Below are 72,089 nucleotides of genomic sequence, written 5' to 3' on the forward strand. Positions count from 1 at the left end.
AAATCTTTTTCAAAAAATGCTTCACACGGAGTATTCGGACGGGCAAAAATCGCTCGCTTTATCTTTGCGCGAAAACCCTTCGTGTCTTCGTGCAAAGAGGGGCAGCTGTAAGCACGTGATTTTTACTTTACGGACAATCGCTCCAAAAAGAAAATAAAAAATAGTGACAAATGGTTTCGCTGTACAATTTTTCGATCTTTCCGTGACATGTGTTGTTAGTCGTTTGTGGGTCTGTCCATTTTGCATCTAGTCATTATCAAACAAAAATACAAAAACAAAAAATATATATAAAATATATGTGTCGTTAAAAGAAAATTCAAAAATATAAATATATGTGAGTCGTTCGTTCTAGGTTGTGATTTAACTTACTTAAATATTTTTGTGATAATTATGTGGAAATGTTACAGTGTTGTTGATTATAATTTTGCTATTTTATTTTTTATTATTAAAAGAAAAAAAAAAGTAAAAGAGTGAGGGAAAACCGGTTTGGGCCCAAAAGAAATGAAATAAAACAGGCCCAAACCAGCACTCAGACCCAGTCCAAGTCCAGGCCTGCCCAGGTACCTCCTGAAACGACGCCGTTTCAGGCAAATAAATCTAAGCCGTCCGTCCAGGCCAATCCAACGGTTCAGAACCCCTTTCAACAACCCGAGTTCAAACCCGACCCAATAACCAATCCGACCCAATCCCTCATTTAAACCAAACGACCCCGTTTAACTACTGAACGACCCTGTCTTGTTTCTCACCCTCAGATCCAAGCCGTTGAGATCATATGATCCAACGGCTCAGATCCAATCAACCCCCCATATATAAACTCAGCCCTTTACCCCGCACCCCCTATCCGAACCCCCCTTCAGTCATCTCCTTCCCCAACCCCTTCTCATCCTCGAACCCTAGCAGCCGCCCCAGTATCCCTCGCCATTAAAGCCGGCGGCATGAACGCCGATGACCGCCTCCTGAACACCCTAGGACCACCTCACTGACCTGAACACGAATCCACTAACCACGAGCCTCGAATCACTTTCGTTCGTCTCGAATCTTCATTTGAAGATTTGAGTCGAACCCGGATCTATGCCAAACCACCCCATCTTCATACCAGACACTCCCCTGACCTTCCTCGTGACCAAACCAAGCTTGGTTTGGTCCGAATCTACCCACAACTCCTAAAAATCCAGATCTGAAAATCCAGAACTTGAAACACATGCACCTGGGGAACCCGGCCAGTTTTGACAAGGGTTTGAGGTCTAATAGACCTTAATCAAGGTGTTCTCATGTGAGAACACCCTGATTAAAGTTTGTTCGGCCTCAAAAGTTCGAAGATGAATCAGATTTGGGTCTGTTTGATTTCAAACCTTTTTGGTAAGTTTTTCTTTCTTTTGTTTTAGTTCTAATTAAGTTGTCAGCATGTTCTGTTGTGTTTGTTTGTTATGTTGTTATTTTTATTTCGGATTTCTTCCATCTCTGTTAAAGGCCTTTTATTTGGTCGATTGTCTTCTGTTTGTTCTGAATACACTCTGTGATAAACATGATCGTCAGTTAGATTAGTCGTCAAATGAACTAATTCATATAGGCCCAGTAATTTAACAAAAGTTGTCTGATACCCCTTAGGTCCCTGAACGTATTGTTTATGTGAACGACTGATTTTTACCTGCTATAATTAATATAGTCGACTCGATAAATGTCGTTGATTAGTTTCTATAACTAATGAATCAAACGAGCTAATAATGTCGCATGACTAATTGAACTTTGCCACTGATTGAAGGCCCCAGCATTGTTTGAAATAGTTTGTTTGCATTGAAAAATGACTGAAAGGTTCAGTCTAGGCAGTCTTGAATTTGAACTTTCATCAGTTCAAAAATGCCCTGATGCTGCAATAGGCAGGGGCAGTAATAATCAAGGTTGACAGGGGTATTCTGGGGTGTTAAAAAGAACAGAAGTAATTAGTTTAAGTGAGCTGACAAATGGGGTACTAAATTAGGATTAAACTAATGCCAATGGGGGAACAAGACACAAGGGTATGGGGCTTAAATTGAATAATAAAATGATGCCCATAACTCCTGATTAAACAAAACCAGGCGTGGGGAATAAAGGGGGCTGACACCAAAGATGCTTAGGCATGGGCTTAAAGGGGTATGGGCAGGCTGCAAGTTGCAGCAAAAAAGGCAGCTTAACTGCACTGGTTCATTTGGCTTATAAATAAGCCATTTGAGAACTTAAACAGGGCTGGACTTTTAGTCTTCAGAAAAAGAGAAAACAAAAGGTTGGAATTTTTAGTCTTGAGGCTGGAACTTTTAGTCTAAAGAGAGGTCTAGTGAGCTTAAAGAAAACTGAAAAGTATAAGGTAGTTTCCAATAAACATTGTAACCAAACACTGCCTGAAAGTTGTATAAGAGTGCATATTGGTCAAGCTGTCTTGGCCAAGTTCTATTGTTTGCATTGACTGAGCTGTTTGTGGTTGTTGAACTGATGGTTTTGCTGCATTGAACACTCAGTTATTGCTGTTGTTTCATTATTCTTTCCTGGGATTGCTCATTTGGTGTTCGACTATTTGCTGGGACTCTTTTCCTGGGAAATATTGTTGGTTGTCTGAGGGTTGTGGAAAATATTTGGTTTGGTTTGTTGCTGTGCTGTTGCTGCTGTGTTAGTGGCATACTGTCCGACTGACTATTCCTTTCTTCTGTTGTTCTCCATACCAGGTACACACCTAATACACTGTCAGATGTAATCGGAAATATGAGGATGAATACAAATGAGAAACTTGAAGAATGTCTTCTTTATACATAGATTGTTGCATTAAATGTCATGTAATGTAGAATAATTTTATTCTTGTTTGGATGCTGGAAGTAGTTTGCAAGCCTAGTTGATATCAATATAGGTTAATGAATGATAGTCATGTATGTATGCTGTTAGGTGAAAAAAAAAACCTTCCCAGTGTAATAAGTTGTATTTGGAAGTAGTTTGCAAGCCTAGTTGATATCAATATAGGTTAATGAATGATAGTCATGTATGTATGCTGTTAGGTGAAAAAAAACCTTCCCAGTGTAATAAGTTGTATTTCAGACTTAGTCTGATGGTGTAGTATATTCTCTAATGTAGGCCAAATAGGAAAACTATCCGTTTTAGTTAAAGTTCTTTCTCCTTTTGCCATATTGTCACATAAAATGATAAACTCATTTCGCAAAACAAAGAATCAGTTCAGGGCCTCAACCTCATGAAGGTCGAGCCCAAATCGAAGCAAACCAAGTAGGCCCGCGTCGAACAGGCAGAGGCCCAGGTCTGGCCTATCACGCATGGGCTGGATTTGGGCCTATAATTGTTTGTTCGGCTGACTGTACATACAGCCTCATTTCTGACCTTCTTAAACTCGGGTGCACATTTATGTGACCCAAATCCAAATCTCGACGGATTCGAAATGCCTCTCTAATCACGGGTACATTGACTGTGACGTGGTTCGAGATGCATGTCCATGACGTTGCAAATTCATTAGAAATAAAGAACGAGGTGAGCCTCGCCAAATAAAAATACAAATTGCGGGGCCCTCAATAAATATTGCTTTAAAAATTGTTTAGGCTTCGGGATGGACCGTTTAGTAAAATTCCACGGTCCTACCCAAAATAAATACGCTAGTCGCTTTAGGCGCGCCTTTAATAATTTAATTTCCTTAAACTCGGGTGCACATTGATGTGACCCAAATCCAAATCTCAACGGAGTCAAAGTGTGTCGACGACCACGGGTACATTGATTGTAACGCGGTTCGAGATACATTTTCACAACGTTGCAATTCTTGATAAAAACAGTAAATGATAAAAGCGGTTAAAAGTTAAATTTTGCACATAAGTTCACACTTGTATAAAATCAGATAATCAAGCCGAATATAACAGTTGAGCGACCGTGCTAGAACCACGGAACTCGGGAATGCCTAACACCTTCTCCCGGGTTAACAGAATTCCTTATCCGGATTTCTGGTACGCAGACCATAATATAGAGTCATTCTTTTCCTCGATTCGGGATTAAAATTGGTGACTTGGAACACCCTAAACCTCTCAAGTGGCGACTCTGAAATAATTAAACCAATCTCGTTTCGATTGTCCTTTAATTGGAAAAAACTCCACTTGCGCCCCTCGGGCGCGGAAAAAGGAGGTGTGACAACGGGCACCTTGAGACGAAAGTGAGTTGAAAAGTCAATAAGTGAGAAAGGTCTGTTGGTGGAAAACTGTTTTAAGGCACCACAGGATGAACAAGGTTAAGGTTTGGGTAAAGTAATCAGGTCAAGGAAATGTTGAGGCGACGAAGATTGGGCCGATTAACCCAAAATGCATGTCATGATCATTGGTACCAGCTGTTCCACTCAGATAAGTTTCTTTCTCTTTTCCCTTTATAGTAGTCATCTGGTTTTGGATTCTTCTTATCCTTAACCCGCAAAGTCATTGTATTTCATTTTCTTTTGGGTTTATTTGTCTAATAGGTTTTAATGTTAGTCTTGTCCCAAGTAAGTTGAAAAAGTTTCAAAACTCACTACCAACTCCCAAAAATTGCAAATCACGATGTAGTCAGAGCATACTAAAGACAGCATGATGTAAGGTGAGGTACAAGGAATCGCCGGAAGTTTCATCGGTGGAATGGTCTGGTAATGTCATGGGAGAGGCAAAGGTTCGGATAGAGGGGTCAGAAGTTGAAATAGCAACATGGGTATAGAACACTCGGTTCGTCAAAGGTCATGGGATTTGAAAGTCAGTCAGAAAGTCAAGGTGGTTTAGGGCCAGTTCGGGAATGCCATTCAGAACAAAACAATGTAGTGGAAAGATCTTCAGCAAGAATGCCATCAGCTAACCCCCACTTTAAACTGACAAAATTTTCTTTGATTAAGGCAGGGGCAGAAAATTCGTTTGTTTCGGAGAGACTCTCCGCAGGGGAAAGAGCAAGCATCAAAACAGGTTTGACCGTAAACTTTCAGGACCCTCCTAGAAAATGGGACCTAGTTTAAAGTTCAGAAATAACATAATCTAGCATAAATGTATCCCAAGGGAATATAAGTTGGCTTAGAAGTTTGCATGTTCGAGATAGGATTCAATTAGGAGTTTCCAGGACCCTCCTGAATAATGGGACTTAGTTTAAGATTTCAATTAGATAACAACATTTAGCGTAAGCTCTGCTGTAGGGTAGTATAATTCAGCCATAAAAGTTGTCACTCTTAAGATAAAACTTGACTTTTGATTTTCAGGACCCTCCTGGATAATGGGGAGTAGTTGAAGACTCTCTTAGATAACAAGATTTAGCAGAAGCCACACTTTAAAAGATATGACTCAGATTTTTAATTGTCGTTTAACTAGGAGTTTTCAGGACATTCCTGGATAATGGGACCTAGCTTTCAAATTCTTAGTAATATTTGGTAATATGATTGAGTTTAACACTTACATCTGTGCCCAGCCACCAAACTGGGGCAGAAAATTTTCTTTGTTTTTGTCTACTTTGTTGAAGTCAGGAGCCCACCTGGAGAGCAGGGAATATATTTCAAGTTGAAATCAGGAGCCCGCTTGGAGAACAAGGGAGTACAATTTAAATTTTAGCTTTCAAATTTTTTATTTTGTCTATGTTGAAGTCAGGAGCCCACTTGGAGAGCAGGGAATACTTTCAAATGCAGTAATCAGGAGCCCACCTGGAGAGCAGGGAATACATTTCAAGTCAGAAGTCAGGAGCCCACCTGGAGAGCAGGGAATACTTTCAAATGCAGCAATCAGGAGCCCGCCTGGAGAGTAGGGAATACATTTCAAGTTGAAGTCAGAAGCCCGCCTGGAGAGCAGGGAGTACTTTCAAGTTAAAGTCAGGAGCCCGCTTGGAAAGTAGGGAATATATTCATGTTCGAAGTCAGGAGCCCACCTGGATAGCATGGGAATACATATCAAGTTCAGCAGTCAGGCATCTGCCTAGAGAAAAGGAAGCATTTCAGTTTACAATTCAAGACGGCAACAAAGGAATTTTACCAAGAGAATACAAGACAACAAGGCAACAAGAATTACAAGATCAAGTTTGAAGATCAAGATAGGATTTTGTAAAGCATAGATTATAGTCTAGTCTAGCTTCTTTTATTTTTGACATGGTGTAATAAGGGGTTCAGTGAGCAGCAGCAGCAACAGTGAAATCGCAGCTCCATGGTAGTCCCAGCTACAAGACATTCCTGAACTACACTGACCTGATTCCTTTTTATCCAAGGATATGTAGGCAACCTCGGAAGTAGGGTGCGGTCAAATCTTTCAAAAATGCTTATCACGGAGTATTCAAACGGGCAAAAATCGCACGTATCCGCTCACTTTATCTTTGCACGAAAACTCTTTGTGTTTCCTGGCAAAGAGAGGCAGCTGTGAGAACGTGATTTTTTTCCTATATGAATTACTCCAACAAATTCAAAACAAAATAATTTCTTTCAGTGTTTGCAATTTTGTTCGATTTTATGGCATTTTCTATTAATTATTTGCATTTGTCTGTGCACGTTTATTTTATTTAATTAATGAAAAATACGAAAATATGTTGCATCTGCATTTAGGATTTAATTTTATATTTTTAGATTAATTAGTAAATTAGTTTGTTTTATAGAAAATAAAAATCACAAAAATAATTCATTTTGCATTTTTACTTTTTAATTTTGAATTGTATAGTTTTTCTTTAAATTTAGGGTTTAATTATTGTAAATACCATGATGAGTGATTAATCTAATTGGTAGGTTAATTTAATTTTAAAATTATTATTGATTAATTCAGGTTTTATTTTAATTTTGAAAAGAAAAGAATTTTGAAATTGAAAAAAGAAAGGAAAGAAATGAAAGAAAATCCAAATCTGGGCTAAAACCCATTTAATTGTCCCCAGCCCAAACGAAAATTACCCAATACCTGGCCCAAACCACCCTAACCCGGTCCGGCTTCCCCTCCAAACCAAACGACGTCGTTTCATGGGCAATAGATCAGGACCGTCGAGGTTTCTTGATCGGACGGTCCTGAAGCCCGGGTCACTAAGTATTTAAATGTCCAAACCTGCCCCCCTACCCCTCACTCATCTCCCTTACAACCCGCCCCTGCAAACCCTAACGACACCGCCCCTAAATCCCCCCACCACCGGAGGCGGCGCCACCACGAACCGACCTCATATTAACACCAAATACCATCCTCAACTCCCTCAGTCCAAATCTACAAGCACATTCCATCGAACAAGCCTAGAACGTCTCGAATCTTGGATTGAAAGAAAAACCCTAGCGCCGCCCTTGTGTTCTCCGGTGGCGGCGCCACCTCGGTTCGACCCCAAAATCACACCCCTGAACCCCCGTCTCTCCCTTACTCTAAATCCCTACTTAGATTCCCTCAAATCACCCCAGAACTCTCTAAATTTCAAATCTGAGTTCGAACCTTAAATATTCCGTCGAAGATGTGGGCATGCATGACCTTAAGCCTCTGATTTGTTCAAGTTTGAGGTCTGATTCAATGCGAATTGATGCTGCTCATTTGTTCTTGACAAAGAACAAGTGATTAGCATCAGTTCCGTTTAAATCAAGATGTCTGATGCCATTTCGGGTTTACTAGGGTAAGTTCCTTTCCCTTTTTCTTTTCTATCCAGATTTTACCTTCTGTTCCTCTTCTTTTATTCTCCCTTTCTTTAAGTTTTTTTACTTTGATTAAAATTCGAACAAGGTTCTGAACCTAGTTTCCTTCTAAGATTGATTTTGCATTCGTATCCGTTTCATTGGCTTTTCAGCTTCCTTTTTTTTTTTTTAAGTTTATGGTCTAGCTAACTTTCATTAGTGTCATGCTTAAATTTCTCATTTTTGTCTTTGTTAGTTCCCCGCCTGTTTGTGATTGTTAATTAGATGATTTGTTTGGTTTTTAAGTTGTCTGAGTTTGTTTGGGTTTCGTCTTTGGGCTCTGAGGTCAGTCTAAGATCTCATGATTAAAGGCATTCTGTTTGACCTGAGTCTGAGCCCATGTCTAGTTAAGCACTGAGCCCGTTCGGGGATTCAAAGCCCATGTTCAAGTCTGGCCGGGCTTCAAGGTAAAATACAGGGGTAATAGGGGTAAATTGGGTAAGTCACCTAAGGAAATCTTGTTATAACATACTAGGAAGCTGGGGAAGGAGTTGGTTCTGATTTTCTTTTTTTTATATAAGGGTATCTGAGCTATAATAAAAATTAAACAGGAGGCAAAGTGCAAAAACTAAGTCTGCCCTAATAGTTTGCCTATAAAGGCAGCTTTTCTTGCCTTTCAAGGCAGACCCAAGGGCTAAAAAAGAAGAAAAGCTCAGAAAAATACAAAAATGGCAGGAATTTTACTGTTTCATTGAATTTCAGTGATTGTGGATTCCTTTTCAACTTCTGAAACTATTTTTACTCATCAGAGTGGGAAAGGTACTGAACTTGGTCGCCAAAAGTTTGGTCTAAAGTTTTGTTGGGCTGCCGTGTGTTTGTGTTTTGAGCTGTTATACATCATTTCTGGGTTGGGGCTGGGTTTGCTGGTTGTTTCAGTGCTGATTCTTGTTGCTGCTCCTGTTGATTTTTCATTTTTTCTCTTTGTTCATTCCCAGGTACACATCTATGCACTCTATTCGAATGTAAAACTTGATGTGGTAATCAAAAATGGAATCTGGAGCTTTGAGTTGTATTCAGTTTGAGTTTAAATTAAGAATATAGCATGCTTGTCTACTCTGTTTTGCTATAAATTTCACGTACTTCCTTTCAATTGTGAACAATGGGATCAACCTTTAACCTCTGAATGTCATATGAACATCGTAGCCTAGTCAAAATGTCTACCTCAGTATAAGTTCTTTATATGTAGTCATTTTACTATTCGTTTGTCTCGAGGTCAGTAGTTGGACTGATTTAGATACTGTTGACTCAAGATTGTTTATTTCACGGGCTATTAGATTTGATTGAAATTGGTATTTACGTTTAACTTGCCTGAGTTTTGTATCACATTTTCTGGTACAGTTTTAGAATTCGAGCAAGTTGTTTACACTCGAAGAACTGTGATTCAGACTATGAATTTGCAGTTCGACAAGTCCCAAATCTGGTAAAATACCATCAGGACTCGAGCTCCATGTAATATGTTGATGATGTAGTTTGGGACTTGAATTTTCATTATGCCATTTGGTCCAATATGGTTGCTGCACTTTGTGGCAGAAATGGGTTTAGCAATGCATGAAAAGCATTACTAGAAGTTGAGTTCTGCATTAAAAATTGTGGATGCAGATTTAGCATGTAACAAAGAGTAACCTTGGATTTGTATTTGCTTGTAAATAGATGCGAATTTGAGCTAGCAATCTAGACGTATGTTAGTTCATGTACAACTATCTTTATGGAATTACTTAAAGGAATTGGGCCCGGTTGGACCGCATGGGACAGCTTGCTAGGAAAGGGCCTTCATATTTGTATTGCTTTCCCCCTTACTCCAAATGCTTCAAGTGATATTGGGCCTATAGTCAGCCCAAAACCATCTCAGGCGATGTGAATGCTTGTTCTATCCCATTCAGACTTTTGGCTAATAAAGTGATCCGAACTTCAATTTTAGGATATGTTTAATGTCGTGGCCCGAGTTAATTAATTACCGTCCCTCAATGGGTTTGTGCCGTAATATCAACCAATATATGACCCTCACATGTTTTAATTAGACAATAAGACAAGTATTCGTAGAGAAACCTTTAGGGCCGTCTAAAATACTATCGTGGTCATGGACACGTTCGCGTGACACGGTTATAATTTCTTAAAAAAATAAATCGGGGTATACGTTCTCGTAACTTCGGATAAACTTTCTTAATTATAATAAGCGTTATTAATTGTGGACACGTACGCGTGACATAATTTTTACGCGCCAAAAATGGGTACACGTACGCGTGACCCGTTTCAAGATAATTTTTAATTTAAAAGCGGTTAAGAGGTAAAAGCACATAGGTTCTAAAATGAGAAAGTAAACAATTTCGCAAGACAAGTATAATCAAAAGCGACCGTGCTAGAACCACGGAACTCGGGAGTGCCTAACACCTACTCCCAGGTTAACAGAATTCCTTATCCGGATTTCTGTGTTCGCGGACCATAAATAAGAGTCAACTTCCTCGACTCGAGATTTTAACCGGTGACTTGGGACACCATAAACCTCCAAAGTGGCGACTCTGATTTTAAATAAATAAACAATCCCGTTTCAATTGTCCTTTAATTAGAAAAACTCCCTTGAATTTATACCCTTTACGGGGTGTAGTAAAAAAGAGGTGTGACAAACATACATTTAACTCGAGATTTATTGTTAAGTATGGATATTACCAGCGCATCATTGTGAGGTTGCATGAGGCCCTCGGCATCCACATCGGTGAACGAAATAGCTCCCTCCGGGACATAATCCCGGGTGCATTTTTACCTTGTGATAGATACTTTATTGCGCTTTATCATTGGTCCTTGGGGGACATCGACTCCTCCGATGATCATGTGCTAAGGCTCCTTTTGTTCCACCTATTATTTGGCGTCTCTATTCCTGAAGTGGTTTTTGGCTCGATCACTCAGGAATTCTCGGAGGGTGCCTGTTGTTGAATAACTGATTAGGGAGAATCTTGACTACTTATTAGCACCTTTTAGCTTTCGTTTTCGTCCAAAAGTTGTTTAACTGTATTCCCAAAAACTGATAAAATATGCTTAATTGTAGGAGTATTAGAAAATGATCCACAAAGATGAAATCCAACTCAAAAAGGAGTGATCTGAACTCAAGAACAAAAATCAGGCACAAAGGCTTAAAGTGCGAACCGCAGATTTTCATCTGCGGCTGTAGAATGTGAAGGGAAATCTGTTAGAGGACTAGTGCAATGTGCGTACCGCACAGTTATTGTGCGGACGCAGAAGCTAACCAAGAGCAGAAGTTCAGAGAGTGTGAATATGGAGTTCAAAGGAAATATGGACCGCACAATTATTGTGTGGCCGCAGAAGTCATCTATGCAGTCGCACTCAGAAATGTGCGGTTTACAGAAGAGCCCTACGCTGCCACACCAAGAATTGTGTGGACCGCAGATTATGAAAGATGCAGCCGCATTCCAGAATTTTACTGCCGCAGATCCAACTCCTGTCAAGATTGACGAAAAGTGCGGACTGCACATGGAATTGTGCGGCCGTAGAACCTTCGAAAGGGTAATTTTGTTTGAATTTTCCAGCTTTGTCTAAATAGACTAGTTTCACAAAATTTGGTCAAATTTTGAATATTGAAACTCTTGTAGCCATTTTCCTTGCTTCTTTAGACAACTTTAGCTTACTTTGGTGAATTAAAATTGGATTTTTGTCTTTTAATCTTTTAATATAAGTTTAATTATCTTTTCTTCTCTGTTTTCTTCTGTTCCCATTATGTGTAGCTACATTTTTAACTAGGGTTGTGACCCAACCCTAGCATGTAAACCTAATGGGTATTTGATTTATGGTTTGTTTATGATTGGATGTTTATTATTTAGCCTTGTTCTTGCTTTTAATTGTAGAACTAATGGCTGCAAATATTAGTTCATGCCTATTTGACTTGGTCTCTACTTGAGAAAGAGAGACTTAGTCTAGGAAAACTTGGCTAACAAGAATTTGGAATAAAATCAGGAGATTGATAGTCTCAATTAAAGGGTTGAACCTATAGAGTGTAAAACCCGACTTGAGCATTTTATCAACTGTTTGGTTCAATACCCATTTGGACTTGAGAAAGCCAAATTGGGAAAAATAACTCTCATAGCGAGAGGTATTGAGTGGGTTCTTCAGTGTTGATAGCTATAACACATCCCGACCAACAAAACAAACTTTAAAGTTTACAACTCATTAGGCAAACACCTAGGTAGAGGTCATAGCCTAGGCCTCTTATATATTCGAGAAAACATCCAAAAACAAAATGCTCTAGTTTTATATCTTTAGAATTGTGATCCTTAGCGTAATTTTATAAGTACAAACAAAACCATATTTGTGGAAGTGCAATCTAGATACTTCACGTGCTTAGTCAAAATATATACTACTTTATCCCATTTATATAGCTCCCTGTGGAATTCGACCCCGACTCTTAGTTGGGAGAGCAATTGCGGAGCTTGGGAAGCAGGTGAAGAAGATGAGGAAATCCCAAGTTTCAAAGAAATCATTTGACAGATTGAGACAAGAGGTGACCAAGATAGCAGCCGTTGGGGATCTTCCATTTACCTTGTTGATGCAGACAGCTACAGCTGTACCAGCAGACCCAGCAGCACCATCAGCACCAGTGGCACCAACTGGCAAGTCTAAGGAGCCAGACCTTGCTGCCCACACTGCTGAGGCAGTGCTACAGATGTTCATCAACCCAGCCACTCCCCGAGCAAAGGATGATGAGATACAGTTGGAGGAGCCAGAGGGTGGTGATGCTGCTATGGACATAGAGACCACATAGGGAATCCTCGCTACTCTTTATCTTCCTTTTTTTTATTTTGTTAAGTATTGGGGACAATGCTTATTCTTATTCGGGAGGGGGGGGAGGAGGGATGGAGTTTATTTGATTTGATGACATTTGACATTGGCTTGTAATAACTGATAACATTCTCTTTTTATTTTTGTTATGTACATATTCTTCTCTCTCTCTCTATTGATGTATATATTCTCTCTCTTTCTCTCTCATCTTGCATATTCATTTATACTTTCAATAGTTTACTTTATAGCTTCTCTATTTTGTTGTCTTAGTAGTCAATGTTTAGTCTAAATAGCTACTTATTTACTTTAATAGATTCTTTTGAATTTAGTAGTTTCTTTTCACGTTTAAGTAATCAATAAGTCTTTGGTTTTCTTAATGCCACGATTTTTTCCAAATGTGATTTTTGTATGAACCGGTGACTCTTTCCAATGATGGATGGTGTGACAACCTTCTTAAGGGATTGATTTCGTTTTTGATATTTAGGTAAGAATAGTAGTAATAATGAATAAGAGGACCTAATTGAGTCGAACTACAAGAGTCAAGCTAGCTTATGTTGGTGATTTAAAATTGAATTTTTATCTTTTAATCTTTTAATATGAGTTTAATTATCTTTTCTTCTATATTTTGTTTTGTACCATTATGAGTAGCTAGATTTTTAACTAGGGTTGTGACCCAACCCTAGTATGTGAACCTAATGGGTGTTTGATTTATGGCTTGTTTATGGTTGGGTATTCATTATTTAGCCTTGTTCTTGTTTTTAACTGTAGAATTAATGTTTGCAAACATTAGTTCATGTCTATTTGACTTGGTCTCTACTTGAGAAAGCGAGACTTAGTATAGGAAAACATAGCTAACAAGAATTTGGGATAAAACCAAGAGATTGATAGTTCCAATTAAAGGGTTGAACGTAGAGATAACCCGACTTGAGCATTTTATAACCTATTTGGTTCAATACCCATTTGGACTAGAGAAAGACAAATTAGGCAAAATTACTCTTTTACCAAGAGGTATTGAGTGGGTACTTGAGTGTTGATAGCTATAATATACCCCGACCAACAAAACAAGCTTTAAAGTTTACAATCCGTTAGGCAAACACCTAGGTAAAATTCATAGCCCTAGGCCTTTCATATATTCGAAAAAACATCCAGAAGCAAAATTCTCTAGTTTTATATCCTTAGAATTGTAATCCTTAGTGTAATTTAGAAGTACAAACAAAATCATATTTGTGGAAGTGCAATCTAGATACTTCACGTGCTTTGTCCAAATATATACTACTTTATCCCATTCATATAGCTCCCTGTGATATTCGACCCCGACTCTCAGTTAGGTATTACTATTGCACCGACCGTTTCATAACCTCGAATATAGGTGTGACATGGATGAGACCAATAACCGGCCAACTTCTTCTCTCAACTGTCGGCAATCCTAGGTCCTGTGACCATGAGTGCTGTGATACTTACACCTCAAGTTAGGATCCCTTTGGGTAGGATCAGACTGCAATGGTCGGGGACACTTGGTCTCTTTGATGCGCCTGATGGCTGACACGATGATGGAAGCATCCACATTGAAGTTATACTCCAATAATATCGATGCTTCCCTACTCTCAAGCACCCTGTCGAAACCATTTTTCCTCATTAGACCTCGACCGCTAGGCCCTCGATCGCCTCCCTTATCATTCCTTGTGGGGTGACGCCCGAACCCATTTCCCCTTCGGTTCGTACTATATGGTTGGTACCGATCCCGAACCAGTCTTGGATCATGATCAATGGCTTTCTTAGACCTATCATCGGCCTTGATGGGGTAAACAGACCCAGAAGGAGCTCTGAGTTGGTTATCCTTGACCCTGATCTTTGATAGTACCTTCTATGGATATCGGCCTAGGTCATTGTTGGGTACTCTATCAACTTTTGTTTTAGATGTTGAGAGGCCAAGGAACTTTGGGGGTTAAGCCCCTGAGTGAATGCCTGGACGGCCCAATCATCTGCAACTGGAGGCAGGTCCATCCATTCCATCTAGAACCTTGACACGAACCCCCTAAGAATCTCGTTCTCTCTCTGTTTGACCTTGAAAAGGTCTGACTTTCTGGTCTCGACTTTGATGGCCCGGGCATGGGCTTTTACAAAACCATCTGCAAGCATAGGGAATGAGTCAATGGAATTTGGGGGCAAGTTGTGATACCATATCATTGCTCCCTTGGACAAAGTCTCCCTAAACTTCTTCAGTAGCTTCGACTCGAATTCATCGTCTTCCAAGTCATTCCCCTTAATTGCACACGTATAGGAGGTCACATGCTCGTTTGATTTGTGGTCCCGTTATATTTAGGGATATCGGGCATACGAAACCACTTTGGGATCGGCTTAAGTGTCGCGCTCGGAGGAAAATGCTTCTGGATAAATTTCTTGGAATCCAGCCCCTTCAATATCGGGGGTGCTCCCGGGATCTGATGGACTCTGGAATTGTATGTTTCCACCTTCTTGTCATTAGTCTCAATTTTTTTTCTCTCCTGAATCCACTCGCTTTGTTAATGCTTCAAACATTTTCATTACCTCGGGATTGACCCCGGGCTCGACTTCACCTGGTCTCTCGGTGAATAGTTCATTTTTTCGGGTGCATTCCCGGGATTGTTCGAGCTCGACCCTGTTGGGGGTGTGACTTTGATTCTGCAGCCGCGCTATTGTTGCCTGTTGAGCGTGCAACATTTCGAAGATTAGCCGTAGGATTACCCTATCACCTTTGCCTTCGGGTGCTTCACGAGCTATTGGTCGGGTACCCCGCGAACACTATTATTAGGATTAGTTAGCAAATTGACGTTGATGGCCACCTGTGAGTTAGCATCGACCAGATCAACAATTAGGATACTGTTGGGATTAGCAGGAGGCACCTTGTTACAAGGCACCAAATTATTATTTTTGCTATGACGACCAGACTCGACCTCAACATTAGAGTGAGCAGCTGAGAGTTCGACATTTTTGGGCTGACCTGAATTTAAGACTTAAAAGAACAAGCATAAAATAGGGTGTGTTATGAAGATTCGTATCAAATCACCACTATTATGCTTATCCCCACGATGGGCCACAAACTATTTACTCCTAAGTCGGATAATAATTAAATGTGTATGCGGTTGTAAGGATACATAGTTTGATTCAACACAAATAATCAAGAATATTAGATAAATGAGTTAAAGACGAAATATATGATCAAACCAGTTGTAATGTACCTAGCCCGAACTTAGGTTGAATAGTGACCTCATCCTCGATTGGACTCTTGGTTCGAGCCCAATTGTGAATGGAGAACAGAACAATTAAATAAGAACCTTAGCAGTAGCTAAAAGGCAGAATAAACTTGTATTGCTTTGATTTGCGTGTTACAATGTGTGTTACAAAAGAAAAACTTTCCCTTTATATAGTAGGAGAGTTTCATCCCTAGTATAAGTCTAAAAATGTAAAAAGCTTCCTTTGTCATTAATTACTGATCAATAACCGACACCGAGCGAGATCCGCACCGTGATATCCGGTCGGGTGCAAATGTCACGGTTCACTATCCATCGTGTGTAACCGTTCACCGTATTTTCTGTGATCTTAGAACTCATTCTTGGCTCGGGGCGCGTCGCTTTATCATACCTAATAACGAGCACGTCGTTCACTCTTCCTTGATCTTGATACGAGGGGTGTCTAACCTCGATTATGATCTCGTGCATCCGTACCCTTCTTCCGTTTTCTTACCGGGTAATCGGGATAGACATTACCCCCGATTTTACCCGTACACACCAAAGTTGAGCAATCATGGACCGAAAGGTAGACAAAGAATAAATATAAGATAAATCAAATACTTCGAGAAAATTCGATTCTTTTTTTAAGATATATATATATATATATATATATATATATATATATATATATATATATATATTGGATCGCATGTGTATATGATTGTATGAAATATAATTTAAAATAGATATTTATGATAAAGTCAAATTCATTTTTACTACTAATAGTTAACATAATAGTGCCTTACGTCCATGGACTTTAATTTATAGATCCACCTCGAGCAGCTGGTCCTTTCCCTTAGCAACCGGACATTTGGTTAATGTTGCAACCATGTACATGTGCTTTTTAGTCAAACCAAACGGCATGTGGTTATGAAGAAACTTTCGCAATTGCCTACTTTACCTTATTTTTATATACCCCATTGTTTATTTCCCAATTAGATAGAGTAAAAACAATTAGAAATGTTTTTCTAAATTCCTATTTTGGCATTACCTCACATGCCTAGTGTAATTGTATCTTTCCCAAAGATTCGAATTTACTGATTGGCATTTATATTATGCAATTTGCATTTTGAAATCATTTTTTTTTTCTAGTTGTTGGAATGTGAGTGGGGCATTATGTGTGGATTTTTCTGGAAAGGAAGGAAACAGTCCTCTGCAGTCTGCGCTGTCTCAGTGTTTAACCAATTTTATTTCGCCTGCTTTCCAAATATGAGTAGAATAATTGTGATAGCATATATTAATGAGGTATATTGTGACGATCTAAAATCCAATCAGTCGTGATGACGCCTAATACACTTAGTAGGCAAGCCGTACATAACAATAAAGAACAAAAATAGCATATATTAATGAGATATATTGTGACGATCCAAAATCCAATCAGTCGTGATGACGCCTAATACACTTGCTAGGCAAGCCGTACATAACAATAAAGAACCAAAATAGCGGAAAACATTAGCCTGAAACCTTAATATAGCAATAATAAAGCCAATACATGATAAATCCTCCAGAACTGGTAAATACAAAGTCATAAGCTCTATTACGGAAGTACAAGACAAATATAATGTTGTCTGAAATAAAGACAACAGTACATAAGAAAAGAGACGACAAGACTGCGGATAAGAACGCAACTGTACGTCGTCTCTCAATACCTAGCTTAACAAGCAACTCCACTACTGATGACTCGTCCTGGCACCTGGATCTACACAATAAGTGTAGAGTGTAACATGAGTACAACCGACCCAATGTACTTAGCAAGTGTCATAACTAACCTCGGCGAGGTAAAAGAAGCAAGAATTATAATGATACATTCTATAACCTGTACAGGTTCATAAATTCAACAAGTACAAAATATTAATGTTATCAAGTATGAAGCACAAAAAGAACTATTTGTGTATGCATAATTACTCAAGTACTATGCTTAGTAACTGATACGGCATATAAGGATGATATGCAAATAAATCAGGTAAATAACCACGAAAATTACAAGTAAAGATGGAATGCAAAATTCAAACAAACACTGGCCAGATTTTCCTCAATATTTCCATATCCGTATCAAACCACTGATCAGTATTCTCAAATCCACATGTACACTATCAAGAGCGAAACATGAAAGGGTGACCCTAGGGGATGAGTCCATATCTACACGCTGCACAGACAACTCATGTGCTAATAATATCAACTGCAATGATAACTCACATGTTGCACGGACAACTCATGTGCCAATAATATTAATATCTGGGTTCGCACGAACAACACACGTGCCATGTGATGACCCAAAAGGTCATCTTATTTATATTGTAGAGCTCGATTTCATGTTTCGAGGCTTTTAAAACCTTATTTTATCTCTTCTCGATTTGCGTGTACAGTCCGAGCGCGTTTCCGAAAATCCTTTATGTGGAAAATTGAGAAAAAATAATAATATTTGCCTTTAATGGTGGATTTGGTTGACTTAGGTCAATGTTTTGAGTAAACGGACCCAGACTTGTAAGGGTGATCTATTGAGGAGGAATAAGGGTGAAAGACTCTTGTCTGGTGGGATCGGATTGCACACCGCAATAGGAGTAATAAGGGTGGTATGTTGAGGAGAAATAAGGGTGAATTACTATTGTACGGTAAGATCGGATTGCACGCCGCAACAAGAGTAATAAGTGTGGTATATTGACGAGAAATAAGGATGAATTACTATTGTACGGTGGACCGGGTTGCACGCCGCAATAGAAGGAATAAGGGTGGTGTGTTGAGGAGTAATAAGGGTCAATATTCATATTGATATTGATTATATGGTGGGATCGGGATGCGCGCATATCAGTTTATGTGTTTATGTACTTTTCTTCTACTGTGCAAGTTATTCTATAATTTGGCTTTACAGTTAAGGATTGGTTATAGCTAGCTACTAATGAGATACCAGAGTGTTGTATTCTTTCCTTGCAAGTTACTATTCATTTGTCCACTCTTCTTTCTGTATCATTATGCATCATATGCAGGTTATATTGTAACTGCCCCGCCGTAGTATCGTCACTACCTCGTCGAGTTTAGGTTCGACACTTACCAGTTAATAGGGTCGGTTGTACTGATACTACACTCTGCACTCTATGTGCAGATTTTGGAGCTGGTAGTGATTGATCAAGAGGTCGGTTGCAGACATTTCATCTAGGAGACCTAAGGTAGTCCTATTAGTATTACGCCCCGCAATATTACGTCGATATCATGCTTCGCAGTATTAAGTTACGACAATGTTGCACCCTGAAGTATTGTACGTGAAAATTGTCGTAAGGTAATTGACATCAGTCCAAGTAAAAGATTATTTGAAAATTATAAGGATTGTGCTATTTCACAAGTGATTAGTAAATTCGTGAAGGTGAGATGGGAAGCAAGTCGAAGAAAATGAATTTCGTTAAAGTTTGGCATATTAGGATAATACCAACTGAACATTAATATCTGATATTTACGGACTAGTACCATACAAGGTACCACGTGACCATATTAGTTTTGTGTATTAAAAAGGAGTAGTATTCTAAGTAATTTGAGATAATTCTTAATTATGTGGGTAATTGGTTAATTATTGATTTAATGAAAGATTAACCATGTAAATAAAGATTTGTGGGTAATTAATAAGTGGGGACAAAGTTCCCCACGTGGCAGCCCATAAAATAGCTAATAAAGCCACCAAGTGACTCATGATGTAAAGAAAGGTGTCACATTATTAGACCACATACAAGGATTACATTCCCTTTATTATATTATCTAGTTTTATAAGGTATGAAGTCAAATACCTTATCCACTTCCCCATCAAGAATTCAGCATATACAGATGTATGAAACGTCAACCAAATACAGGAGATAATCAAAAATTCCAAAAACTTAAGAGGAAATTTACCCCTAGCAAGTAGTAGAGTTGAAAAATTCCATTGAATAGGTGTGGTAGTTCAGATGCAGTCAAATCCTAAAGATGCATGCTATGATAGATGCAAGGTGAAAAAGATGATCATTTAAATCAACCAAAAGTCAGTAACCAATCTGAGGAATTTACGTTCTCTCTGTCATATAACAAGGTTTACGTTTAAGAGCGATTGCATACGTGATTTACAATGGTCGGAGTTGTAATGTGAGATTTTGCGGTTCTAAAGGAGTACGGTGCAATCTTCTCCAAGAATGTTATACGGATTTTTCCCTACTCCGGGTAAGTTAAGGCTATCCCTTCTTTCTTTTAGCATGATCCATACGATACGAACGAAACGTGCAAATGCACAAATTCCATGAATGACTCTATTCATAGAAGTATTAGAGATATCTATGTTCTTGAATTTTTATATGTCATAATATTTTACCATCTATTCATGGGTTTCAGAAAAATACGAGAGTTGAAAAGAGTTTACTTTATGATATTACTCAAAGGAAAATGGTAATATGTATGCATATATATGTATATGGGATATGGGAAAGGTTATGGCGTTATACACGCACCGCCACCTGATCAGCTGGTATACGATGATGATTTTGCCCACGGTGGCCGAGATGATATGATAGGATACCCTCAGAGGCTGATGATGTTATGAAATATGTACTTATGCACGACATGACATTCATGCACATATGCATGATACTATAATTATTTCATGATTTACAAAGTTATCCAGACTTACAGGTGGAGTCATTTACTCTATATGTCCTCCATGTCTGTAATGTAGTTATTTATGTGCCTTACATACTCGGTACATTATTCGTATTGACGTCCCTTTTGCCTGGGGATGCTGCATTTCATGCCCGCAGGTCCAGATAGATAGGTCGAGAGCCCTCCAAGTAGGCTATCAACTCAGTGGAAGGTGTTGGTGCGCTCCATTTGCTTCGGAGTTGCGTGTTTGGTTAGTATGATTTAGACGTATATTGTTTGGTATGGCGGGACTCTGTCCCGACCTTTATGATATTTATGTACTCTTAGAGGTTTGTGGACATATGTCGTGTACGTGAAAGATTATACGGCCTTGTCGGCCTATGTTTTGAGTTTATAAATGATCATGTTGGCCTATTAGGCCCGTATGTCACGTGTATACGATGATGTAATAAGAAAGATACGTTGCATTGGTACTCAGTTGAGTAAGGTATCGGGTGCCCGTCGCGGCCCATCGGTTGTGTAACGACCCGACCGGTCATTTTGAGCTTTTGCACTTTGATCGCCAATTCTCGGGCATAACTTGCCCTGTGTAAGGTATTATGACTGATGTAGATCGTTGGTTTTGGTTTTTAGGGAAATCGGAATGAATTTAAAAGAATAGTCTCAGATGAAAGCTTTGAATTTGAAAGGTTGACTAAGAGTTGACTTATTTGTATATGAGCTTGGAATGGAATTCTTAAGATTTGGTTAGCTTCGTTGGGTGATTTATGACTAAGGAGTGTGATCGGAATTGGTTTTCGAGGTCCGGAGTAGAATTAGGCTTGAATTGGCGAAGTTGAGATTTTGGCGATTTCCGGTTGGTAGGTGAGATTTTGATCCGGGAGTCGGAATGAAATTCTGAGAGTTTCAATAGCTTCGTTATGTCATTTTGGTGTGTGTGCAAATTTTCAGGTCATTCGGACGTGGTTTGGTTGCATTTTTTATCGAAAGCGTATTTCGGAAGTTTTTAGAAAACTTAGGCTTGAATTCAATGTGAATTGATGGATTTGGTGTTGTTTGAGATTTTTTGATGATTGGAGAAAGTTTGAATGAGGTTTAGGATGTGTTGGTGCTTTTAGTTGAGGTCCCGTGGGCCTCGGGTAAGTTTCGGGTGGTCATTCGGATCATTTTGAAGTTCGGAAATTGCAAAAAAATCTGCTCAGCAGTTGCAGAGATTTATCTCTTCGCGTTCGCCAGTGGAGTCTCGCGTTCGTGAAGAAGGATTGAGAAAGGCCATGAGATTAGCCTTTGCGTTCGCAAGAGAGACTTTGTGTTCGCGGAGGGCTGGACCGGTAGGCATCGCGTTCGCGTGAGATTGGGTCGCATTCTCGTAGATTGGCGAAGTGATGCGCCGCGTTCGCGAGGTTGAGGACGCGTTCGCGATGAGTGGGCTGTGTAAGGCATCGCGATCGCGTGTTCCATGTCGCGTTCGCGAAGAGTAAAAGTTGGTCAATGCAATTTTGTGCTACGCATTCGCGAGAGGTTGACCACGTTCGCGAAGAAGGAAGGGTCAGACCTGGGCAGAATGTTTTAAGACATTTCATCCGAGATTTTGAGCCATTATTCCTCTATAGCTGAGTATTTTGAGAGCTCTTTGAGGAAAATTGAAAAGGGATTCATGGAGAATTGATTTGAGGTAAGATTTTTGAACCTAAAACGTGATTCTATTGTGAAATTTACCTAGAAATTCATGGAATTAGGCTAAAATATGGAAGAACTAGGGCATGGGATTTTCAAACTTTTAAATTGGGATTTGAAGGACCATTTGAGGTCGAATTTTAGAACTTTTGATATGTATGAACTCGTGGAAGAATAAGGAACCCGTTGATGTAAAAAAAATTGAGTTTCGAGAAATGGGCCCTGGGCTCGGGTTTTGGTAATTTTGGGATTTGTGCCCGTTATTGATTTTTTTCGATTGGGCTTTGTTCCCTTAGCATATTGTGATGTATTCGTTCTGATTTTGGATAGATTCGACGTGCGTGGAGGCCGATTTGAGGGTCAAAGGTGTCGTGAGCTAGAGATTTTGCCCGTTCGAGGTGAGTAATGATTGTAAATGATATCCTGAGGGTTTAAAACCCCAAATTCGCAATTCTTAGTGCTATATTGAGGTGAGACACGTGCTTGATGATGAGCGTGGGGTCGTTTACTATTGGGGATTGTGACTTGGTCCGTCCCGATTGACGCTTTTACCGCGTATTTGATTGAAACTTATTTGTTATCATGATTATTTGGACTGATTGCCATATTTGGTCTTCGACCCAACTATTTGAACCCTTCGGGGATTTCTATCACTATTTCCTCATTGTTTTAACCTACTACTTGAGCTCAGTAGTAGGGGTGGGCATAAAATCCGAAAAACCGAATTCCGAACCGAACCAAATTAATTTGGTATTTCGGTTTCGGTATTTCGGTCTAATTCAGTACTTGAATTTCGATATTTCGGTTCGGTTTTCGGTTTTATAATTGAACTATTTCGGTAAACCGAAATAGCGAAATTTGGTAATATATCATATAGCCCAAAGCCCCAAATCCACAGCCCACACGCCCACACCTAGGCCCAGCTGCGTCCCACTCCCACCCAAGCCCATCTCCCCCAACTCCCAACCCAAGCCCAATCCTAATCAAATAATCGATTAGACTTAGACGATTACCCAACAGTCCAACACTCAGAGTCTCAGACTCAGTTAATACACTAGGGCTGGGAGATATCATCGAGAATTCGAGTTCGAGATAGGGTATTAGGGCTTGCTTACTGCTTCAGCCTTCGGTGCTTAGGAGATATCATCGAGAACGAGAAGAAGAAGACGAGAATCGACTGCGACTCTAGGATATCAGTCTGCGAGTCGAGTTACGACCAGTCGACATTCGAGCTCGAGTCTCATCTCATCTTCACCGGTTAACTTCACTACTTTTGTAAGTTTTGTAAGTCTCATCTCATTCTCATGATCTCATCCCAGTACTCGACTACTCTCTGAGGTTTTTTTGAGATTTAGTTTCTGATTTTCTGCATCAAACTATTTTAGGGTTATAGGCGGCGATTTCCAGCTCGATTCGATTCCTCACTCCTCACAAATTCCGGGCAAACGAAATGTCGAAGACGCTGCTGTCCTGTTCCAGTGTTCCGAGCTCGATTCAATTTCAATTTCAAAGGTTTGTTTCGCTTTCTTTTGATTGTATTGCTGATTGAATGAACTGATGTTCCGAGCTTTTCCCTTTAGTAGGAAAATATCATCTGTATCACGTTCATACTCTTTCTTTTGGTTGTATTACCTTGTTTAGGTCTGATTTTTTGAACTTTACCATATCATATGAGCAACTAACAATAGCAGACTGCTCTCTTTGAAAATCATGAAATACAGTATCTTCTAGTATGTTGGCTTCTAGAATTTCAAGAAAAGATTTAGTCACTCTCTTATTCTTTAACCCAGGATCATTTGTTGAACAATAGAGTCATTGAAACCTTCAAACTTTTTTTGACTTTGGGCTATGAACTACTTGAACTACTGGGAATTTATGTTTGTATTTGTTTAATTTTGTAAGGTAGCAAGGTACTTAATTTGTTGATTGTTATTGATAGCAAGGTAGTTATTAGTTAATTTGTTGATTGTTAATTTATGTTTATATTTGTTTAATTTTGTATAGATGGAAGATACAAGTAAAGTAAGTGATGTTGGTTCTAGTGAAAGTTTACCTATTACGGTAGATAGTAACACCAACACCATTGATAGTGAAGATTCCAAGAAAAGGAAAGCAATGCAACCTAGGTCTGACGTTTGGAACCATTTTGATAAATTTGAGGTTAATGGGGTTGGGAAAGCACGGTGTCGATATTGTAAACAAGCTTATGCTGCTAATTCATCTAAGAATGGAACAACAGGATTGAAGAATCATTTGCTTAGATGCAAAGAATACCCACTTAAAATTGCAGAAGATAATAGTCAAACAAAGATAAATTTTCAATCTTGCCAAAATGATGAAGGATCAATTTGGAAATTTGATCAAAAACTGGTTAGGAGGGCCTTAATTGAGATGATAGTTACTGATGAACTACCATCTAGCTTTGTAGAAAATGAAGGCTTTAAAAAGTTTATGAGAAAAACTCAACCACTATTTTGTATTCCTTCTTGTAGAACAATAACAAGGAATTGTTATGAAGTTTACGGTGAATTGAGGCAAAATCTAAAAAGTTTTTTTAGAGAAGCACAACCAAAAATTTGCCTAACAACAGACACTTGGACTTTATTACAAAGAATAAATTATATGTATTTGACAGCCCACTTCATTGATAGGGATTGGAAGTTGCATAAAAGAATACTTAATTTTTGCCCTATCACTAGTCATAAGGGTGAAGAGATGGCTAAAGCTATTAGGGATTGTTTGCTTGAATGGAAATTAGACAAGGTTTTCACTATTACTGTGGACAATGCTTCTTCAAATGATGTCACTGTCAAAGAATTGTCTAAACAGTTAGATATGTGGAAAACTAATATGATGAGTGGTAAACATCTTCATGTGAGATGCATGGCTCATATACTAAATCTAATTGTGCAAGATGGTTTGAAAGAACTTGATGCTTCTGTGACACGTGTTAGAAATATTGTGAGGTATGTGAGATCTTCGCCTGCAAGGACCTTAAAGTTTAAACAGTGTTGTGCACATGTAAAGGTAGAATGTACCAAAACGTTGTGTTTGGATGTTCCTACCAGGTGTAATTCCACCTATTTGATGTTGGATAAAGCACAACACTTTGAAAAAGCCTTTGACAAGTTGTGTCTTTTTTATGATGGATTTTCTGCATATCAATGTTCTCATCTTTGTGAAGATGGTGGTAATGCAGGTCCTCTTGAATCTGATGATTGGGTGAATGTGAGGAATGTGATAGAGTTTCTTGCAAGATTTCACAAGCTAACTAAAAAGTTTCAGGTTCACGTTATGTCACTTGTAATTCTCATTTTGAGGATATATCTGAACTTTATTGTCATTTGAAAATGTGTTTAGCTAGTGAGGATGGCCATTTGAGAAAAATGGCTGAGCAAATGCAAGAAAAGTTCAAGAAGTATTGGGGTGAGCCTGAAAAGATGAATAAAATGATTTTTATTGCTTCCGTCTTGGATCCACGTAACAAATTTGAATATGTTGAGGGAGCACTTGAAGAACTTTTTGGGGAGGAAAAAGGGAAGAAAATAAATGCTGAGGTGTATGCTTATATGAATTCTTTGTTTGAAGAGTATCTAAAAAAGTATTCAACCGAATTTTGTCCTCAATCTCCATCTAGTTCTACTTCATCTAACAACACATCTAATACACCTAGTGGGAGTGTTATAAGTGCATCAAAAATTAGGACTAAGCTTAGCTTAAAGAAACAAAAGGAAGACAATGGAAGTGGGGGTGCTAAATCGGAGTTGGATAAATACATTAGTGAAGAACAAGAGCCTTTTAGTGAAGAATTTGATATCTTGAGTTGGTGGAAAACACATGCTCCTAGATTTCCTATTCTTTCGGAGTTGGCTCGTGATGTGTTGGCAATTCCAATTTCTAGTGTGGCGTCGGAATGCGCGTTTAGCACTGGTGGCCGTATTCTTGATTCATTTAGGAGTTCATTGACTACTAAATGTGCAAGCTCTTATTTGTGTTCAAGATTGGATTAGAGAAGAGAAGAATCCTATTAGTGTTGAAGAAGACTTGAAGTATCTTGAGGAACTTGATCTTGGTAAGCTTTAATATTTTGTGTGTATTTTAATTCAAAATAATATATCATGATTTTTCATTTGTATGACATATTTGGTCGTATTATCTTTAGATATGGAAAATAATGGAAGCACTACTAGCATTGTTTGATGTATAGTTGCAACTTGCATCTTGAGTGGTAAGTTTAATACTCTATTTGTTTGGTGATAATGATATACTTAATAGTTTGTAGTTTTGTTTTATTATCATCAAACTATAATATTCTAACTTATGATTTATATTTTTTTTAGGTTCAAGTGCAATCATGCCCCGTGCTACTGCTCAACGCTCCGATATTTGGGAATACTTTGTGGTGAAAGAAGATAACGGAGAAGTTCGCAAAGTAGAGTGAAAACATTGATCTCTCTGTTTTTGTTGCAGTATGTTTAACTGTTTAAGACTTTAAGTGTTAAGACTGTTACGACTTAAGACTTAAGACTGTTGCAGTTGTAGACTTGCAGTTGCAGTTGGCCAGTTCAGTTGCCATGTGTTTAAGTGTTAAGACTGTTTTTGTTGGACTGTGTTTTTATTGCACTGTGTTTAGCATCTGCAGACTGCAGTTGTGCAAGTTAGCATCTGCAGTTTAACTGTTTAACAGTTTAAGTGTTCAGCTGCCATCTGTAGGTGAGATTTTGATCTGGGAGTCGGAATGGAATTCCGAGAGTTGCAGTAGCTTCGCTATGTCATTTTTGAGGTGTGTGCAAAATTTCAGGTCATTCGGACGTGGTTGGTTGTGTTTTTGATCGAAAGCGTACTTCGGAAGTTTTTAGAAAACTTAGGCTTGAATTCAATGTGAATTGACAGATTTGGTGTTGCTTGAGATGTTTTGATGATTGGAACAAGTTTTAATGAGGTTTTAGGATGTGTTGGTGATTTTAGTTGAGGTCCCGTGGGCCTCGAGTAAGTTTCGGGTGGTCATTCGAATCATTTTGAAGTTCGGAAATTGCAGAAAAATCTGCTCAACTGTTGCAGAGATTTATCTCTTCGCGTTCGCGAGTGGAGTCTCGTGCTCGCGAAGAAGGATTGAGGAAGGCCAGGAGATTAGACTTCGCGTTCTCAAGAGAGACTTCACGTTCGCGGAGGGCTGGACCGGTAGGCATAGCGTTCGCGTGAGACTGGGTCGCGTTCTCGTAGATTGGCGAAGTGATGCACCGCGTTCGCAAGGTTGAGGACGTGATCGCGATGAGTGGGCTGTGTAAGGCATCGCGTTCGCGTCTGCCATGTCACGTTCGTGAAGATTAAAAGTTGGTCAATGCAATTTTGTGCTACGCGTTCGCGAGAGGTTGACCGCGTTCGCGAAGAAGGAAGGGTCAGACCTGGGCATAATGTTTTAAGACATTTTATCCGTGATTTTGAGCCATTATTCCTCCATAGCTGAGTATTTTGAGAGCTCATTGAGGGAAATTGAAGAGGATTCATGGAGAATTGATTGGAGGTAAGATTTTTGAACCTAAAACGTGACTCTATTGTGAAATTTACCTAGAAATTCATGGAATTAGGCTAAAAAATGGAAGAACTAGGGCTTGAGATTTTGAAACTTTTAAATTGGGATTTGAAGGACCATTTGAGGTCGGATTTGAGAATTTTTGATATGTATGAACTCGTAGAAGGATAAGGAACCTGTTGATGTAAAAAAAATTGAGTTTCGAGAAATGGGTCCGGGGCTCGGGTTTTGGTAATTTTGGGATTTGTGCCTGTTATTGATTGTTTTCGCTTGGGCTTTATTCCCTTAGCATATTGTGATGTATTCGTTCTGATTTTGGATAGATTTGATGCGCGTGGAGGCCGATTTGAGGGGAAAAGGCGTCGCGAGCTAGAGATTTCGCCGGTTCGAGGTGAGTAATGATTGTAAATGATATCCTAAGGGTTTGAAACCCAAGATTCGCACATCGTAGTGCTATATTAAGGTGAGACACGCGCTTGATGATGAGTGTGGGGTCGTTTACTATTAGGGATTGTGACTTGGTCCGTCCCGATTGACGTTTTTACCGCGTATTTGATTGAAACTTATTTGTTATCATGATTATTTGGACTGATTGCCATATTTGGGCTTCGAGCCAACTATTTGAACCCTTCGGGGATTTCTATTACTATTTCCTCACTGTTTTGACCTACTACTTGAACTCAGTCGTACTGTTTTCCACTGTTTTACAACTCAGCCACTTTTACTCGGTTTTGAAACTAAAATGATAAAGTAAATGATATTTTGGGCTGAGGACTACTAATTTTACTAATGCCTGAGGGGCTTATATGATTTCTGGACTGAGTATGGCCGAGGGCCAGATGTGAGGATACTAAGGGTTCGGGTTGCGCGCCGCAATAGTGTTATACTAATACTGATATGAGGCCTAGGGCCTAGATTTTGATGCCACAATATGGCTTGATATTGCGCTTGGGCCATAAGGGGCCCCTCCCAGAGTCTGCACACACCTAGTGAGCGCCGTCGACGAGATATATGGATCGAGGTGCACGTCGCAGCGATACATGGATCGGGCTTCACGCCGCAGCAGTGCTGGTACTGTTCTATGTGTTTACTTTATTTTATTTGTCTGCCATTATCTGTTGTTTGTGCTACTTCATGTGATATCTATCTGATTGCCTGGTATTATCTGTTAATTGAGTGTTGTGCCCGAGGGGCGAATTTCCGTGCTTATCTGCACTATTTGTTTTGCACTCATTTGCGTAACCGTTGAAAAAGTCATTTTTAAAAGAGGTTTAAACTGAGTTAAGATGTTTTTCCAAGGATTTAACAGTTTCACTGCTTCTACTCAAAGGGTTTTAGACTGCCCTATACAGCATGATGGTTTGTTTTACGTGATTTCTTACTGCTCAATTATTATTTACCTTTTATTACTCACTGAGTTGGAGTACTCACTTTACTCCCTGCACCTCGTGTGCAGATGTAGGTATTTGTTCACCCGGTAGCGGGTTTTGAGCTGGTCAAAGGCTAACTTATCGGAGGTTAGTGAGGTGACTGCCAGCGTTCGCAGTACCGCATTTCTTCCTTTTGTTTATCAGTCCTCTTTTATATGTTTCAGGCCTTGCAGTTGTATTTATACTCTAATAGATGCTCGTGACTTGTGACACCCCGGTTTGGGCTGTGTTTGGATTGTATTCCGCACTTAATAAAGAAAACTTTTGTTTAGACTGTGGTTATTTAATTATGCTAAAACTGTTTATTAATATTAACTATTCTGAAAAGGTGAAATGGGTTGGTTGGCTAGCCTTGTCTTCACGAGAGGCGCCATCACGACCGGATCGAGGTCTGGGTGGTGACAGGTTGGGGTAGTGATAGCTAGCATCCGCAGGCCCTGCCATCCCCTCCTATGTTTCTACATTCCTGTTTTCTTTCCTTTGAAAATAGATGTATTTTCTTTCAGACCGATGTTTGCAGATATTCATAGTATGTTCGTGAAGTCACGACACTGGATTTTGGATAGTAATAGTGATAATATTAGTTATAGTATTTATATATAAAGAAGCTGTTTACTTACTTCTGTAACTATGATCACTGGTTTTAAATTGATTACTTTTATTCACTAAGTTATAAAGGAAATTGGTTAATAACACTCTAACGTTGGCTTTCCTAGCAAGTGTGATGTTAGGCGCCATCACGGTCCCGAGGGTGAGAAACCCGGGCCGTGACATGCCAATAATACCAAGAGCACAGATAACACACGTGCCAATAATCAAAATCCGCCCGGCATGATTACATGCTACTAGTCTAGATCATAACACACAGAAAGCAAATATATGAGAATACATGTAAATTATCAATGATTATCAAGCTTCATACTCATTGACTGGTAAAAATAGCATGCTATGGTGTAGGCATGTGTAATGTGTGCTATCACGGCTAGAACAAACAATTTCATCACGAAATAATAGTTTATCATGTTCAATTGCAAGAATAACCTCAACGAAATCTAAAATGTAGTAGAAGCAACTCATAGAGGGGTATAAATAAAAGAAACATCACAGCTTGATCTTAGCAGTCAAATCAAGGCATATCATAACCTAAGTGCTACCCCGAGCATGAAAATAGTACCCTCGGTGCACGAATATAGGCTTAACCCCAACATATATGCGCCACTCATAGCACGTAGCTAACAAATAATTTAGGCAACTAGTGCTTCAAAAAAGTTTAGGTAAGATACTTACCTCAAGCAAGTCAAATCAGTACTCTAAGAAGGCCTTTCCCCGCGAATCAACCTTCGGACGATCCGACTCTAGTTAAAATAACTTAATATCATTAATAAAAGCTATAGGAAATGATTCCAAAAGACAAAGCTAACCTAAAAGGTCAACCCCAGGCTCACACCTCGAAACACGACCAAACTCACAAATTCTAAGAACTCATTCAATTACGATTCCAACCATACTAATTTCATCCAATTCTATTCACAAATCGACCCTTAAATCACCAAATCTCACTCTCCAATACCATAGTCTAAAATTCCCAAATTTCACTTCAAATTCACATAAACTAGGTGTAATAATCAATGGGTAATCAATATTTATCAATAAAAGTGATCAAGCTTCACTTACCTATTCAATTAGGATGAAAGGCAGTCCTAAAATTGCCTTAGACCAAGCTCCACAAATTCAAATATGAGAAAAATACTCAAACCCTCAACATATGTAATCTATCTAGCAAACCACATCTACGGTAAAAATAGTCACACCTGCGACGCCACATCTATGAAAATTCCATTGCAGATGTAGAACCCTATTAATCCCCGGCCATCCGCTTCTGCAGTTAGGCCCTCGCACCTAAACGTGCATCTGCGCACCTTAGTCCGCTTCTGCGGACTCCCCTACCTAGCTCATTATCCGCATCTATGCACACTTGGCCGCACCTGCGGTCCAAGGTCCGCATCTACGAACTTCCCTTAAATCTTCCTCCTTCGCTTCTGCGATCACAAGGCTACTTCTATGGCCTCACACCTGTGAGAATGTGCACCAGAACTGCAAATCTTCAGCAATTCTTCTAAGTCCAAACATGATCGGGCAATCATCCGAAATACCTCCGAGGTCCCCGGGACCCCATCCAATTGTACCAACAACTCCTAAAATATAATACGAACTTAATCGAGATTTCAAATCACATCAAACACCATCAAAATCATGAATCGCACCTCAATTCAAGCTTAATAAAACTAATGAACTTTCAACTCCTAAAACTCGTGCCGAACCATACCAAATCAGCTCCGAATGACCTCAAATTTTCCATACAAGTCCCAAATGACACAAAGGATCTATTCCAGCTTTCGGAACCAAAATTTGAACCTGATATCAATAAAGTAAACTCCCGGTCAAACCTCTTAACTTTCCAAACCTCCAACTTTCCAACATTCATTAAAAAGTACCAAAATAACCTACGGGCCTCTAAATCTAAATTTGGACATACGCTTAAGTCCAAAATCACCATACGAAGATATCGGATCCATCAAAATTCTATTCTGGAGTTACACAAAAGTCAAACTCCAGTCAATTCTTCCACTTAAGCTTCCAACATTATCCCAATTCACTCTGAAACCTTTCCGAAACCAATCCCAACCATCACTGTAAGTCACATAACCACAAATGAACATAGAAGAGACAATAAATAGGAAAATAAGACTACAATACACAAAACAACCACCCGAACATAAGATATACTAAGCATGAATTTGGAGTTAATAGAGCTAAAACGTTATGTGTGAATGTTAGCTCACTCGATCTTCTACAGTTGAAGTGAAGGGTTCAAATATCACTACCAATGTAGTATCCTTTTTATCTTTCCTCGTCCCCTCACTGATGTAAATTAAAAAAAAAGGAGCTAAAATGTCAATATTGAACTATTAATCTAGCATTTTTTATGTGCAATTTAGCGCGAGTAGACGACTGAAAAACAAGAAAAGTGAGTTGAAGCAAATATGTTAAAAGATGAAGGTGCACAGGATGTGTAGAAAAACGAAAAAACAGAAATTTAAAATTGCAAAAAAAAAGTGGGGGGAGAGGGGATGGATGGGTGGTGCAGAAAAACGTAAAAACAAAAATTTAAAAATTACAAAAAAAAGTTTAAAAAAACTTTTTTTTGTGTGTGGGGTGGGGGCAGTGGGGGTGGGGTTTGGCAGGATGGGAGTGGGTAGGTGGTGCAGAAAACGAAAAAATAAAAATTTGAAATTACAAAAAAAAAAAGTTAGTGGGGAAGGTTGAGAAAGAGTTTTGAAAAATATTTTCCCTTCTCTTGATAAGGAAAACACTCTCCTCCAATTGGAGGAAAATGAGTTCCTAAAGAAAATGTTTTCCAAAACATTTAACCAATCAAATATGAAAAAATTAAGAAATATTTTCGAAAAATATTTTCCTTCGTACCAAACACACAAGGTGTTTAGATTTACAAATAGTTTTTGTTTGGCCTATCTATGCTTTTAGCAAACAAAATAAAGTGTACTTCATATGTCAAAAATATAAATTGCTTAGAAATACTTTTAATTTGATTAAATTATTTTAGTATTTTATTTGTATTACTTCTTCTAATGTTTGAATACCTTCGCCAAAACAAAGCCTTCAAATTCATCTGCATTCTATTTTCAATATTCGTCCTTTCTTATGCAAAACAATACTTTAAATAAATATACATACATAGCTTTAAGGGCCTTTTAGTCAGTTTAACGGAATAGAGTGTTATCAACACTTGTTTGTCAATAGGGTTGTGCACGGATTGGATCGGATCGGATTTAGCACATTTCGGATTCGAATTTCGGATTTCGGATTCTAGAAAATGCAATCCGAATCCGATCCGAATTATATCAGATGGGATGGGATTTTAAAGTTTGGATCTGATCGGATTTCGGATCGTATTATTATGCTTCAAAGTTAAACTAATATGTATATTTTCTTTGTAAAAGAGGCAATACATTAAGAAAAATTCATGTTTATGCAATTATGAGAGTATTATGATGTCAATATAGCTAAATCTAGCAATTGTAAAGGTAATAACTTGGAGGTTGATGTAAAGGAAGTACTGACTATCCGAAATTAAAGTATAGTATTTATACATGCCCTAATAATTTCGAATTTCGGATCGGATCGGATTAAAATATATCAATCCGAATTCGATCCGAAATTTTAAAAAACACAATCCGAAATCCGAAATTGAATGGATCGGTTCGGATTTCAGATATCCGATCCGAATAAACAGCCCTATTGTCAATACAAGTCCTTATTATCAACTCAATGGTTCTAATCAAACACATAATTGGTTATTTGTAAAATCAGTATGAGCACTTGATATTTAGCCGCTATTTTCATTTAGGTATGTAATGGAGATCAATACTTATGCAACGCTTCATTAATGTAACTATCGTCTATTTAGTCTAACCACTAGTGACCATTTTATATTTATAAAATAACTTTTTTAATATTTAAACAATTAAAATAACAAAAATATATTATATACACCTAATTGTTCAACTTCCCATTCTTTTACACTATGTCTGACTTCACAGAGGAAAAGCGAAAGATAAAGGAGAGAATTTCAATAATTTATTAAAATTCCACCATTATCAGTTATAAATATAATAAAAAGCATATGATATTTTTTGCCGACTCCTCCATGATTGGAATCATAGAAGAGTTCGTACCCGGCAATAGAGTATTCTTTTGCGTGCCACGTATGCATAAATGCTACGTAATTCCTTTTCCTATTAACTTTCCAAATGGATGAATCCCAAGAAATGACATGTAACATTTTTATTATTTTTTTGCTAATGAAAGGAGAGACTTTATATTAAAAACACAGAAGGTTTAGTTATTACATAACATAGGGATAGGGATAGACCGCGTAGCGATTTTTCCCGATTTGCCTTTATTAAAAACTTATTAGTAAGTAAATAACAAACACAACTATTTTAAACTGATGAGGACTACTCACAATGTCACTCGTATTTAGAGATAAAAATTTAAGAGAAGCACATATGTTAGGCAGAAAAAAAGTTGGAGGTATTGTTTTATCAAGGTAAATATTGAAAGTTTGAAACTGTTATAAGTAAATTTAGAATATGCACGAGCAAATTTACAATGTCTCTTAACAAACAGTTATATTATACTTGACACGCTTTGGAGTTATGCCAAATAGAAATCTTCATCCCAAGATTGACTACGTCTCTTCATACAATGCACCCATCCTGGCAGTAAGTGCAAGTCTTAATCTGCTAATAAATGTGAATTAAACTCCTGATCCACCAAAAATAAAAGAAAAAGAGGCATATGCATATAAAACACGAAAGACTTGTTTATCAAGATTCTATCTTCTTCTCCTGATTATATGTGACTAATGATAATTCAGTAGACACCTTATATCGCTTACGTCACATCTTTCAACAGAGAGACACCTTAAGAAATGGCCCCCTAAAAAAAAGGAATTTAAGAAAATTCATCATCATTCAACCTCAAAAAATGAGTTTATATATAACCGTGTAATTCAAGCATAAACTCTGCAAACCGTAAAGAAGCTAAATTATCATTTAAACTTAACAAACTAATACTCATAGAGCATATACATGTGATCTCCCTAAGGAAGAAGTTGAAAATGTCATTTGTTTATTTTTTTTTCACCGAAAATCCCTTCTCAAGCAATCAATTAAATGAAGATTGTATTTTGTGGGAATAACAGCTAATCTGATACCCTAGGTATTTGTTGATAAACGATGAACTTGTATTTAATTTGAGTACGCAGAATTTAAAAGAACCTACCATAGTGAATGTGCGTAATCAAGAAAAAGAACGCCAAGCCTTGAAATAGAATTTCATCGTTAAGCATTAGCATGAATTTTATATACATGCACGTTTTGGGAGGGAAGGGAAAGAGAAGAAGCGAAATGCTGGCGAGCAGTCCAATCCGAAGTTCTCACACAGGTCACTTACAATCCCTAGACCTATGCTTCACAGTTATATTTACCAGTTACCAGTAACATTATCCTTACAATTTCAACTAAATACGTGAAAATAATGTGTGCAATTGTTGAAAGACCCGTCAAACAAAGATTAAAAATTATTTCTTGGCTTAAGAGAGTTGTCATGCGAGTCTTACTATGATCATAATTATATATACAGAAGCTGGTGCGTAATTATACAAATTTGGTAATTTCCTTTATCATTCCTAAGGTTTCTATTCAGAGAATGCACAGATACATCTATGTCGCTAATTTGCAATAACAGTCTTGATAGACAGACTTAAGAAATTGGCAAAAATTTGAACATATATAGAGGCTTCAATTTGCAAATATATGACCGTTGCAACGAAAGATGCAAAGACAACGACTAAAAATTGGACATAAATCAAGAATAGTGTATACAGAGACAATTGAATACCAACCAAACAATGAAAAAAAACTACAATTTCCAAAATCAGAAAGAGGAGAAAGAAGAGGAAGTCGACCTTAAAGACTAAAGTCAAGTAATAATCAGTAATTCAATAAAGAGATACAGCGAGAAAACAAAATATGAGAGATAAAAAATTAATAAAATCAGAAAGAGGGTTATCTCTGACGAGTAGGATAAAGAAACGAAGGAGAAATCAAATTAAAAAATACTGAAGAGTAAAAGAAGAATTTTACCTTTGTTATGGGAAGGGAGAAGAGGAAAATCAAGGCGTTGGAGATTTACCTCGAAAGGAAAAAGTGGAAGAGAAGAAGCCCTAAATCGTGGTAAGCAAGAGAAAGGAAGAAGAAAGGGGTCAGTTATGGTTAGGAGAGTAAAGAGCTTGGTGAGGTAACATAAGCGTCTGTGAAAATAGGAAAATATGAAAAATTATCAGAAAAAGGAGAGGAGAAAAATACAAATGCTGAGCATAGGAAGGTGCCACATCACCTTTTCTATTTCCAGCTTATATATATATATATATATATATATATATATATATATATATATATATATAGCTAGCTATAGTTGTTAAATTAATATCTAATTATTTCAAGTTAGTTAGGCGGTTAATAATGTGAGTTAGTTGTATAAAAGTGCATGTAATATTGTATGTGGTAAAATCGGAGGGTCCAATTTTTTCTCATTGCGATGTCTCGTAAGCACGCTTTACAAGTTCGAAACTATGGTCGGGGTTCACCCCCGAGGGCTATCGATACTCGACCTCGGGGCAGTGCGGACCAACGACTATGGTAAAAAAGCGGGGAGTTCCCAAGGTGCATAGCTAGGGCTGACAAAGTCTAGTGAGCTAAGTTCATACCTGAATCATGGCATTAACTAGCTGTCTCATCTCCATATCTTTGTAATAAATGTATTTGTACAATATTGGGGTTCCCCCTCATATAAAAAGGGGATCCTTGTCATTTTGTAAAGAACTTGTTGCTCAAAACTAAATATACAAGAACATTCTCTCTACTCTCTAACATATTCTCTTGATCTCATTACTTGCATTTATTGTTCATATCCATTGTGTTCTATTTATCGTCCTTCATTTATTGCTTATTATTAGCCATAAAGAGCCATCACTGATTTTATTATTGTCACTGTCACACCTCCTTTTTGCGCGCCCTTCCCGGAGGGTAAGATGCACGAGGGGAGTTTTTCCAATTTAAGTGACAATATTCGAAATGGGATTATTTATTTAATTCAGAGTCGCCACTTGGGAAAGGTTTGGCTTTTTGGTGTCCCAAGTCACCGGTTTTATCTTGAATCCCCAAATCGAGGAAATTTTCGACTTTTCCAAATGAAGTCTGCGAACCAGAAATTCTAAGTAAGGAATTCTGTTGACCCGAGGGAAGGTGTTAGGCACCCTCGAATCCTGTGGTTCTAGCACGGTCGCTTAAATTGTTATAATGGCTAAATATCTGATTTAAATACAGGTTGTGACTTATGTGCTTTTATTAAGTTTAAACCGCTTTTATTATTATCATTTATTTTATAGAATTACAACGTCGTGAAAATGCATCTCGAACCACGTCACAATCAATGCACCCGTAGTTGTTAACACATTTTGACTCCGTTGGGACTTGGACTTGGGTCACATCAATGTGCACCCGATTTTTAAGAATATAATTTACTAAAAGTCGCGCCTAAAGAATCTAAACGCGTTATTATCTTCGTAGAAGGCCATGAAATTTATTAAATGGCCTATCTTGAATTCTAAATAATTACCATGGTTATTTATTGAGGGCCCCGCAATTTTGCATCTTTGTTTGGCGAGGCTCATCTCTATTTTAGAAAAGGATATCCTAAAATGGCTACATTTCTAATGCATTTGTCTCTAAAACTAGAAGAAAAGGTACATGCTAATTCAATTATAGGCTTTGGCCTAATCCGGATTTTTGTCAGTTTCTGATTAACTACTTATAAAGTAAAAACGTCATGCCTTGCGAGGATGTTTCAGTCGAACAAAAGACTACATATGAGATTGATGAAATGCAATACCTAATCCGAACATTTTTGAGTTGAACTTAACTGAACTTATTTGGCCTAGATTAAAGGATAACTGGCAAGTAAAATACTTTAGTTTGGCAAGGAATCATGTACGAGCTAAACGAAATACAACACTTAATCCGAACACTTCTCGAGTCGAACTTAACTAAACTTGTGTGGACTAGTCTTAACTAAACAAAAACCAAATGAAACAAGAACAGTATTGTATAAGGCCGAAATATACATGCCCCTACTGACAAACAACTACAGAGTTAAAATACAACAGGGTAAACTCAGTCAAATATCAATACATACTTTCGAACTGTTGAATCATAAACTAAATCAATTTTCACAGGCCTGTTAATGTACTATGAATATTACAACAAATACTTGAACTTCTTCAACCCTTTTTTCATTTCATGCTTTCCAACTGTTTTAATTACATCAATATGGGACTTGAAATGTGTACCTGGAAATGCTGAAAATGCAAAGGAGAAGAAGAAGAAGATGTGGAAATCAGCAGCAGAAAGAAGCAGGACTAGTAATAGCAGCAGGACAGGGCAGCAACAATAGTGAGCAGAATAGCAACAGCAATCAGAACAGCACAAAAGAAAAGGATTCTGATGCGAGGTGGAACTAGAGTTGAAGGAAAAAACCAGCCAAACGAAATAGCACACAGTGTGATGGCAACAATGCTCCAGACAATCCAATTCCGGAATATACCAAATGCCACAAAACACTAACAATAATCTCGATTGAATTTTAGGAGGAGCAACACTGCCTAATGTATTGACAATAGATGAAGTTCAGACAAACGAAACCAAATTTCTGATTTCCTAATCTGTTTTATCTCTTTCTTGCTCTCTTTCTATTTCTGTCAACTCTCTCTTTTTCTTTTCTATTCTCACAGTGTATGTATATCTTCTAATCCCTCTGCCTCTAATTTTGTATATCTCCTCAGTCAGATGTCTGCCCCTTTTATATGCCTTCCTTAAACCTTTAACAGCCTGTTTTTTAGAGTATCCCAGTACCCTCCCATGTGCCTTTAACCTTTTTTCAGTTCCACTTTAGTTAATTAAGTATTAAAACCCATTCACCTTCCCTGGCAGATTCAACTTTTTCATTTTATTATCTAAAAGCAAGTATGGGCAGTAGAATATATTGACAGCATATGCTGTCAAACCATTTTAAAATTAAACAAGGACCTTTATGCAGGCCACAGGTTGTGTACAAAGCACATGAGGTGCACCAATGCACATGAGGTGCACCAATGCAAATGCTGTGCAAGAGTGCACATGCCCTCCAATTCAGCATTTAAACCAAACATCCCTTTTACATTACTAATCCAAATCAACAGCTATAAGTAAACAAAATTGGTTCTTAATTGATTTAACAAATGTTCAACAGAAGCCAATCGATTTACTATGCTCGGACAGTTGAAACTAATTGACGACTCATGTCGACTCGACTATATTAGCATTAACGTACACAATCGTAGCCAAAAATCAGACATTCAGAAGTATGGGACACATGACTCGACTTATACTGATTAAAATAGAATGGTACTTCGAGGAATCAGTTAGTCAGTACAAATTTGGAATACAACCAATACGCATGCCGTATCAGAATAGGAGGAGAGGGATTCAGACAAACACAGATGTTCAAACAAAGTGGACAAACAAAAGTTGATAAAAAATTAAAACAAATATGAACAGTCTTTTAAAACAGATCATACGGACTAAAAACAAATAAAGGAAAAGAAAGCAGACTTACCTTAAAACTTGAAAAGTTAAAAGTTTGAACTCGGATTGGGACAAACTTTCCTTAAGGCTGAATGGACTTTAATCGAAGTGTTTCTCAGATGAGAAACACTTTGATTAAAGTCCATTAGACCTTAATCTCTTCGGTTGAACCGGTATGAACCAGTGACGAAGAACCACACAATTTTTCAAAACTCAGATCCGGGATTCATGCTTCCCTGGTCAGATTCGGACCAAACCAAGTATGGTTTGGTCACGAGGAGGGTCTGGGGAGTATCTGGTGTGAAGATGGGGTTGAACCGTGTAGATCGAGTTTCGACTCGAACCTTCAAATGAAGATTCGAGAAGGTGGGGAGGGATTCGAACTACAGGGTTAATGGATTCATGTTCAGGATGGCAAGGGGGTTCTAGGGTGTTAAGGGGAAGGTCACCGGCGTCCATGCCGCCGGTTTTCATGGTGGAGGATACAGGGGCGGCTCTAGGGTTTGATGGGGATGAGGTTGAAGACGGGAGCTGGGGTATCTGATGGGGGGGCAGGGTAAGGTTATAGGCTTATATATGGAATAGGCGGCTGATCTCAGCCATCGGATTAACTGGAATCAATGGCTTGGATCTAAAGGCCTCGGGGAAACGATGTCGTTTCAACTAAAGGGGGTTTGGGTTGGTCCGGGTGGAAACGGGTCGGGTTCTGTTCGCGGGTATAGGAAATGTGATCTTGGCCGTTGATCAATCTGAGATCAACGGCCCAGATCAAACTGTATCCATACGACGTCGTTTGGACTCTCTCTGGGCATCATCTGGATTGGACCGGGCAGGCCTGGGTCTTGGGCTGTTTGTTTGGGCCAATTTTGTTAAAATTGGCCCAAATCCGGAAGAATAAAGGGACCCTTTCTTTTTTCCTTTTTTTTTGTTTTATTTTATTTATTTCCTTTTTTTTATTTTAAAACAAAACTAAGCCAAAAATCAAATTAAAATTAAATACACTTAATGCAATTATTTGCACACTAAAATATTTCAAACAAGTAAAGTTAAACAAAATAAAATCACGGACGAAGATGCCTACTCATGATTTTCTAGTTAACGACCGGATTACGGTTTGAATTATGCAGGACACATATATTTTTGAATTTTATTTTTAATAAAAAAAATGGGCCGAAGTCACAAATAAATCAACAAGGTGTCGCACAGAAATTAATAATTGTACAGCAGGGCCAATTATTATTTTTTATTTCTTTTTGGAGCGATTGTCTTGTGAAAAACAAAAATCACGTGCTCACAGCTGCCCCTCTTTGTTCGGAAACACGAAGAGTTTTCGTGCAAAGATAAAGTGAGCGTGTATGAGCGATTTTTGCCTATGGACTACTCCGTATGAAGCATGTTTTTTGAAAGATCTGACCGAATCTTGCTTCAAAGATTTCCTACATATCCTGGGCTAAACAGGAATCAGGTCAATGTAGTTCGGGAAGTTTTGGTAGCTGGGACTACCATGGGATTGCAATGCTTGCTGCTACTACTGCTGCTGTTGTCACTGCTACGTCACTGACCGCCTTATTACAACCAAACGAAAATTAGAAACTGAACTAACTACTTATATGTATGTCAACTGCTAGTTACAAGATTCCTATCTATGATTCTTTTACGACTTGATCTTGGGTCTTAGCTGATTCTGCTTGTAGACTTTGATCTGAATCTTGATGCTTGCGAGTTGCGGCGACTTGTGTAACCTCTGGGATACTGAGTGAGACGCGATTGGCAAGGTTCAGGCCTTCAATTAAACGTTGGAGTCAATCCGCTCTCCATTCACTCTGATATCTCGGAATGTCTTCTTTTGTCTTTTTCTTCTTTGATTCTGAGTTGAGACTCATCTCGTAGGTCATTTCGATCCGTGTGGCTCGAGGTTAGACCTGCGGGAAAAACAAACAAACGAACGAAATTTTCTGCCCCAGTTTCACTAGGAAAATTTCGTTAATTATTCACCAGGAAAATCATAAAATTGATGAAAGAGGATATGCATGCTCAGTTCAGGGTTGGAGCCCTAACACCGGCTAGCTGGGGAGAGGTTCGGTTTGGGGTTTAAAACCCTAATGCCGAACAAAGGAAGAATTCAGTTTAGGGTTTAAAACCCTAATGTCGATTGCATGGAAAAACTCAGTTTAGGGTTTAAAACCCTAATGCTGACTAAAAGAAAATTCAGTTTAGGGTTTAAAACCCTAACGCTGACTAAAAGGAAAATTCAGTTTAGGGTTTAAAACCCCAACGCTGACTAAAAGGAAAATTCAGTTTAGGGTTTAAAACCCTAATGCTGATTGCATGAAAAAGCTCAGTTTAGAGTTTAAAACTCTAATGCTGGCTGAAAGGAAAATTCAGTTTAGGGTTTAAAACCCTAATGCTGATTGCATGAAAAAGCTCAGTTTAGAGTTTAAAACTCTAATGCTGGCTGAAAGGAAAATTCAGTTTAGGGTTTAAAACCCTAATGCTGATTGCATGGAAAAGCTCAGTTTAGAGTTTAAAACTCTAATGCTGGCTGAAAGGAAAATTCAGTTTAGGGTTTAAAACCCTAATGCTGATTGCATGGAAAAGCTCAGTTTAGAGTTTAAAACTCTAATGCTGGCTGAAAGGAAAATTCAGTTTAGGGTTTAAAACCCTAATGCTGATTGCATGGAAAAGCTCAGTTTAGAGTTTAAAACTCTAATGCTGGCTGAAAGGAAAATTCAGTTTAGGGTTTAAAACCCTAATGCTGATTGCATGGAAAAGCTCAGTTTAGAGTTTAAAACTCTAATGCTGGCTGAAAGGAAAATTCAGTTTAGGGTTTAAAACCCTAATGCTGATTGCATGGAAAAGCTCAGTTTAGAGTTTAAAACTCTAATGCTGGCTGAAAGGAAAATTCAGTTTAGGGTTTAAAACCCTAATGCTGATTGCATGGAAAAGCTCAGTTTAGAGTTTAAAACTCTAATGCTGGCTGAAAGGAAAATTCAGTTTAGGGTTTAAAACCCTAATGCTGATTGCATGGAAAAGCTCAGTTTAGAGTTTAAAACTCTAATGCTGGCTGAAAGAAAAATTTAGTTTAGGGTTTAAAACCCTAATGCTGACTAAAAGGAAAATTCAGTTTAAGGTTTAAAACCCTAATGCTGATTGCATGGAAAAAGCTCAGTTTAGAGTTTAAAACTCTAATGCTGGCTGAAAGGAAAATTCAGTTTAGGGTTTAAAACCCTAATGCTGATTGCATGGAAAAGCTCAGTTTAGAGTTTAAAACTCTAATGCTGGCTGAAAGGAAAATTCAGTTTAAGGTTTAAAACCCTAATGCTGATTGCATGGAAAAGCTCAGTTTAGAGTTTAAAACTCTAATGCTGGCTGAAAGGAAAATTCAGTTTAGGGTTTAAAACCCTAATGCTGATTGCATGGAAAAGCTCAGTTTAGAGTTTAAAACTCTAATGCTGGCTGAAAGGAAAATTCAGTTTAGGGTTTAAAACCCTAATGCTGATTGCATGGAAAAGCTCAGTTTAGAGTTTAAAACTCTAATGCTGGCTGAAAGGAAAATTCAGTTTAGGGTTTAAAACCCTAATGCTGATTGCATGGAAAAGCTCAGTTTAGAGTTTAAAACTCTAATGCTGGCTGAAAGGAAAATTCAGTTTAGGGTTTAAAACCCTAATGCTGATTGCATGGAAAAGCTCAGTTTAGAGTTTAAAACTCTAATGCTGGCTGAAAGAAAAATTCAGTTTAGGGTTTAAAACCCTAATGCTGATTGCATGGAAAAGCTCAGTTTAGAGTTTAAAACTCTAATGCTGGCTGAAAGGAAAATTCAGTTTAGGGTTTAAAACCCTAATGCTGACTAAAAGGAAAATTCAGTTTAGGGTTTAAAACCCTAATGCTGATTAAAAGGAAAATTCAGTTTAGGTTTAAAACCCTAATGTCGATTAAAGGGAACATTCAGTTTAGGGTTTAAAACCCTAATGCTGATTGGCTGGGGATAAAGCTTGAGAATACTACACGACCTATTTTTGAGTTTTCTCGTTTTAATAGAAGGAAAAAGGGAGTTTTGCGGGAACTTACCTTTTGAGTGAATTCCTTATTGCCAAAATGTTTCTTGTACCCGTGTACCTTCTTCTTTGGGCGACACCTGCTTCTAGCACGGTTGTCTTGGATTAACACCTGTTTCAACTTCTCAGACAAAGAACAATTGTTAGTTTGAAAATGACGGTCGGTTTGGTGACCTTGATCGTTCCCAATTGCTTCGTTGCGTCTTTACTTCTGTTGCGAAGTCCCGCCATTGATTCGAATTGAATGGCAAAACCTTTAGACTGCTCAGGCTTGTATTTCCGGATTCTGTGATGATTTGCCTTGTAAGGCCTCTTTTTTTCTTTTTGTCCCATTTTGATTGAAGGTTCTCAACGGGGATTTTATTGGAGGTATTTTGTGGGAATTTGTACAAAAGGGAAGCTCTGTGGGGAATATTTACAAAGTGGATTCTTTGTGTGGATTTTTGTACAATGGGGCATGCTGGGGATTTATTTCAAAGTGGGATTTCTAGGATTTGTTGGGGTAAGCTTGTTGGGGAATATTTACAAAAGGACTCACTGGGATGTGCTGGGGAGATCCCATTTTTTTTTTTTTTTTTTTGCTATTGGGGAGACTCTGTGGGGATTTGTCCAAAAAGGAGGCTCTGTGGGGAATATTTACAAAGTGGATTCTTTGTGTGGATTTTGTACAATGGGGCATGCTGGGGATTTATTTCAAAGCGGGATTTCTAGGATTTTTCGGGGTAAGCTTGTTGGGGAATATTTACAAAAGAACTCGCTGGGGCGTGCTGGGGAGATTCCATTTTTTTTATTGGGGAAACTCTGTGGGAGTTTGTATAAAAGGAAAGACTCTGTGGGGATTTGTACAGGGGGAGATTCTGTGGGGATTTGTCCGAAGGCGGACTTGCTGGGGAAGATTTCAAGATTTCTCTCTTTCCTCTTTACTCTGAAACACCATCAAACGTCATGATTCATCATGTCTGGGCAATCATACCAACGAGATGAGGCGTTTTCCTCCATGAGACGGGATTCCGTGCAAACAAACCATGCCACCTGTCCTTTTCGGTGTGTCCTGAACTCGGAGTTAAAATGCAAAAGGGATTCGAAAAGAAACAAAGGAAGGGGAAAACAAATCAGAAAAGGAATACCTTTTTCGGGACGAGAAAGACTTATCTTAGGAAGATAACGCTGGCTTTGAATGACATGACATGCTCTTTGGACTAGACGCCTGATCTTCCATGAACTTGCGTTTCCCTGAACCAGAACGGATCTGTGATTCCAAACCAGTGGAACTTTGCTGAGACTTCCTTGGGGTAGAGTCATTCTTTTTCGGCTGACAGCGCCCTTTACGGGTTTTCGCTGGCTGACCTCTCTCATTTCTCTTCATTTCATCGCTTGATAGCACTCTTTGTGAGTTTTTACTAAACAAGCTCTCTCATTTTGGTTCCTCTACTCCCGTCGCCTCGTGGTGCCCGAAGGTTTTCACCGCCGAGACTCTCTCATTTTATTTCTCTCAACTCAGGGTGTGCCGGTTTTCATTTGTGATGCTTATTGGTTTCCCACTATCTTTGGTAATTGATTTGAAGGCATGTGCTTGGTAAAGAGAGGTAGTGATACTAACTTCTCAACTGCTCGACGTGCCCCAGTTTCAATTTCAGGGTGAATGAGATTTTATTGTTGGTGTGACTGAACCTCAAGGAGAGGCTGCCTACGTATCCTTTCGGAATCAAGTCAAACGTAGTTCAGGCCTCAATCAATTTTTTTTTTCTTTTTTTTTTTTTTTTTTTGTAGAGAGGATTGGGTAGTGTTTGGGAGTAGTGGGGGATAAAACCTTCGTCATTCTCAAATGTGTCAGGACTGCTTGGAGTATGATCTAGACGTAGTATCTCTTGACTGCATCTGCATTCACCGCTGTGTCAGGGTCATTTCCTTCGATATCACCTAAATACAATGCTCCTCTTGGCAATATTTTCCTTACGATGTATGGGCCTTTCCAATTTGGGGCAAACTTTCCTTTTGCTTCTTCATGATGCGGCAGAATACGCCTCAGTACCAGCTGACCTACTTCGAAATTCCGAGGTCGGACTTTCTTGTTGTAAGCACGGGCCATCCTTCGTTGGTATAACTGTCCGTGACAAACTGCAGCCATCCGCTTTTCATCAATCAACGTCAATTGCTCCAGTCGAGTCTTAACCCACTCGCTGTCCTCGATTTCTGCTTCGACAATGATTCGAAGTGAAGGAATCTCTACCTCTGCCGGTATTACGGCCTCGGTCCCATAAACCAAAAGATAAGGAGTCGCTCCCACCGATGTGCGCACCGTAGTGCGGTACCCCAATAATGCAAAAGGTAACTGCTCATGCCACTGTCGGGAACTTTGTATTGTTTTCCTCAAAATCTTCTTGATGTTTTTATTTGCAGCTTCCACAGCACCATTGGCTTTTGGCCGATAAGGAGTGGAATTCCTGTGTGTTATCTTGAATTGCTCGCACACATCTCCCATCAAGTGACTGTTCAAGTTTGCTGCATTATCTGTAATGATAGTCGCAGGAATACCGAAGCGACAGATAAGATTTGAGTGTACAAAATCCACTACAGCTTTCTTGGTGACCGACTTGAGAGTGACAGCCTCTACCCATTTTGTGAAGTAATCGATGGCAACCAGTATAAACCTGTGTCCATTCGAAGCCTTTGGTTCAATTGGTCCAATGACGTCCATGCCCCAAGCGACAAATGGCCATGGTGCGGACATGGGATGCAGTTCCGTGGGAGGTGCATGAATCAAATCACCGTGCACCTGACACTGATGACACTTCCGGACGAAAGCTAAAGCAATCCTTTTCCATGGTCATCCAGTAATAACCTGCTCTAAGGATCTTCTTCGCTAAGACATACCCGTTCATGTGAGGTCCGCACACACCTGCGTGTACTTCGTGCATGATCTTTCTCGCTTCCTCGATATCGACACATCTTAGGAGATTGAGGTCCGGAGTCCTCTTATATAACAATTCACCGCTCAAAAAGAAACCACTTGCATGTCGCCTAATGGTCCTCTTTTGATCTCCAGTTGCGTGCTCGGGGTATTCTTGTGTCTTCAGGAATTTCTTGATGTCATGGTACCAAGGCTGCGTATTTGATCCCGCCTCGATTACACTGCAGTAACCGTGTCTTTCCTTGATTTGGATTTCCAAAGGATCGACGTGGGCGTCGCCCGGGTAGGGTAGCATAGAAGCCAGAGTAGCAAGTGCATCTGCCAGTTCATTGTGACACCTCGGAATATACCTGAATTCTATTGAGGTAAAGCGCTTGCTGAGGTCCTCCACATGTTGTCGGTATGGGATAAGTTTGACATCCCGAGTTTCCCATTCACCTTGAACTTGTCGGATGATCAGGTCAGAATCTCCCATAATCAGTAAGTCTTCGACATCCTGATCGATTGCCATATGCATGCCCATAATGCAGGCTTCATACTCAGCTGTATTGTTTGTGCAAAAGAAACGCAGTCTAGCTGTGGCGGGATAATGCTGACCGGAAGGCGAGATCAAAATTGCCCCAATCCCTACACCCTTGGCGTTCACGGCTCCGTCAAAGAACATCTTCCAAACATGAGCTTCCTCCGAGATCACTTCTGCGGTGTTTACTTCTTCATCTGGGAAGTAGGTATCCAATGGCTGGTATTCCTCATCGACCGGATTTTCGGCCAAATGATCTGCTAACGCCTGGGCTTTCATTGCCGTGCGAGTGACATAAACTATGTCGAATTCCGTAAGCAAGATTTGCCATTTAGCCAGTCTCCCAGTAGGCATTGGCTTCTGAAATATATACTTCAAAGGATCCAACCTGCTTATGAGGAATGTAGTGTGGGCTTGGAGATAATGTCTCAGCTTTTGTGCAACCCATGTGAGAGCGCAGCATGTCCTTTCCAGCAGAGTGTATTTGGCCTCGTAACCGGTGAATTTCTTGCTTAAGTAGTAGATTGCTTGCTCCTTCTTTCCGGTTACGTCGTGTTGTCCGAGGACGCAACCGAAAGAGTTCTCCAAGACTGTCAGATACAAGAAAAGTGGCCTCCCTGGTTCTGGAGGGACCAAGACTGGGGGATTCGAAAGGTATTCTTTGACTTTATCAAAGGCTTCTTGACACTCTGTTGTCCACTTAATCGCCGCATCTTTCCTTAACAGCTTGAATATGGGTTCACACGTGCTTGTCAGCTGGGCAATAAACCGACTGATGTAGTTCAACCTGCCCAACAGACTCATCACGTCTTTCTTTGTTCTTGGAGGAGGCAAATCTCTGATGGATTTTATCTTAGTTGGATCTAGCTCGATACCTCTCCTGCTTACGATGAAACCCAAAAGTTTGCCCGACGGAACTCCGAAAGCGCATTTGGCTGGATTTAGCTTCAAGTCATACTTCCTTAGCCTCTCGAAGAATTTCCTCAAGTCTTGGATGTGATTATCCTGCGTCCTGGATTTGACTATCACATCGTCCACGTACACCTCTATTTCCTGGTGCATCATGTCATGGAAAATGGCAGTCATGGCCCTCATGTAAGTAGCCCCAGCATTCTTCAGACCAAATGGCATGACCCGGTAACAGTAGGTGCCCCAAGGCGTGGTGAAAGCAGTTTTCTCGGCGTCTTCTTCATCCATCAGTACCTGATGATACCCAGCATAACAATCTACGAAAGACTGTATCTCGTGTTTGGCACAATTGTCAACGAGGATGTGGATGTTGGGCAGCGGGAAGTTATCTTTGGGACTTGCTCTGTTCAGATCTCGGTAATCTACACATACCCGAGTTTTCCCGTCCTTTTTTGGTACTGGAACCACATTTGCCAACCATGTTGTATATTGGACTACCCGGATCACTCCTGTTTTCAGTTGCTTGGTGATCTCCTCCTTAATCTTGTCACTGACCTCAGTTTTGAACTTTCGTTGTTTTTGTTGGACTGGAGGACAATCAGGATGAATCGGTAATTTGTGAACCACTAGATCAACACCTAGTCCCGGCATGTCATCATATGACCAAGCAAACACGTCTTTGAATTCAAGAAGAAGTTGGATTATTGCCTCTCGCGTTTTCTTGTCCGTGTGAATGCTTATCTTGGTCTCTCGGACTTCTTCCGGGGTTCCTAAGTTTACCGGTTCAGTGTCATTCAGATTTGGCTTAGGTTTATTCTCGAAATATTCCAACTCTCGGTTTATCTCCCTAAAAGCCTCTTCCGCATCATATTCTGGTTCTGGGTTCATTAATTCGCAGTTAAATAGCTCATTGTGATCTGGGCGTGAAGTCCGCAAGCATGTCATATTTAAAGCCGCATTATTAGGACTGAAAAGGAAGATGAAAGGAAAACTAATAAAAATCAGAACAAAGAAAGAATAGGAAAGCAATGATGATTTTTTTTTATATTTTCTTTGGAAAATTGGAAGACAACAACGTTTACAACTAGGAATTCAGAACAACAATTGAAAAGAAGAAAACGTTCAAGTTATGTCCCGGAGATAACTTGTGATACAGGAAAGGTGGCAGGACAGGTCTACCCGGACTTCCGTCTAGTTGGGAATGGCGTGATCTCCCAGTTTTGGAGCTTGGCGTTTGGCCCCATGTACATCATCTCAGCAGTGCTCGTGCCTTCGCCTGGTTGAACCATGTGGACCTCGTAGAGCATTTCTCTCATCGCCCCACATATTTCCTCGATTTCCGCAGCTGTGAAGACCTCATCATCTTCTTCTTCAGCGTACCTTGGCCTGACAAAAGTCGCATGTAAATCCGGCAGTGGTTGAGGCAACTTCCAGCCCTCATTTCTCCTTTTCTTTGACCCTTTTTCGTCTGCTGGAGTAGGTTTGAAACCTAGTCCAAAAGGTTTCTTGATGACTGGCAAAGTAACGGGTTCTGTTATTCCCTGAAGGGTTCGTCCAAGTCCCTTCCCTGGCCTAAATCCGTGCCTGATCATCTCTTTGGCCACCATGACCGAAGCGTTAGACAAGAAAGGCTGGGGGCAAGGTACTCCCTCTTCGTGCTGCTCTGCCAGTACCACCTCGAAAGCTTGATAGACCGTATGTTCGCTCCCTTCTCTCGGTTCAAGATACGGGATGGATGGGTCCCGGTAAATGGCATGTTCGTCTTCCCCATGGACCACGATTTCTTGGTCTTCGTACTCGAATTTCACCATCTGGTGAAGAGTGGAAGGCACGGCTCCTGCCGCATGGATCCAAGGTCTGCCAAGGAGGAAATTGTAGGATGTGTCCATGTCGATCACCTGGAAGGTTACTCGAAATTCGACTGGTCCTATGACCAACAACAGGTCTATTTCTCCCATGGTATCTCTCTTGATGCCGTCGAAAGCTCTCACGCAGACGTTGTTGGGTCGGATTCTTCCTGCCCCAATTTCCATTCTTTGTAGCGTGGAGAGCGGGCAAATGTCAACACCTGATCCCCCATCCAGCATTACCCGCTTGACATAGTAGTCCTCGCATTTCACTGTTAAGTGCAAGGCCTTGTTGTGTGCTGCTCCTTCCGGGGGTAAATCGTTCTTGTTGAAAGAGATTTGGTTGACGGCGAAGAATCTTTCTGTCATCCGCTCTAGTTGCTCCACCGAGGTTTCGACCGGTACATATGCTTCATTCAGGGTTTTCAGCAGGATCTTTTGATGCTCGGTTGACCTCATTAATAACGACAGCATGGATACTTGCTCAGGGTGCTTGCGCAGCTGATCTATCACTTCGTAATCCGGCATCTTCATTTGTTGGAAGAACACTTCCGCTTCTTCAACACTCACGGGCTTCTTTGGAGGGAAGCGCCTTTGCGTGGCGTTGTTCAGTTCTTGGGTATTTGAGTACCCTCTAACGAAAGTATTTTCTGGAAGTTCTTCCATGACCTCCTTACCTTTGTACATTACCAAAGTCTTTTGATAATTCCACGGCACTGTGGACGGGTTGGTCATTGGCTTTTGTGGCACGCGTCCGATAACCACTGGCTCATTCAGCCGAGGTGGTTGAATCGTCCCCCGGACCACATAGGCCCCTTTTGGCACGTACATAGGTTTTGTCTTTTTGATCCCGAAGTTCTGCGTCTTCTTGGCTTGACCTCGCGGTATGTAAAGAATTCCACCCTTTGCTGGTACCGCTTTCTTCTCCACCTTCTTTTCAAGCTTGCTCTCTGCAACCTTGGCCTCCTCCCCCTTTTCTGATTTCTGGTCTATCTCAGGCCTCTTCCCTGTGTCGACAATGGCAATTATGGCTTTCAAAGCAGGGTCGAACTCTTTGTCTTCACAAATCATGCCGATCAGCGGCCCATTATTGTGAGCGGGCAATGGATTGTTAGTCACATTCGGGATCTCTTCGTCCCTTAGCACTATTTTCCCCTGCTCTATCAAATTTTCGACCACCCTTTTCAATGACCAGCAGTCGTTTGTATCATGCCCCTCGGCCCCTGAATGATAGGCGCATCTGACTCCGGCTTTGTAAGAAGGAGATGTCGGGTTTTGCCTCGTTTGGGGAATTGGTTGCAAGAAACCCAACTGGACTAGCTTAGGGAACAATGTAGAGTATTGTTCACCGATGGGCGTGAAAGTCCGCCGTCGAGGTGGCTCCTGGGGGCGGTAGTTATTCTGCGGGGGTTGTGGGTTATAGTGGTTGCGGTAAGGAGGCTGATTTCTGGGAGGTGGAGCTGGGCCTCGGTTGGCTTGTTGTGGTGGATGGTTATAAGGTTGGGCATTCATGACCATATAAGGTTGATGAGCATATGCCACATTTGAGTGGGGGTAGTAGTGTTGTGGGGCCCTTTCCGGAAAATGGGACCTGGGATGACGATACTCCCTTGCTTCAGAGGCTGCCATAGCCGTTTCTTCTTTCTTCTTCCCCCTTGTCGTTCCTCCGGACCCGCTTTGGACGGCCTGGGAGGTTGCCCTTATGGCTGCTTGACTCAGAATCCGACCTGTTTTCAGCCCATTCTCTACCATCTCTCCTATCTTGATCGCTTCCGCGAATGGCTTACCCATGGCCGACATCATGTTTTGGAAATAGTCAGACTCTTGAGCCTGGAGAAAGGTAGTGACCATTTCCACTTCATCCATGGGGGGCTTCACCCTCGACGCCTGTTCACGCCACTTAATAGCATACTCTCTAAAGCTTTCCGAAGGCTTCTTCTTCAAATTCGACAGAGAGTTTCGGTCTGGCGCAATGTCGATGTTGTACTGGAATTGTTTTACAAAATCTCTGGCGAGATCATCCCATATATGCCATCGGGACATTTCCTGATCCATATACCATTCCGAAGCTATCCCTACTAGGCTTTCCCCAAAATATTCCATTAGCAGTTCTTCTTTTCCGCCGGCTCCCCGCAATTGGTTGCAGTATTTCTTAAGATGTGCAATGGGGTCACCGTGCCCATCGTATTTCTCGAACTTGGGGGTCTTGAAACCCGTTGGTAGGTGCACATGAGGGAACATGCACAGGTCGGCATAAGAGACGCTCTTTTGTCCACTCAATCCTTGCATATTCTTCAAACTTTGTTCGAGGATCTTCATCCTTTTGGTAATCTCATTTTTCTCCTCAAATCTGGGGTTCTGATCCTGCCCGGGTGCAAGCTCGCACTGAGGCGGTAAAGGATTAATATTGGTAGCGAACCTAGTTGGTTCCATTGAGAACGATGGGGCTTGGAATGTAAAAGATGATGAGTCAAAGCTTGGTTTGTATGTGGTAGGTTGTGCCGTAACCGGGCAAGGCGATGCAGTAAAGATGTTCATGCTTGCATCAGTGGCCGACATTCGGGGATGAGGCTCAGAAGGTGATCCAGCAGAGAAAGCGGAGGTGGCTGGGTACCCAAATGGAGTAGCAGGATAATTTATGGGGATATTGGACGTTCCACTTGACCTGGAGAATAATTCAGGGAATCCGGGGACGACACTTGGCGGCTCTTTCCTGTTGTTCCAGTCGTCTAGCATTTCCAACATGCGGAGCCGTAGGATTCTATTTTCCTCCGCAGTTGCGGATTCAGGTGTGAGGACGACTGAGATTGAGCTCTCCTCAGAGACGGGGACTGTTTGGAATGGAATTTCCGAAGACATTTCCACACTTCCTTTTGACCTGGTGAAGTAAGTGTGAGTACTGCTTCTGGTCCTAACAACAGGTAGTTGAAAACCTCTCCTTGACCTCGTGAAGTATGAGTGCGAGGCTAGACTTTCACCAAACCAACCGTCTTTTCAAAACCCTGGAAATATTGCTCAATGACAAACGCACGGTTAGTTCTGGGCAAATAATAGATAGTTAATCTCACGTTGGGCATGATGCACCTATACAGTTAAGTGGATTACTATATGTTTGCTACGAGAGCATGCGTCATTCCAGCATTTTTTCTTTTATTAGTTTTTTTTTTCCCCCTTTTTTTTCTTTTCTTTTTCTCTTTTGTTTTCCTTTTATTTTATTTATTATATATATATATATATATATATATATATATATATTTTATTATTTTTGTAGTAAAAGAAATGCGACCGGATCCGATGAGGATTGCCTACGTATAACGATGCCTACGTGAATCAGATCATCACGTAGTTCGAAAAACACAAATGAGCGTAAAAGAAACAACCTCTTTATTGTTGAAATGTTCTATTACAAGCTACATTTGCAAAAGAAAGAGCAAACTTCGAAAATAAACCTAGACTCAAATAGACTGAAAATCACCTTGATGAAAAAACAAGCAGAAGATGCTAAAATACAGATTTGACCTACGAATGCATTATGGTTTTAAAAATTGGTTTCCGCGGGGCATCGTTCGGCCTCGCCGCGGTCCTAGGCGTGAGATCCCTCTCAAGTTGCTCCAGTTCGTGCATAGTCTGCTTGACATAAACCATTACTGCCGAGGGGAAGGTAACACTGGACATGTTCTCACATCGCAGACATCGTCTGGTGATGGCATGGGCAATGGCTTTGATCCTATCTCTGGTTTGCTTCTTTTTTATGAGTAGGCGTTTTATCTGATCGCTGCATATTTCGAATACTTGAATATCCTGTATATGCTGATGCTCCAATCGCCGTACTTCCAACTTCATCTGGGCTATTGAGTCATACCAGTATCTGCTCTCAATTTGGAAATCCTTGGCCTGACTAGCTGCTTTGATCTCAAGTGCTGCCATCTCTCTCTTTATTTTAGCAACAGTCTTCTCGTGATCGCTTTCCAATTGATTCAGGTATCTGCGATGCTTATCTGCTCTTGTATCCCACTGTGCCTTGAACTCTGCTATGATGTTTTCAGATCTCTCCAAGCCATCTCGCCATTCCCTGATTTCACCTTTTAGCCCTTTTATCAGCTGCTCGTCCGATCGACGCCTTGGTTGTCTATCTGCATCCAACCTTATCTGTTTGATCTGGGCTCTAAGCATTTCATTTTCTTGAGTTAACCTGTTCCGCTCTCCCATATCGGTAGCAATTTGCACGTTGTGCTCGTATTTCATGCCTTCTACCTGTTGCTTTAATCTGCTGATTTCGGCACAATAACCTCTTTCCTTTGCTAACCAATCCCAATGCCTTTGCGATGACTCGGTGAAATCCCGGATGTGGGGTCTCTTAGCTGGCCTTTCATGCTCGAGTTCCCTTCTATACCATGCAAGGTAACCTGGCGCCGTTTCTCCTTTGGCTCGATCCCGCACGCAAGTATCTGATTTCAAATATTGGCCCTCATTCCAGATTTGGCGAATCTTTGCTTCTGGGAACTGTCCGTTAGGACTTATCTCAACTGCTTGAGTGCTTAGATCTTCCTCATGAGGTACTGTCTGGTATCTTCCGAACTGTCTTAAAACTCGGCAGGGTGCGTAAGGTTGAATGCTCTTAAGCCCCATCAGTAAGAAATGAATTTTAGCTGCAGACATATATAGGATCTCATCAACAGGCAACCATCCCAACGTCCATTGTATTTGGCTGGCCGTAAGAGTTTGAAAGAACGAGGTCCATGCCAGGACTCCTTTGGGCAAACTGATCTCTTTGGTTCTCGTGTAAGATTCTTCTATGCGGGTCTTTTCCGGGGAACCATGGCTCAAAATCTCGGAATGATGGCAGAGGTGCTCGGTCATCCATATCTGTAGGAGCAAGTTACAACCTTCGAAGAAATTTCCCCCAGCTTTACAAGCTGTGAGAGCTCGAAAGATGTCGGATACCACCATAGGCGCGAGAGTACTGTCACTTTGCGTGAGTAAAGTGCTGACGACCCCAGATATCTTCAAATCAATGTTTCCATCTTTCCTTGGAAATACCAGAAGGCCCAGGAACATCATCATGAATGCTACCCGTCTGTGCTCGTCCCACTTCTGACGAACTCCTTTGCTGCACAGTTTGTTGATTGGATTATTGAATCCCCCCTCATGACCGTACCTATCATATATGAAACATGGAGTACAGAATCCGGCTGCTAGATCCGGGTTGTGGACTGTTCTAGGTATTTTCAATGAATCCAGGAACCGATGTACCGTGACGACTCTTGGGGCGACCAAGTATTTTTCCCTCAACGGAAGTTCAGTATTCCCGATGTATCCGGCCATTTCTTCCAAAGTTGGGGTGAGCTCAAAATCAGAGAAATGGAAAACATTGTGCGCCGGGTCCCAATAGGTAACCAAAGCTCTTATGATATCTCCCCGAGGCTGGATTTCCAACAGACCCACAAGACCTTTCAGATATTTCTTAACCTCATTTTGTCCTTCAACACCTAGATCATTCCACCATAGTCGTAACTTGACAGGGATTTTGGTCATTATTGAAAAATGTTCGTTTTGCATCGTGCTCATCCTGCACATTTATTAAGGTGATTTTAACAAAATGGACTGACTCAAAAAAAATATATATTTTTTTTTAGAGAGGATCAAACTTTGACCACGGCCTTTAAACACTTCGGAGACAAAGATTTTAAGGCTGTGCGGGTCTAAAAAAACGCTAAACAAGACCCAAAGGTGGCTGTTTATGCAACGTCAGCCTTCCGGCGTCCCTTTCGGGAACATTCGGCTATTTATGATAAAACAATGTCACCTGACTTATTTACGACTCTATTAAAATTTGACATATCTTTTATTTATCTATTTACTGATTTTTGGCTATTTAGAAAAATGGGGTTGAACCCGACGAGGGTTGCCTACGTATCTCACATCCGGTGAGAATCAAACCGGCGTAGTTCGGGAGATCGTAAAATAGGAAGAAAAAAAAATCGAATAAACCTAGAAATCACGAATGCGTATTTTTTTTTTTTACATTTTTTTTGAAAAGAGATAAAGATTAAAGAAACTATTTATTTTTTATATTATATTTTTTTTAGGAAAAATTTGAACCCTTAGTCTGATTTCATAAAAGGGGTACTACGAAAGAAACAACACATTTTTTTGAATTATGAATTTTCGATTTTTTTTTTTTACTTTTAAAATAAATACCTTTTCTTTTTTTTTTGATTTTGAAAGTGATAAAAGAAAATTTTTATATTTTTTTTTAATAACTCTCAATAAACAAGACAGTTTTTTTTAGAAAAATTCCGGCGAGGTTTTGACACTGCCTGGACATTGGTTTTATTTTCCAAAAATAAGTAATTATCTCCCCTATGCTGCTATTTTCCCCCCTTTTTTAGGAACCGGTCGACATGCGGAACCGAAGCAAATAAATGCACAACACAGATAGGAATGCAGCATGATGGTCTTTCCATTTCAGGTTGCTTGTCCTAGACGGACCCAACCCCTGTGTTGAGTTCCCCTAAGTCAAATGCAATATGATGCAAATAAGCGTTCCTACTAGGGATCCGGCATGAAGTTTCGTTATACTAGGTTTAAACCTTGGTATTTGTTCTAGACTGTGTACACGAGCGGACAACTCGAGTCGAGGAGGGGGCTACGTACCGGGGACCCGCGAGATCGTCCGGCTTTGTAACTTGTCCGACCTCTTTCTTATTTCATGTATTGACACTAACAGAATAGGAAGTCTCGACCAGCGAGCTTCTCCCCGGAGGTAAGAAGAGAAGGGTTTCGGCACAGTTTATATACAGTTCAGTTAATATCAAAACGGTAAAAGACAACATTTAGCACGTTATGCAAAAACATGTAATAAAGATCAGATAATAAAGCCAAATATAACAATTATTCTAAGCTCGAATTCTTGAACCCTGAACCAGTGGTTCTGGGTTATCTCCCCAGCAGAGTCGCCAGAGCTGTCACACCTCCTTTTTGCGCGCCCTTCCCGGAGGGTAAGATGCGCGAGGGGAGTTTTTCCAATTTAAGTGACAATATTCGAAATGGGATTATTTATTTAATTCAGAGTCGCCACTTGGGAAAGGTTTGGCTTTTTGGTGTCCCAAGTCACCGGTTTTATCTTGAATCCCCAAATCGAGGAAATTTTCGACTTTTCCAAATGAAGTCTGCGAACCAGAAATTCTAAGTAAGGAATTCTGTTGACCCGAGGGAAGGTGTTAGGCACCCTCGAATCCCGTGGTTCTAGCACGGTCGCTTAAATTGTTATAATGGCTAAATATCTGATTTAAATACAGGTTGTGACTTATGTGCTTTTATTAAGTTTAAACCGCTTTTATTATTATCATTTATTTTATAGAATTACAACGTCGTGAAAATGCATCTCGAACCACGTCACAATCAATGCACCCGTAGTTGTTAACACATTTTGACTCCGTTGGGACTTGGACTTGGGTCACATCAATGTGCACCCAATTTTTAAGAATGTAATTTACTAAAAGTCGCGCCTAAAGAATCTAAACGCGTTATTATCTTTGTAGAAGGCCATGAAATTTATTAAATGGCCTATCTTGAATTCTAAATAATTACCATGGTTATTTATTGAGGGCCCCGCAATTTTGCATCTTTATTTGGCGAGGCTCATCTCTATTTTAGAAAAGGATATCCTAAAATGGCTACATTTCTAATGCATTTGTCTCTAAAACTAGAAGAAAAGGTACATGCTAATTCAATTATAGGCTTTGGCCTAATCCGGATTTTTGTCAGTTTCTGATTAACTACTTATAAAGTAAAAACGTCATGCCTTGCGAGGATGTTTCAGTCGAACAAAAGACTACATATGAGATTGATGAAATGCAATACCTAATCCGAACATTTTTGAGTTGAACTTAACTGAACTTATTTGGCCTAGATTAAAGGATAACTGGCAAGTAAAATACTTTAGTTTGGCAAGGAATCATGTACGAGCTAAACGAAATACAACACTTAATCCGAACACTTCTCGAGTCGAACTTAACTAAACAAAAACCAAATGAAACAAGAACAGTATTGTATAAGGCCGAAATATACATGCCCCTACTGACAAACAACTACAGAGTTAAAATACAACAGGGTAAACTCAGTCAAATATCAATACATACTTTCGAACTGTTGAATCATAAACTAAATCAATTTTCACAGGCCTGTTAATGTACTATGAATATTACAACAAATACTTGAACTTCTTCAACCCTTTTTTCATTTCATGCTTTCCAACTGTTTTAATTACATCAATATGGGACTTGAAATGTGTACCTGGAAATGCTGAAAATGCAAAGGAGAAGAAGAAGAAGATGTGGAAATCAGCAGCAGAAAGAAGCAGGACTAGTAATAGCAGCAGGACAGGGCAGCAACAATAGTGAGCAGAATAGCAACAGCAATCAGAACAGCACAAAAGAAAAGGATTCTGATGCGAGGTGGAACTAGAGTTGAAGGAAAAAACCAGCCAAACGAAATAGCACACAGTGTGATGGCAACAATGCTCCAGACAATCCAATTCCGGAATATACCAAATGCCACAAAACACTAACAATAATCTCGATTGAATTTTAGGAGGAGCAACACTGCCTAATGTATTGACAATAGATGAAGTTCAGACAAACGAAACCAAATTTCTGATTTCCTAATCTGTTTTATCTCTTTCTTGCTCTCTTTCTATTTCTGTCAACTCTCTCTTTTTCTTTTCTATTCTCACAGTGTATGTATATCTTCTAATCCCTCTGCCTCTAATTCTGTATATCTCCTCAGTCAGATGTCTGCCCCTTTTATATGCCTTCCTTAAACCTTTAACAGCCTGTTTTTTAGAGTATCCCAGTACCCTCCCATGTGCCTTTAACCTTTTTTCAGTTCCACTTTAGTTAATTAAGTATTAAAACCCATTCACCTTCCCTGGCAGATTCAACTTTTTCATTTTATTATCTAAAAGCAAGTATGGGCAGTAGAATATATTGACAGCATATGCTGTCAAACCATTTTAAAATTAAACAAGGACCTTTATGCAGGCCACAGGTTGTGTACAAAGCACATGAGGTGCACCAATGCACATGAGGTGCACCAATGCAAATGCTGTGCAAGAGTGCACATGCCCTCCAATTCAGCATTTAAACCAAACATCCCTTTTACATTACTAATCCAAATCAACAGCTATAAGTAAACAAAATTGGTTCTTAATTGATTTAACAAATGTTCAACAGAAGCCAATCGATTTACTATGCTCGGACAGTTGAAACTAATTGACGACTCATGTCGACTCGACTATATTAGCATTAACGTACACAATCGTAGCCAAAAATCAGACATTCAGAAGTATGGGACACATGACTCGACTTATACTGATTAAAATAGAATGGTACTTCGAGGAATCAGTTAGTCAGTACAAATTTGGAATACAACCAATACGCATGCCGTATCAGAATAGGAGGAGAGGGATTCAGACAAACACAGATGTTCAAACAAAGTGGACAAACAAAAGTTGATAAAAAATTAAAACAAATATGAACAGTCTTTTAAAACAGATCATACGGACTAAAAACAAATAAAGGAAAAGAAAGCAGACTTACCTTAAAACTTGAAAAGTTAAAAGTTTGAACTCGGATTGGGACAAACTTTCCTTAAGGCTGAATGGACTTTAATCGAAGTGTTTCTCAGATGAGAAACACTTTGATTAAAGTCCATTAGACCTTAATCTCTTCGGTTGAACCGGTATGAACCAGTGACGAAGAACCACACAATTTTTCAAAACTCAGATCCGGGATTCATGCTTCCCTGGTCAGATTCGGACCAAACCAAGTATGGTTTGGTCACGAGGAGGGTCTGGGGAGTATCTGGTGTGAAGCTGGGGTTGAACCGTGTAGATCGAGTTTCGACTCGAACCTTCAAATGAAGATTCGAGAAGGTGGGGAGGGATTCGAACTACAGGGTTAATGGATTCATGTTCAGGATGGCAAGGGGGTTCTAGGGTGTTAAGGGGAAGGTCACCGGCGTCCATGCCGCCGGTTTTCATGGTGGAGGATACAGGGGCGGCTCTAGGGTTTGATGGGGATGAGGTTGAAGACGGGAGCTGGGGTATCTGATGGGGGGGCAGGGTAAGGTTATAGGCTTATATATGGAATAGGCGGCTGATCTCAGCCATCGGATTAACTGGAATCAATGGCTTGGATCTAAAGGCCTCGGGGAAACGATGTCGTTTCAACTAAAGGGGGTTTGGGTTGGTCCGGGTGGAAACGGGTCGGGTTCTGTTCGCGGGTATAGGAAATGTGATCTTGGCCGTTGATCAATCTGAGATCAACGGCCCAGATCAAACTGTATCCATACGACATCGTTTGGACTCTCTCTGGGCATCATCTGGATTGGACCGGGCAGGCCTGGGTCTTGGGCTGTTTGTTTGGGCCAATTTTGTTAAAATTGGCCCAAATCCGGAAGAATAAAGGGACCCTTTCTTTTTTCCTTTTTTTTTGTTTTATTTTATTTATTTCCTTTTTTTATTTTAAAACAAAACTAAGCCAAAAATCAAATTAAAATTAAATACACTTAATGCAATTATTTGCACACTAAAATATTTCAAACAAGTAAAGTTAAACAAAATAAAATCACGGACGAAGATGCCTACTCATGATTTTCTAGTTAACGACCGGATTACGGTTTGAATTATGCAGGACACATATATTTTTGAATTTTATTTTTAATAAAAAAAATGGGCCGAAGTCACAAATAAATCAACAAGGTGTCGCACAGAAATTAATAATTGTACAGCAGGGCCAATTATTATTTTTTATTTCTTTTTGGAGCGATTGTCGTGCGAAAAACAAAAATCACGTGCTCACAGCTGCCCCTCTTTGTTCGGAAACACGAAGAGTTTTCGTGCAAAGATAAAGTGAGCGTGTATGAGCGATTTTTGCCTATGGACTACTCCGTATGAAGCATGTTTTTTGAAAGATCTGACCGAATCTTGCTTCAAAGATTTCCTACATATCCTGGGCTAAACAGGAATCAGGTCAATGTAGTTCGGGAAGTTTTGGTAGCTGGGACTACCATGGGATTGCAATGCTTGCTGCTACTACTGCTGCTGTTGTCACTGCTACGTCACTGACCGCCTTATTACAACCAAACGAAAATTAGAAACTGAACTAACTACTTATATGTATGTCAACTGCTAGTTACAAGATTCCTATCTATGATTCTTTTACGACTTGATCTTGGGTCTTAGCTGATTCTGCTTGTAGACTTTGATCTGAATCTTGATGCTTGCGAGTTGCGGCGACTTGTGTAACCTCTGGGATACTGAGTGAGACGCGATTGGCAAGGTTCAGGCCTTCAATTAAACGTTGGAGTCAATCCGCTCTCCATTCACTCTGATATCTCGGAATGTCTTCTTTTGTCTTTTTCTTCTTTGATTCTGAGTTGAGACTCATCTCGTAGGTCATTTCGATCCGTGTGGCTCGAGGTTAGACCTGCGGGAAAAACAAACAAACGAACGAAATTTTCTGCCCCAGTTTCACTAGGAAAATTTCGTTAATTATTCACCAGGAAAATCATAAAATTGATGAAAGAGGATATGCATGCTCAGTTCAGGGTTGGAGCCCTAACACCGGCTAGCTGGGGAGAGGTTCGGTTTGGGGTTTAAAACCCTAATGCCGAACAAAGGAAGAATTCAGTTTAGGGTTTAAAACCCTAATGCTGGCTGGAAGAAAAAGTTCAGTTTAGGGTTTAAAACCCTAATGCTGACTAAAAAGAAAATTCAGTTTAGGGTTTAAAACCCTAACGCTGACTAAAAGGAAAATTCAGTTTAGGGTTTAAAACCCCAACGCTGACTAAAAGGAAAATTCAGTTTAGGGTTTAAAACCCTAATGCTGACTAAAAGGAAAATTCAGTTTAAGGTTTAAAACCATAATGCTGATTGCATGGAAAATTTCAGTTTAGGGTTTAAAACCCCAACGCTGACTAAAAGAAAAATTCAGTTTAGGGTTTAAAACCCTAATGCTGACTAAAAGGAAAATTGAGTTTAAGGTTTAAAACCCTAATGCTGATTGCATGGAAAAAGCTCAGTTTAGAGTTTAAAACTCTAATGCTGGCTGAAAGGAAAATTCAGTTTAGGGTTTAAAACCCTAATGCTGATTGCATGGAAAAGCTCAGTTTAGAGTTTAAAACTCTAATGCTGGCTGAAAGGAAAATTCAGTTTAGGGTTTAAAACCCTAATGTTGATTGCATGGAAAAGCTCAGTTTAGAGTTTAAAACTCTAATGCTGGCTAAAAGGAAAATTCAGTTTAGGGTTTAAAACCCTAATGTTGATTGCATGGAACAGCTCAGTTTAAAGTTTAAAACTTTAATGCTGGCTGAAAGGAAAATTCAGTTTAGGGTTTAAAACCCTAATGCTGATTGCATGGAAAAGCTCAGTTTAGAGTTTAAAACTCTAATGCTGGCTGAAAGGAAAATTCAGTTTAGGGTTTAAAACCCTAATGCTGATTGCATGGAAAAGCTCAGTTTAGAGTTTAAAACTCTAATGCTGGCTGAAAGGAAAATTCAGTTTAGGGTTTAAAACCCTAATGCTGATTGCATGGAAAAGCTCAGTTTAGAGTTTAAAACTCTAATGCTGGCTGAAAGAAAAATTTAGTTTAGGGTTTAAAACCCTAATGCTGACTAAAAGGAAAATTCAGTTTAAGGTTTAAAACCCTAATGCTGATTGCATGGAAAAAGCTCAGTTTAGAGTTTAAAACTCTAATGCTGGCTGAAAGGAAAATTCAGTTTAGGGTTTAAAACCCTAATGCTGATTGCATGGAAAAGCTCAGTTTAGAGTTTAAAACTCTAATGCTGGCTGAAAGGAAAATTCAGTTTAGGGTTTAAAACCCTAATGCTGATTGCATGGAAAAGCTCAGTTTAAAGTTTAAAACTTTAATGCTGGCTGAAAGGAAAATTCAGTTTAGGGTTTAAAACCCTAATGCTGATTGCATGGAAAAGCTCAGTTTAAAGTTTTAAAACTCTAATGCTGGCTGAAAGGAAAATTCAGTTTAGGGTTTAAAACCCTAATGCTGATTGCATGGAAAAGCTCAGTTTAGAGTTTAAAACTCTAATGCTGGCTGAAAGGAAAATTCAGTTTAGGGTTTAAAACCCTAATGCTGATTGCATGGAAAAGCTCAGTTTAGAGTTTAAAACTCTAATGCTGGCTGAAAGGAAAATTCAGTTTAGGGTTTAAAACCCTAATGCTGATTGCATGGAAAAGCTCAGTTTAGAGTTTAAAACTCTAATGCTGGCTGAAAGAAAAATTCAGTTTAGGGTTTAAAACCCTAATGCTGATTGCATGGAAAAGCTCAGTTTAGAGTTTAAAACTCTAATGCTGGCTGAAAGGAAAATTCAGTTTAGGGTTTAAAACCCTAATGCTGACTAAAAGGAAAATTCAGTTTAGGGTTTAAAACCCTAATGCTGATTAAAAGGAAAATTCAGTTTAGGTTTAAAACCCTAATGTCGATTAAAGGGAACATTCAGTTTAGGGTTTAAAACCCTAATGCTGATTGGCTGGGGATAAAGCTTGAGAATACTACACGACCTATTTTTGAGTTTTCTCGTTTTAATAGAAGGAAAAAGGGAGTTTTGCGGGAACTTACCTTTTGAGTGAATTCCTTATTGCCAAAATGTTTCTTGTACCCGTGTACCTTCTTCTTTGGGCGACACCTGCTTCTAGCACGGTTGTCTTGGATTAACACCTGTTTCAACTTCTCAGACAAAGAACAATTGTTAGTTTGAAAATGACGGTCGGTTTGGTGACCTTGATCGTTCCCAATTGCTTCGTTGCGTCTTTACTTCTGTTGCGAAGTCCCGCCATTGATTCGAATTGAATGGCGAAACCTTTAGACTGCTCAGGCTTGTATTTCCGGATTCTGTGATGATTTGCCTTGTAAGGCCTCTTTTTTTCTTTTTGTCCCGTTTTGATTGAAGGTTCTCAACGGGGATTTTATTGAAGGTATTTTGTGGGAATTTGTACAAAAGGGAAGCTCTGTGGGGAATATTTACAAAGTGGATTCTTTGTGTGAATTTTTGTACAATGGGGCATGCTGGGGATTTATTTCAAAGTGGGATTTCTAGGATTTGTTGGGGTAAGCTTGTTGGGGAATATTTACAAAAGGACTCGCTGGGATGTGCTGGGGAGATCCCATTTTTTTTTTTTTTTTTGCTATTGGGGAGACTCTGTGGGGATTTGTCCAAAAAGGAGGCTCTGTGGGGAATATTTACAAAGTGGATTCTTTGTGTGGATTTTGTACAATGGGGCATGCTGGGGATTTATTTCAAAGCGGGATTTCTAGGATTTTTCGGGGTAAGCTTGTTGGGGAATATTTACAAAAGAACTCGCTGGGGCGTGCTGGGGAGATTCCATTTTTTTTATTGGGGAAACTCTGTGGGAGTTTGTATAAAAGGAAAGACTCTGTGGGGATTTGTACAGGGGGAGATTCTGTGGGGATTTGTCCGAAGGCGGACTTGCTGGGGAAGATTTCAAGATTTCTCTCTTTCCTCTTTACTCTGAAACACCATCAAACGTCATGATTCATCATGTCTGGGCAATCATACCAACGAGATGAGGCGCTTTCCTCCATGAGACGGGATTCCGTGCAAACAAACCATGCCACCTGTCCTTTTCGGTGTGTCCTGAACTCGGAGTTAAAATGCAAAAGGGATTCGAAAAGAAACAAAGGAAGGGGAAAACAAATCAGAAAAGGAATACCTTTTTCGGGACGAGAAAGACTTATCTTAGGAAGATAACGCTGGCTTTGAATGACATGACATGCTCTTTGGACTAGACGCCTAATCTTCCATGAACTTGCGTTTCCCTGAACCAGAACGGATCTGTGATTCCAAACCAGTGGAACTTTGCCGAGACTTCCTTGGGGTAGAGTCATTCTTTTTCGGCTGACAGCGCCCTTTGCGGGTTTTCGCTGGCTGACCTCTCTCATTTCTCTTCCTGTCATCGCTTGATAGCACTCTTTGCGAGTTTTTACTAAACAAGCTCTCTCATTTTGGTTTCTCTACTCCCGTCGCCTCGTGGTGCCCGAAGGTTTTCACCGCCGAGACTCTCTCATTTTATTTCTCTCAACTCAGGGTGTGCCGGTTTCCATTTGTGATGCTTATTGGTTTCCCACTATCTTTGGTAATTGATTTGAAGGCTTGTACTTGGTAAAGAGAGGTAGCTGATACTAAACTTCTCAAGTGTCCGACATGCCCCGGTTTTCAATTTCAGGGTGGATGGGATTTTGTTGTTGGTGTGACTGAACCTCAGGGAGAGGCTGCCTACGTATCCTTTCGGAATCAAGTCAAACGTAGTTCAGGCCTCAATCAATTTTTTTTTTCTTTTTTTTTTTTTTTTTTTTGTAGAGAGGATTGGGTAGTGTTTGGGAGTAGTGGGGGATAAAACCTTCGTCATTCTCAAATGTGTCAGGACTGCTTGGAGTATGATCTAGACGTAGTATCTCTTGACTGCATCTGCATTCACCGCTGTGTCAGGGTCATTTCCTTCGATATCACCTAAATACAATGCTCCTCTTGGCAATATTTTCCTTACGATGTATGGGCCTTTCCAATTTGGGGCAAACTTTCCTTTTGCTTCTTCATGATGCGGCAGAATACGCCTCAGTACCAGCTGACCTACTTCGAAATTCCGAGGTCGGACTTTCTTGTTGTAAGCACGGGCCATCCTTCGTTGGTATAACTGTCCGTGACAAACTGCAGCCATCCGCTTTTCATCAATCAACGTCAATTGCTCCAGTCGAGTCTTAACCCACTCGCTGTCCTCGATTTCTGCTTCGACAATGATTCGAAGTGAAGGAATCTCTACCTCTGCCGGTATTACGGCCTCGGTCCCATAAACCAAAAGATAAGGAGTCGCTCCCACCGATGTGCGCACCGTAGTGCGGTACCCCAATAATGCAAAAGGTAACTGCTCATGCCACTGTCGGGAACTTTGTATTGTTTTCCTCAAAATCTTCTTGATGTTTTTATTTGCAGCTTCCACAGCACCATTGGCTTTTGGCCGATAAGGAGTGGAATTCCTGTGTGTTATCTTGAATTGCTCGCACACATCTCCCATCAAGTGACTGTTCAAGTTTGCTGCATTATCTGTAATGATAGTCGCAGGAATACCGAAGCGACAGATAAGATTTGAGTGTACAAAATCCACTACAGCTTTCTTGGTGACCGACTTGAGAGTGACAGCCTCTACCCATTTTGTGAAGTAATCGATGGCAACCAGTATAAACCTGTGTCCATTCGAAGCCTTTGGTTCAATTGGTCCAATGACGTCCATGCCCCAAGCGACAAATGGCCATGGTGCGGACATGGGATGCAGTTCCGTGGGAGGTGCATGAATCAAATCACCGTGCACCTGACACTGATGACACTTCCGGACGAAAGCTAAAGCAATCCTTTTCCATGGTCATCCAGTAATAACCTGCTCTAAGGATCTTCTTCGCTAAGACATACCCGTTCATGTGAGGTCCGCACACACCTGCGTGTACTTCGTGCATGATCTTTCTCGCTTCCTCGATATCGACACATCTTAGGAGATTGAGGTCCGGAGTCCTCTTATATAACAATTCACCGCTCAAAAAGAAACCACTTGCATGTCGCCTAATGGTCCTCTTTTGATCTCCAGTTGCGTGCTCGGGGTATTCTTGTGTCTTCAGGAATTTCTTGATGTCATGGTACCAAGGCTGCGTATTTGATCCCGCCTCGATTACACTGCAGTAACCGTGTCTTTCCTTGATTTGGATTTCCAAAGGATCGACGTGGGCGTCGCCCGGGTAGGGTAGCATAGAAGCCAGAGTAGCAAGTGCATCTGCCAGTTCATTGTGACACCTCGGAATATACCTGAATTCTATTGAGGTAAAGCGCTTGCTGAGGTCCTCCACATGTTGTCGGTATGGGATAAGTTTGACATCCCGAGTTTCCCATTCACCTTGAACTTGTCGGATGATCAGGTCAGAATCTCCCATAATCAGTAAGTCTTCGACATCCTGATCGATTGCCATATGCATGCCCATAATGCAGGCTTCATACTCAGCTGTATTGTTTGTGCAAAAGAAACGCAGTCTAGCTGTGGCGGGATAATGCTGACCGGAAGGCGAGATCAAAATTGCCCCAATCCCTACACCCTTGGCGTTCACGGCTCCGTCAAAGAACATCTTCCAAACATGAGCTTCCTCCGAGATCACTTCTGCGGTGTTTACTTCTTCATCTGGGAAGTAGGTATCCAATGGCTGGTATTCCTCATCGACCGGATTTTCGGCCAAATGATCTGCTAACGCCTGGGCTTTCATTGCCGTGCGAGTGACATAAACTATGTCGAATTCCGTAAGCAAGATTTGCCATTTAGCCAGTCTCCCAGTAGGCATTGGCTTCTGAAATATATACTTCAAAGGATCCAACCTGCTTATGAGGAATGTAGTGTGGGCTTGGAGATAATGTCTCAGCTTTTGTGCAACCCATGTGAGAGCGCAGCATGTCCTTTCCAGCAGAGTGTATTTGGCCTCGTAACCGGTGAATTTCTTGCTTAAGTAGTAGATTGCTTGCTCCTTCTTTCCGGTTACGTCGTGTTGTCCGAGGACGCAACCGAAAGAGTTCTCCAAGACTGTCAGATACAAGAAAAGTGGCCTCCCTGGTTCTGGAGGGACCAAGACTGGGGGATTCGAAAGGTATTCTTTGACTTTATCAAAGGCTTCTTGACACTCTGTTGTCCACTTAATCGCCGCATCTTTCCTTAACAGCTTGAATATGGGTTCACACGTGCTTGTCAGCTGGGCAATAAACCGACTGATGTAGTTCAACCTGCCCAACAGACTCATCACGTCTTTCTTTGTTCTTGGAGGAGGCAAATCTCTGATGGATTTTATCTTAGTTGGATCTAGCTCGATACCTCTCCTGCTTACGATGAAACCCAAAAGTTTGCCCGACGGAACTCCGAAAGCGCATTTGGCTGGATTTAGCTTCAAGTCATACTTCCTTAGCCTCTCGAAGAATTTCCTCAAGTCTTGGATGTGATTATCCTGCGTCCTGGATTTGACTATCACATCGTCCACGTACACCTCTATTTCCTGGTGCATCATGTCATGGAAAATGGCAGTCATGGCCCTCATGTAAGTAGCCCCAGCATTCTTCAGACCAAATGGCATGACCCGGTAACAGTAGGTGCCCCAAGGCGTGGTGAAAGCAGTTTTCTCGGCGTCTTCTTCATCCATCAGTACCTGATGATACCCAGCATAACAATCTACGAAAGACTGTATCTCGTGTTTGGCACAATTGTCAACGAGGATGTGGATGTTGGGCAGCGGGAAGTTATCTTTGGGACTTGCTCTGTTCAGATCTCGGTAATCTACACATACCCGAGTTTTCCCGTCCTTTTTTGGTACTGGAACCACATTTGCCAACCATGTTGTATATTGGACTACCCGGATCACTCCTGTTTTCAGTTGCTTGGTGATCTCCTCCTTAATCTTGTCACTGACCTCAGTTTTGAACTTTCGTTGTTTTTGTTGGACTGGAGGACAATCAGGATGAATCGGTAATTTGTGAACCACTAGATCAACACCTAGTCCCGGCATGTCATCATATGACCAAGCAAACACGTCTTTGAATTCAAGAAGAAGTTGGATTATTGCCTCTCGCGTTTTCTTGTCCGTGTGAATGCTTATCTTGGTCTCTCGGACTTCTTCCGGGGTTCCTAAGTTTACCGGTTCAGTGTCATTCAGATTTGGCTTAGGTTTATTCTCGAAATATTCCAACTCTCGGTTTATCTCCCTAAAAGCCTCTTCCGCATCATATTCTGGTTCTGGGTTCATTAATTCGCAGTTAAATAGCTCATTGTGATCTGGGCGTGAAGTCCGCAAGCATGTCATATTTAAAGCCGCATTATTAGGACTGAAAAGGAAGATGAAAGGAAAACTAATAAAAATCAGAACAAAGAAAGAATAGGAAAGCAATGATGATTTTTTTTTATATTTTCTTTGGAAAATTGGAAGACAACAACGTTTACAACTAGGAATTCAGAACAACAATTGAAAAGAAGAAAACGTTCAAGTTATGTCCCGGAGATAACTTGTGATACAGGAAAGGTGGCAGGACAGGTCTACCCGGACTTCCGTCTAGTTGGGAATGGCGTGATCTCCCAGTTTTGGAGCTTGGCGTTTGGCCCCATGTACATCATCTCAGCAGTGCTCGTGCCTTCGCCTGGTTGAACCATGTGGACCTCGTAGAGCATTTCTCTCATCGCCCCACATATTTCCTCGATTTCCGCAGCTGTGAAGACCTCATCATCTTCTTCTTCAGCGTACCTTGGCCTGACAAAAGTCGCATGTAAATCCGGCAGTGGTTGAGGCAACTTCCAGCCCTCATTTCTCCTTTTCTTTGACCCTTTTTCGTCTGCTGGAGTAGGTTTGAAACCTAGTCCAAAAGGTTTCTTGATGACTGGCAAAGTAACGGGTTCTGTTATTCCCTGAAGGGTTCGTCCAAGTCCCTTCCCTGGCCTAAATCCGTGCCTGATCATCTCTTTGGCCACCATGACCGAAGCGTTAGACAAGAAAGGCTGGGGGCAAGGTACTCCCTCTTCGTGCTGCTCTGCCAGTACCACCTCGAAAGCTTGATAGACCGTATGTTCGCTCCCTTCTCTCGGTTCAAGATACGGGATGGATGGGTCCCGGTAAATGGCATGTTCGTCTTCCCCATGGACCACGATTTCTTGGTCTTCGTACTCGAATTTCACCATCTGGTGAAGAGTGGAAGGCACGGCTCCTGCCGCATGGATCCAAGGTCTGCCAAGGAGGAAATTGTAGGATGTGTCCATGTCGATCACCTGGAAGGTTACTCGAAATTCGACTGGTCCTATGACCAACAACAGGTCTATTTCTCCCATGGTATCTCTCTTGATGCCGTCGAAAGCTCTCACGCAGACGTTGTTGGGTCGGATTCTTCCTGCCCCAATTTCCATTCTTTGTAGCGTGGAGAGCGGGCAAATGTCAACACCTGATCCCCCATCCAGCATTACCCGCTTGACATAGTAGTCCTCGCATTTCACTGTTAAGTGCAAGGCCTTGTTGTGTGCTGCTCCTTCCGGGGGTAAATCGTTCTTGTTGAAAGAGATTTGGTTGACGGCGAAGAATCTTTCTGTCATCCGCTCTAGTTGCTCCACCGAGGTTTCGACCGGTACATATGCTTCATTCAGGGTTTTCAGCAGGATCTTTTGATGCTCGGTTGACCTCATTAATAACGACAGCATGGATACTTGCTCAGGGTGCTTGCGCAGCTGATCTATCACTTCGTAATCCGGCATCTTCATTTGTTGGAAGAACACTTCCGCTTCTTCAACACTCACGGGCTTCTTTGGAGGGAAGCGCCTTTGCGTGGCGTTGTTCAGTTCTTGGGTATTTGAGTACCCTCTAACGAAAGTATTTTCTGGAAGTTCTTCCATGACCTCCTTACCTTTGTACATTACCAAAGTCTTTTGATAATTCCACGGCACTGTGGACGGGTTGGTCATTGGCTTTTGTGGCACGCGTCCGATAACCACTGGCTCATTCAGCCGAGGTGGTTGAATCGTCCCCCGGACCACATAGGCCCCTTTTGGCACGTACATAGGTTTTGTCTTTTTGATCCCGAAGTTCTGCGTCTTCTTGGCTTGACCTCGCGGTATGTAAAGAATTCCACCCTTTGCTGGTACCGCTTTCTTCTCCACCTTCTTTTCAAGCTTGCTCTCTGCAACCTTGGCCTCCTCCCCCTTTTCTGATTTCTGGTCTATCTCAGGCCTCTTCCCTGTGTCGACAATGGCAATTATGGCTTTCAAAGCAGGGTCGAACTCTTTGTCTTCACAAATCATGCCGATCAGCGGCCCATTATTGTGAGCGGGCAATGGATTGTTAGTCACATTCGGGATCTCTTCGTCCCTTAGCACTATTTTCCCCTGCTCTATCAAATTTTCGACCACCCTTTTCAATGACCAGCAGTCGTTTGTATCATGCCCCTCGGCCCCTGAATGATAGGCGCATCTGACTCCGGCTTTGTAAGAAGGAGATGTCGGGTTTTGCCTCGTTTGGGGAATTGGTTGCAAGAAACCCAACTGGACTAGCTTAGGGAACAATGTAGAGTATTGTTCACCGATGGGCGTGAAAGTCCGCCGTCGAGGTGGCTCCTGGGGGCGGTAGTTATTCTGCGGGGGTTGTGGGTTATAGTGGTTGCGGTAAGGAGGCTGATTTCTGGGAGGTGGAGCTGGGCCTCGGTTGGCTTGTTGTGGTGGATGGTTATAAGGTTGGGCATTCATGACCATATAAGGTTGATGAGCATATGCCACATTTGAGTGGGGGTAGTAGTGTTGTGGGGCCCTTTCCGGAAAATGGGACCTGGGATGACGATACTCCCTTGCTTCAGAGGCTGCCATAGCCGTTTCTTCTTTCTTCTTCCCCCTTGTCGTTCCTCCGGACCCGCTTTGGACGGCCTGGGAGGTTGCCCTTATGGCTGCTTGACTCAGAATCCGACCTGTTTTCAGCCCATTCTCTACCATCTCTCCTATCTTGATCGCTTCCGCGAATGGCTTACCCATGGCCGACATCATGTTTTGGAAATAGTCAGACTCTTGAGCCTGGAGAAAGGTAGTGACCATTTCCACTTCATCCATGGGGGGCTTCACCCTCGACGCCTGTTCACGCCACTTAATAGCATACTCTCTAAAGCTTTCCGAAGGCTTCTTCTTCAAATTCGACAGAGAGTTTCGGTCTGGCGCAATGTCGATGTTGTACTGGAATTGTTTTACAAAATCTCTGGCGAGATCATCCCATATATGCCATCGGGACATTTCCTGATCCATATACCATTCCGAAGCTATCCCTACTAGGCTTTCCCCAAAATATTCCATTAGCAGTTCTTCTTTTCCGCCGGCTCCCCGCAATTGGTTGCAGTATTTCTTAAGATGTGCAATGGGGTCACCGTGCCCATCGTATTTCTCGAACTTGGGGGTCTTGAAACCCGTTGGTAGGTGCACATGAGGGAACATGCACAGGTCGGCATAAGAGACGCTCTTTTGTCCACTCAATCCTTGCATATTCTTCAAACTTTGTTCGAGGATCTTCATCCTTTTGGTAATCTCATTTTTCTCCTCAAATCTGGGGTTCTGATCCTGCCCGGGTGCAAGCTCGCACTGAGGCGGTAAAGGATTAATATTGGTAGCGAACCTAGTTGGTTCCATTGAGAACGATGGGGCTTGGAATGTAAAAGATGATGAGTCAAAGCTTGGTTTGTATGTGGTAGGTTGTGCCGTAACCGGGCAAGGCGATGCAGTAAAGATGTTCATGCTTGCATCAGTGGCCGACATTCGGGGATGAGGCTCAGAAGGTGATCCAGCAGAGAAAGCGGAGGTGGCTGGGTACCCAAATGGAGTAGCAGGATAATTTATGGGGATATTGGACGTTCCACTTGACCTGGAGAATAATTCAGGGAATCCGGGGACGACACTTGGCGGCTCTTTCCCGTTGTTCCAGTCGTCTAGCATTTCCAACATGCGGAGCCGTAGGATTCTATTTTCCTCCGCAGTTGCGGATTCAGGTGTGAGGACGACTGAGATTGAGCTCTCCTCAGAGACGGGGA

General features: G+C 40.5%; 1 long non-coding RNA gene across 1 annotated transcript; it reads left to right on the forward strand.

Moving 5' to 3' along the window:
* Window positions 1–23,217: 23,217 nt before the first annotated feature.
* Window positions 23,218–26,433, forward strand: LOC138889006 (uncharacterized). Its single transcript, XR_011406549.1, has 3 exons — window positions 23,218–23,244; window positions 23,355–23,481; window positions 26,310–26,433. It is a non-coding gene; the product is annotated as an uncharacterized lncRNA (long non-coding RNA).
* Window positions 26,434–72,089: the final 45,656 nt, after the last annotated feature.

Source organism: Nicotiana sylvestris, chromosome 4 (genome assembly GCF_000393655.2).
Source record: "Nicotiana sylvestris chromosome 4, ASM39365v2, whole genome shotgun sequence".
Taxonomy (NCBI): Eukaryota; Viridiplantae; Streptophyta; class Magnoliopsida; order Solanales; family Solanaceae; genus Nicotiana; species Nicotiana sylvestris.